Source organism: Neophocaena asiaeorientalis, unplaced genomic scaffold, assembly GCF_003031525.2.
Source record: "Neophocaena asiaeorientalis asiaeorientalis breed wild unplaced genomic scaffold, Neophocaena_asiaeorientalis_V1.1 scaffold7, whole genome shotgun sequence".
Taxonomy (NCBI): domain Eukaryota; kingdom Metazoa; phylum Chordata; class Mammalia; order Artiodactyla; family Phocoenidae; genus Neophocaena; species Neophocaena asiaeorientalis.
In genome coordinates, this window is record NW_020185337.1 from 23672594 (window position 1) to 23744682 (window position 72089).

Sequence of the window (72089 nt, forward strand, 5' to 3'; positions counted from 1 at the left end):
TGCCAATTATTCTTATCCTTCTGAATGACTCTCCATGAACTAGAGAGAAAAAGGATTACACATTTCACCTGAAATACAATACTGTGATGCTTTGTAAAAGCAGACGAATGAGGACTTTTAGATCTATTCTACAGAAACCTTCTGCTAACACAGTCACTGTTGTATCTGGCAACATATTTTGTCAATTCTTTGCAAATCAGAAACAAAATGCTGTGACTTGCAAGTAAGTTAAAGAACTGAAGGGAAAATAATCAGGCAATTTAAGTAATTAAATTATAAAGCATCAGTTAAATACCTAACAATATTCAAGAGCAGGATATATTAAATGATTCCCTTGTTTTCTTATAGATTCATTCATGTGTTTAATGAATACATATCGAGCACCTACTCTGTACTAGATGCATTTCTTGGTGTTGGGAATATAGTGGTAAACAAGATGGAATAGCTCCTGACTCCATAAAATTTAGATAACTGTGTGTTGGAAGGAAGGAGACACCAAGCAAATAATCCTATGAATTTCTGTGAATAATCAAATAACCAAATAATCCTATGAGTAATGAAAGTCATACAGACTGACTTTTTGGTTAGGGATGTTGTGCAGACCTGCCTTAGGAATGGACACTCTCTAGAATGAATCTATGAGGTGAACCAAAGATGTAAAGAACTAAGTGAAGAGACTACTATACAAATGAAGCAGCACATGGAAAGGCAGAGAAGCTGTGTCTCAGGGACTAACAGGAAGTTATGTCCTTATTTTGAAGAGTTCAGAGAGGTAAGCAAGGACAGAGCATCCCTGGCTTTTGGTGTGTGTGTGTGTGTGTGTGTGTGTGTGTGTGTAGATTATTTTCTTGTACTAAATAGTGTTATTAAAAATCAATAACTGTTGATTTTATGTTTCTGTTATGTTCAAGTTACTGTTTCTGTAGATAAATGATATATATAGGTGAGATTTTTTTCCTCCATAATTAAATATGAAAACTGACATTTATTCAGTATATACTACCTGCTAGACACTGTTCTAAATTGTTTTACATATTTTAATTCACTTATTCCTTATGAAAACTCTGAGAATAGCAGTTGTCATGACCCGTTTTACACATAAGAAAAATACCCGGAAGAGTTCAGTAACTTGCCCAGAGTTACCATTGCAAGTGGCAAAGGCAGAATTTGAACGCAGCCCATCTGGCTCCAATGTTTCTATTCATTCTCCTTCTTCTGTTTTTGAATATACATAAAAAGAATGCCAAAAATACCTACAATATTTCAAAGCTTAATAACAAAATGAATACCCACCAGATTTAATAAATAGAATATTACCATTGCAATCAAATTCCTCATTGGTTCTGTTCTGAACCTCCTGCACACACACACACACACACACAAAATCATTATAAATAATATTAAAGAAATCTGGATAATGTTTCACAGTGTTATGGCATATGCATATATCTTTACTTAATATAAAATGTTGCATCATCAAGCTTTATTTCAACGTAATAATGTATATGTGACTTCCGTGCCTTGATATTTTTATTAAATATCTTTTGTATGTTGACCAATATAAAGGCAATTTATTAATTTTCACTGTTCAATAGTATTTTGTAGTATGAACCTATAAAAATCTTATTTATGCATTCAAATGCTAATCGACCTTTGGGTTCTTTGTAATGTTTGTGCTTAGAAATATTGCTGATATGTGCATTTCTGTGCATATCTACTGGCACAGAGATGGAAGAATATTTTAAGGAATAAAATTGCATATTTGCAACTTTACTTTGTAATCCTCATTGCTTTCAAAATTCTTTATATTAATTTATACTTTGCCTACACTATCTATTGCTTTATCCTTTACTAACAACTTTATTTTTCCAATTTTTTCAGTGGGTATTGTTTTGTTTTTCAATTTTGTAGAAATAAAGTGGTATTATATTCAATGGTATTTAGTTTGTATTTTTCAGATTAATAATAAAGTTGAAATTTTTTATCTTTATTATCTATTTTTTTCTACTGTGAAATATTTGAACATGACTTTAGATCAGTATTTTGTTTTGATGCTTGTATGTGTGTGTGTGTGTGTGTGTGTGTGTGTGTGTGTGTGTGTGTGTTTTACCAATAGGTAGGAATATAAATAGTAAAATTTTTTATTATATGTAAGCCAAATATTTTTCCAGCTCATGTTCATTTTATTTATTTTTTTTATAATTAAAAGATACTTCAGTGCAGTCAAATGTATCAGTCTTTATTTTTATGATTGTATAGTAAGTCTAAGAAATTCTTCCCTAGGTCCAAACTTGGGGGAGATTTTAAATTTTTGCTTTTCATATTTAAGTTCTTAGTCTAGCTAAAATTTATTGATTTTATATCATATGTAAAATCACATTAAATTAAGAGGAATTTAAACACAATAAAAATTATGTGAAAAGAAAGAATAATACTCAGAAACAGTGGAGGGATTATGTGGACAAAATTGAGGGTTTTTTGTTTGTTTGTTTTTTGTTGTCATTGTTGTTGTTTTTTAGGAGACACCAAAAGTGCACCAGAGAGATAAATAGGAACATGTAGCAGTTTTGTTTAATATGAGATGAGGAGATATAATGTTTTACAGTAATTAATATGGTATTTTTGAAAGTTTTGAATAGTCTGTATTATAATTAAAATAGTCCTCTAAGAAGGATAATAGTCCTCTAAGAAGGAATACAGTACTTTAACATGATTAAAGTTAAATTAAAAGGGACTGCTCTAAAATTCAGAAAAAAAATTAAAATCGGCATTGAAATTGAAAAGCAAAAATAAAAATGAACAAGAGATTAATTTTAAAGCAATAGATTCAAAGTGATTATGATTGCATATTTGTGCTAAAGAGAAAAAAAGAAATAAAATGTTTACTGGACTAATAGACTCTGTGAATAGGAAAACAGAGCCTCAATTAAAGTAAGATCTAACGTTATTTTCCTGCAATAGTTTGTGGCTAATATTAAGAGAAAAAAGGAGATTGGAGAAAGCATGGTGGGGAGTTAACTGGAGATAAATACCTTAAGTGTTGAATAGCACTTATAGCCCAGCATCGATAACCTTGACAAAACTTTCAAATATCCATGTGGTGATTATGTTTATTTTCCTAGAAAAATTCAGAAGCAGAAATTCTCAACTATTAAAAAGAGTTGAAAAGATGTAATAATAGTTAAGATCAATATCTTTTTGTGGTTAAGGTAGCAAAATTCAAGCAGGTGTTCCTACTGTAGTGTAGCATCTCATATACATAACTTAGGTAAGGTTATAGAATGCAGTGTTGATCAAATGTATGTGAACCATTTGTTACAGAACAATTAATAAGAAATTTGAAAATATTAATTTCTAGGAATATGGTTTGGTTATATTAATATCTAGGAAAAAATAATTTTAAAAAACCAAATAGGAGCTTTCAGTTCCACATGTAAGGTGCTTGAAAGTTGCCACTCTGTTCTAATAATACAGTTGAACAGACTGAAAAATCAATAATACTTTTTGGATCTATAATGGAGGTGAGGAAACTGGGCAAACCACTGTACCCAAGATAGGAGAGACAGACAGGGAGTCGTGTATCACCAAAGTAGAGCTTACAAACAAAAAACTCTGAAGAACCACTGCTGGGATAGGATAAACTGAACTGGAATTTTCAAATTGCTGGAGGCTCAGAAAGGACAAGTCTGAGAGTTAAAACCTTCAGGGAGACCCAGCCATAGGGGGCCCCACATTTTTGTGAGTTTACCTCCAAATGGTTGACCAAGATTTCATAGTAAACGTTGGGGAAAACATCTCATACTTTCAGCTGGGGGTGGGGAAAAGGAACCATTGTGAGATATGCCAGAGCATTCAGTTTTTCTTAAAAAGCATTGCTCTCAGGACAAAATAGTTAACCAGGGTCTAATCTATTGGGGGTATTATCAAAGCATAACTGACCTGGGAGAAGGAAAATACTCAGCACCAACCTACTCAATTCCTTTTTTTTTTTTTGGTACGTGGGCTTCTCCGCTTGCAGAGCGCAGGCTCAGTGGCCATGGCTAACGGACCCAACCGCTCCGCGGCAGGTGGGATCCTCCCAGACCGGGGCACGAACCCGTGTTCCCTGCATCAGCAGGCGGACTCTCAACCACTGCGCCACCAGGGAAGCCCCAGGGAAGCCCCAGGGAAGCCCCCTCAATTCCTTCTAAGACAGTGGGAGTCAGGGAGACTGGGAGGCTCTTGTGAAATTCACACTCTAGAGGCATAGACTCAAAGACTGAAAGCTAATTATAGGACTATAGAACCATTTCTCCTCCTTCCACAGCTTACCATGACTTTACTATAGGTCTCATTGTAGTAGTGACTTTTCCTCAGTACACAATTTCCAGCTATCAAGAAAGAAGTTTAAGGAATATAAACAGCAAAAAATAAAAACAATTTGAAGAGACAGAACAAGCATAAGAACCAGATATGGAAGGGATGTTGGAATTATTAGAGCAAAATTTTAAATAACAATGATTCATATGCTAGGGCTCTAATCAATAAAGTACACAGCATGCAAGGAAAACTGAGTGATGTAAGCAGAGAGATTGAAATCCTAAGAAAGAGCAAAAAAGAAATGCTAGAAAAATAACAACAACAGCGCTGTAACAAAAACAAAGAATGCTTTTGATGGGATTATTAGTAGACTGGGCATGGCTAAGAAAATAATTTCTGAGTTTGTGGATATACCAATAGAAACTGCTGAAACTAAAAAGTAAAAGAGAACAAAGACTGAAAAAGCAGAACAGAATATCCAAGAACCATGGGACAATTCTAAACCATGTAGCATACCTATAAAGGGAGCACCAGGAGAAGAAACAGAGTGAAAAACAGAAAAAAAATGGAAACAATAGTGACCAAGAATTTCCCTAAATTAACATCAGATGCTAAACAACAGATACTGGGAGCTAAGAGAACACTGAGCAAGATAAATGTCTAAAAAGCTATACCTAGGCATATTATTTTCAAATTACAAATATATATATATATATAGAGAGAGAGAGAGAGAGAGAGAAACTCCCAAAAGAAGTCGGGGCAGGGTGGGGGGACACCTTACATATTAAGGAGAAAAGGCAAGATTTATATATGACTTCTCCTCAGAAACCATGCAAAAAGGGGAATGCAGAGTGAAAAATATTTATAATGTTGAGAGAAAAAAATGCCACCAATTTAGAATTCTCTACCCTGTGAAATTATCCTTCAAAAGTAAAGGAGAAATAACAAACATTTAGGTAGACTGACCAATATAAAAAGAGAGAACTCTCAAATTACTAGAATCATGAGTTAAAGAAAGGATATTACTACTGACCTAACAGAAATAAAAATGATTAAGATAATACTATGAACAATTGTATGTCAATCAGATAACTTAGATGAAAAGGACAAATTCCTAGAAAGATACAAACAACTAGAACTGACTCAAGAAGACATAGACAATCTGAATTACATATAAGACATGAAACATTTGACTTGTAATTTTAAAAAAAAACTACACACAAAGAAAAGCAGAGACAAAAAATAGAATAGTAGCGAATACTTCCCAAATCAATTTATGAGGCCACTATGACCCTGGTACCAAACCAGACAAAGATATCACAAGAAAAAGAAAACCAGACTAATGTCTTTATAAATATAGATTCAAATATCTTCAAAAAATACTAGCAAACCAAATCCAGCAACATATAAAAAGAATTATACACTCTATGGGGTTTATCCCAGTAAGGTAAGGTTGGTTTCACATCTGAAAATAATTTAATATAATACATCATAGTAATAGACTAAAAAACAAAAAATAACATTATTTCAATAAAGAAAAAAAGCATCTGACAAAATCCTTTTATGAGAAAGAAACCACAGCAAACTTATAATAGAAGGGAAGTTCCTCTATCTGGTAAATGGCTTGTAGGAAAACCCCACAGCTAACATTAAATTAATGGTGAAAGACCGAATGGTTTCTTCCTAAGATCAGAAATAAGACAAGGATGTCTACTACTTACCTCAGAAATACATAAACTACCTAGTCATATGTGATAATTTAGTCCACAGAGACCTTGATCTCTTTTTCCTTCCAAGATTTCACTGTTATCCACTACATTGAGGACATTACGCTAATTGAACCTAGTGACTGAGAATTGTACATTCCACCTGTAAGTGAGATCATATGATATTTATCTTTTCCAGTCTGACTTATTTCACTTAGCACAATGCCCTCAAGGTCCACACCATATTTTCTTTATCCAGTCAAGGACATAGGTTGTTGCCATGTCTTGGCTATTTTAAATAATGCTGCAATGAACATGGCAGTTCATATATCTTTTCAAGTTAGTGTTTCTTTTTCTTCAGATAGATAACCAGAAGTGGAATTGCTAGATCGTAAGGTAGTTCGGTAGTTCTACTTTTAGTTTTTGGAGAAGCCGTCATACTGTTTTTCGTAGTGGTTGTACCAATTTACATTCCCACCAGCAGTGCACAAGGATTCCCTTTTCTCCACATTTTTGCCAACACTTGTTATTTCTTGTCTCTTTATATTAATTATTCTAACAGGTATAAGGTGATGTCTTATTGTGGTATTGGTTTGCTTTACCCTGATGATCACTGATATTGAGCATCTTTTCATATACTTATTGGCCATCTGTATGTCTTCTTTGGAAAAATTCCTATTCAGATACTCTGACCATTTTTTAATCAACTTGGATTTTTGCTATTGAGTCATATGAGTTCTTTATATATTTTGGATATTAACCCCTCATCAGATATATGATTTGCAAATATTTTCTCTCATTTAGTGGGTTGCCTTATCATTTTGTTGATGGTTTTCTTTGCTGTGCAGAAGCCTTTTAGTTTGAGATAGTTCCACTTGATATTTTTGCTTTTGTTGCCTAAAACTAACTTATTTTTAGATTGCTGCAGAATCCAAGTTATAGATAATTACATTATATTACCTATGCATTTCCTTATTTGACTTTTAGGTATGGATTGAAGAGGAATAAAATATATGGGTGGCCTAGTCATAATGGTAATAAAAAATAGATTAAACAATAAATATGCTTTCTGAATTTTAACTTCAAGTTTAAAGTTAGTAGAATTTAGGTTTAAAGATTCACATTTCAGAGTATCTATTTTTCATTACACACCACTACACAGATCAATTATTCTTGGAAATTTTCCATTAAAAAATACATTCAAAGTGTGCTCAGCCTTTCGGAAAACTTCTTAAATTTCAGTTTTGTTTCCTTTAAGAATAATTTGATGTTTTATTTGTTTTTTTTAATTTTTTATGAGAGTTTTATATTATGTTTATTTTCAAGATAAAACAGTTGCACAATTGAGTGGAATGATGAGAACAAATGATCATTTCTCACGACACTATCTTTTGAGGCATAATTACTGAATTAAGTGTATGAGATCTGGGCTTGTCATGGACTCATAGAACTACAGAATTTCAGGGTTGTATACAACCATATAAATTATTTTTCTAGTTTATTGACTTTTGAAAAATACAAAACGAATACCAAGAAAGTAGAATTTACACAGGATTATTTTTAAATTATATAAATATTTATGTTGTGATGGATATTCATAAACTAATAAGCATTCATTTATTTTGCATGTTTTTTCTTAAATAAATATTTTCCTGCTTTAAATTTTTTACTCATTATAGATGTGTCAGCAAGACTAATTCCTAGTATGTAAAATATATCTTAAACACAAATAGTACTCATTATGATTGATAGCAGTTAATATATAATAAGGGGATTTTTCCTTTCAGAAGAAAAATATGTGAAACAAGTAGGTGTTACAGACAAGAAAACACCTAACACTTCTTTATCCCATGTTTTTGATCTATGTAAAACTTCTGGACAGGCTGTTTTCATTGAAATAGCAGGGCAGGAAATGTGTTGAGAAATCGACAACTATAAAGAGTTTGCGTGTCGCGGAACAGCTTGGAAGTCCTTTCAATCCATATTTCTTTTAATCCTAGCATGTGAAATAGTCAGATATTTTCTGTTGATAATTATTTAACTTCGTATAAACTTCAGAATAAAAAGCTACACGTACTAAAAAACTGCCTAAATAAATTTTAATATATTTGAAAGTCACTTATCTTGCTCTAAAAGAGTGTAAGATTTATGAGATCTGTGGAGTGTGACAGAAAAGGAAAACTAAAATGCTTTCATCATGTCCAGCAAAGAAAAGCTTGGCTTTCAGACTGCAATGTTAACAGAAGGGGGAAAAGAGACATTGAAGTAGATGGGATTTAGTAGCAAAAAAACAGATGAAGGTAACTTGACTAAGGAAGCCCTTTCTGGCAGAACAATATGGCACTTCAGAGCTGTGCTGTTTCCAACAGGTCATGCTTAACTCTGACTTGGTTCGGGCAGTCCTGGAGAACTAAAGAGGCCCATTAAGATGGGTGAGATATGGTACAGGGAGAATGCAGCAAGCAAAGCTTGGAATTAGAGAGGAGCTGGTGGATCTGCCTGCTTAGAACAGTGCAGCTGCCAAACAAATGAAATTTGGGGGAGACTGGAAGATAAGGATTGTGTGTCAGGGCTCCAGCCAGCTCTCTTCTGCTTGGTGTAGCGGCAGAATTGAAGCATATAAGTGCTGAGCAAGGATATCAAGGCTGGATGAAATCCAGTCATACTGATGTGGCCACATGTATGTAGAAGGGGCAGTGATGAAGGAAAGGAGGAAAAGGCAGTGCATTTATGTGTAACCAGATCGTCAGCAAGACAAATTTCAGAGCCTGTCAGCTGCTGTGTATGACATTGTCAATGTATTGACTACCTCATTCAGGATACGGGCAGAGTGAACCTTTAGTTAATAAAGAGTTTTTTGACATTTTAAAATTTTATTTTATTGGAGTAGAGTTGATTTACATTGTTGTATTAGTTTCAGGTGTACAGCTTAAGATTCAGTTATACATATACACATATTCCTTCTTTTTCAGATTCTTTTCCCATTTAGGTTATTACAGAATATTGAATAGACTTAGGGTTAATTTAAACACTACAAAGCCAGGGAGTAAGGCAGATTTGGATACCATATTCTGCTTTAAATAAGACTATCCACAATATAAAATGAGTGAGTCATTAATATTAAGCATAAATAAAAAATTTTAGGGATAAGAAAAATACAGATGATAGATCAGTTTTTCACAAATAACTGATTTATTTTAACTACTTTTTCCTTATTTGTTTTCTTTTTTAAAAAAATTTCAGAATCAAAATAGCTGTACTTTTTTAGGGTGAGAAGTACTATCACATTACCTTTATATAACTTCAAGCATAATTACAAGTAACTCAGTTGCTGATAGGATGACTCCAATATGTTTGCACATGCCTCATCTTATTTCTTAAGTGCAGATGATTTAGAGCAATTAAGGCAAGATCACACAAAGGTTTAAGGCAAACCCTGGTGTCAATGATCTCAGGTCCCTTTGTTTTTTAAAATGTATTACTGTATAGTCACAATCTCACAATCCAACAAGACATGTTTTCTTTTCCCAATCAAGTGGTTATATTAAAAATTTATAATTCAGTTTCTCCTGTGGTGTTTTATTAGATTCCAGTATAGATGTGATCAAGTAATGATTCTAAGAGGCACCTTGGTACCTGTCAGAGTATAATGTAAAAAACAGTGTAAGAATCCACTTCAGTTGTTTCAACCAGGAAGAATTTAATACAGGGAATTTTGTGGTTACAATATTGGTTAAAGGGTTGGATACACAGAATGTAAAGAATCTTCAGGTATAAATCCTGAAGGTTTATACCTTTGTTTCACATCCATGAACCTTACAGCTAAATACAAAAATATGAAACCAGCTACAAATATTCATATATGTCAGGTCTTCCTTACCAGGCATCAATCATGCAAGAAAATGGCCTAAGCTAAACTTTCAAATCCCATGAGAGTGTTCTTTATTTCTAAAATTTAAATAAACAGTGAATGTTAGCTTCAAGGGAGATGGACAAATGTAGTTTTAGCCTTCCAACCGCTGTGATGAAGGGGTGTCAGTGTTTGAAGGGTTGAGAATGTATGACAAATTCCAACTTATGCTATATGCAGCACCACAAATTAGACTTTTCTAGGAGAAACACCTGCTATGGCCAGTTCATGTTTAAGAGTCAGCTCAGTAAACTGCAAATGTGCCAGTTTTTGAGCAGTCACCAGTAAGGATGCCAAGATTATTTCCAAATAGTTGATTCCACTTGGATGAAAGGATTTCTATTTTAACAACAAATGGATGACTTAAATTGTGCTTAGCAATTAAATGCAAACTCTGAAGTAACCTGCAATACCGCTATAATGAAATGATCATAAGTTAAACAAAAGATTAATATGTATATTAATTAATATGCATATTTATTTTATGATATATTAATAGCCCTCCTCTTGCTGAGTTGCTCATTTCTCTTTATCAAGAACTGTTCAAGCATTTTAGCAAAAGGTATCTAAAGGCAATGTCCTGCTCTGCCCCGATTTTCTGTTTTGTTATTCTGTCCTTGGAAATTTTATTGTCCTCCCAAGCTAGAAATTTTCTCCTGAGGCAGTGATATTTAAAAGTTTATTGGTCCCAGGGCCTCCTGGATTCCCTATGCACTAATTTCTTTAAACTGTAATGGCTGCTACTTTTCTTTAGTTCCTGTTGCTATTGCCATTGGTCGTATCTTTCATCTATTTCAGTCTCCTTGTATTTGTTCACTCATCCCTTAGGTTTCACTGCTAAATGCAAGAGTTTCTCTCTCTCTAGTTAGGAAAACTGCTCCCCTTTAATCATTTGTAATTTGCTCTTGTGTTACACATTGTTCTATATTGGAGTCAGTTTTTATGGGCCACCCTTTCTTAGTCACAGTCAAAAGCCGTGCCTATATAAACACCAAGATATTGGTCAAAATGGGTTTTATTCAGTCAAGTTAAGATGTTGTATAACTCCTCTACTGAATATATGTCATTATGTACACATTTCTCAAGGTTGTATACTCTCTTTGATTTCCTGCTCTAAAGGCTGGGTTTTAGACAACTTGATATTCTAAGGGGCCAGAACATTAGTCATAATTTGCATTCTGTTGATTTGGTTAAGCTGGAAGCGTGTTTTCCAGAAGCCCCTTCCTTGTAAGACTCTAGGTGAGAGTTGGCCAAAAGAGAAATGTGCATGAGATTTGGAAAACAGGAGTGAAGCAGGAGCCGCTACTGAAGATTACCACACACCCATGGGCTCCAGCCTCTACATGATCTCTTCAGCCCTTCCTTCTGACTGCTAGACTTGCTGACCAACAGGGGCCCCAAACCCACCACCATATGCTTAGCTGTGGGCCCACAGAGATAAAACTACCCTGAGGCAGCACCCTCCCACATGGACCTTTTAGAATCTTTTTTGTTCCCCTACTTCCCCTTCTAGCCTTGTGCTGTCCAAGCTCCATCCACAAATAGGAGAGCTCAAATTAGTATAGTACAATCTTTATCCCATAACACAGTGACTCTGTTTCCTTGACTGAAAAACGGGGCAGTGAAAACATAGTATTAATGCCCTAATATATCTCATGTTCTCTCCAAACCATATACATGAACTGTTCTTACCTGTTTATATTCATGACTATTATAAGCCTCATCCTAATGACTTCACATCTTCATTGATATAAGCTTTTTGTATACACAGATGCTTAAGTCCCAGTGACTTATTTCATCTTTAATCGTAACATTTTCAGAAAGTCAACTCACTTTGATTCCACAATAAAACATGGTAAGGAAACTTCCAGTTAAGACTGACAGCTCTAGAAACATCAGATCACTTTCTTTATGATGTTTTATCTCTTTATTTGCTTTTTAAACTTTTCTCTAATCTCTCTTTTTAATCCATTCCCCTTTCTAAGAATTGCATAGTGAGAAATAATCACTATACACAAAATCACCTAGAATATTCATCTTTTTTTATAATTCCAAAATATACATAGCTTGATTTCCCATTGCTATTGACACAGCCTAATACTTTTAGTAAAAAAAAAGCACTTAACTCTTTCCAGCTTTATTGGCTGAAGTTTTTCTACACAGATATGCTTAAGGGACAATGAGAGATTCCTATGCATATGTTTATTTTAACTTTGTTTCTAATGATATAAAGGCACTTGCATTTGCCAGCTGAAATTAACAACAAATATTCTGAGAACACATTGATCCATATATTAAGCTCGTTTGCAAGAGAGTAGAAGCAGTATAAACAGGGTATGGTCTGCTCAATTTTAACATAGAGATCTCTAAGTTTAGTAGTAAAGTATATAACCAAGCTCATACTGGTACTAAGTGAATATTAAGCAATCAATCAAGGGCCTTTGTTATATTTTCATAACGAACTACTCCAGCCCCATAAAGATGAATCGTCTGATGGTCGTTTACACTCATTTACTGATACACTGTAAATCTACCACAATTCATGTGGGTTGGCAAAGCCACTGACAGGAAGTTAAAGAAGATACTGTGCTCACCAACTATCTTTATCACTATCTGAGAAGAGTGGTTTGGAAGATTCTTGATCAGAGGAATCAGATACATATACAACTTGTCTCTTGTATGCTATTTTTACAAAGAGTGCATTTGTACAAAAGCCAAGATGTGCAAGGACCGTGATGATCTCTTGGAGCCAAATTTCTTGCTTTTCTCTCTAAGAAGGAAGCTGTTTTTACCAAAATATGTAAGGTACAATGACATTCTTCATTTGGAAATATAGATGATGCCTAACAGGAATGATAATTTGGTAATCAATTTTTTATAAAATAATACGTTTAAAAAAATTTTATCTGTCATAGAGATGACTTCATTTAGATGGTTCAGGATGGAGACACACCCATTTCTTACATCAAAACAAACCAAGAAAATTAGCTTTCCAACTTCTCAGCTGATGATCCTGGAATTCCACATTTAACTCCTCTTATATTAGATAATGATTTTCATTAATAAGAGACAAATCAATCTTGCTTACATAAATAGAGTATATAGTGACTTAGTTAAACTGAAAATCCAGTTTTCCGGTGTCAAGTACAGATGAATTTTGGTCAATATTTTGGCATCAGGTCTAGAATTCTCTTTCTGTTCATCAAAAAGAGAGAACCACTTTCCAAATGTTGTAAAGGAACAAAGAATTACTTTGGGCCATGACCCAATTCATTCCAATCCCTGAAAAATTACTGTGACCAAGGGTACAAGAGGCCCATTTTGGATCATGTGCCTACCTCTAGTGCAAGGGAAAGAATCAGGTCACTTGAATAATATTTCCTATAAAGAATCTAGACTGACTTTATGTTATTGGACAATTTAGAACACAATTTCTTTTAAAATATTTGCTATTATTATGAGCAATGCAGCATTAAAATATATAAAGTACAAATGTTTCAAGGAAGAGATAAAAAATAAGGAATTATATATTTCAAAAAGAGTAAAAAGATTTTAATGTAACAAAAATTTAATGTATAATTAGATATCAAATTGTTTCTGAGAAATACAGATATCAAAGTTTTAGATGTCAAAACATTGTATTTTTCTCCTCTTACATTTTTCAAAACAATGAATTTCTCTACTTCCTTAACAATTGCTGTGGAGACAATCTTATGAGATTATTTTCAAATTTCTTCAGAATTATTTAAATGTCACTTGACCTCATTTATATATTTTTTAAAATTTCCTAAGAAATCTAGGATTCCTAATTCTCCATTGCTAAGCATTACTGTTCTTACTATAACAACCATAATATTTCAATGTAAGGGCCAAATATGTTAACCCTCAGTTAGAATTGAAATCAATTATATAACAGTGCTTTCAAAACATTATATGAAGGAGATATTCCTAGGGGTTTTGTTGTTGTTTTTTCTCATAATAATAAAATTATTGGAATACTTACAGAATGGGAATCATATAGCTGTAGTTTAAATATTTGGTTCCACTTTGAATTTGTATTCCTAAAGTGAGAGAAAATAACTTCCTGATTTGGTTTTTGGGGGGAAATGGGCTTATTATCTTGATGCCCATTAATTTTTCAGCAAGGTGTTGGAAGAAATCTTTACTTTAATCTGTGTATGTAAAAGGAAGTAAAAGGAATTCTTGTATGTTAATCTTTCACAGAGCTTCTGTGAGCCTGAAGTTAGCTAACAAGTGATTTACTGTCTACTGACTTCAGATTCTGATCTTTATATTTTGTTAATGGAACTGATAAGAAAAATTGGTCTCTCCTGCCTTTCTCTTCCTTTTCTATTTCCTTCCTATTCACTTTGGCAGAGGTTTACCTGTAGGCACACAGAGGAGTCAGGTATATGAACTGCAGTTGTGCTTATCACTCTCTGAGGTCACTGTAGTATATGCCTTTCCTTCTGAAACAAGAAAAGAACCGATTTATCATAGATGCATGATAGTGAAGCAGTGTTGTTGGGGAAGCTACTATTTTTCACAAGATACAAGTATTTGTTGGGAGGTCATAATTATTCCTGTTATATATTACAAATCAAAGTGGCTTAATTTTTAATTGCAAAGGTACATAAGCTGAAGAATGACATTACAGCATGTGCTATTTATTGAAATAGTCCAAGTTATTTTGGAATTAGCTAAGTAAATTAATATATGCTTTAAAAGAAACTGTAATCTTTAAATATACTGATAAATATCATTTTGCCTTAAAAATATTTATTTCAGAGAAGAACAAACAAAACCCAAAGTTAATAGAGGAAAGGAAATAATAAAGAAAAGACTGGGAATTAATGAAATGGAGCTTAAAAAATAGAAGAGATAAATTAAACTAAGATATGGTTATTTGAAAAGATAAACTAAATTGATGAACCTTTAGCTAGATTCATCCAGATAAAAAGAGAGGGGACCCAAATAAATAATATCAGAAATGAAAAGGGAAATCTTATAACCAATACCACAGAAATACAAATATATAAGATATTACTATAAAAATTATACCACAAAAAATTGAACAACCTAAAAGAATTGGATAAACTCCTAGAAATGTACAGTCTCCCAAGATTGAATCAGGAAGAAATAGAAAATCTGAACAGAATGATTACTAGTAGTGAAATTGAACCAGTAATCAAAAAGCTCCCAACAAAAAAGTCCAGGACCACAAATCTTCACAGGAGAATTCCAGCAAACATTTAGAGAAGACTTAACACCTATTCTTAAACTATTCCAAAAATTTGAAGAGGGAGGGACACTTCCAAACTCATTCTATAAGGCCAGCATCATCCTGATACCAAAATCAGACAAAGGTATCACTAAAAAAGAAAATTATAGGCCAATATCCTTGATGACATTTATTGAAAACATAGATGAAAAAATCTTCAACAAAATATTAGCAATTCAAATTCAACAGTACATCAAAAGGATCAGATACCATGATCAAGTGAGATTTATCCCAGGAATCCCAGGATGATTCAATATCCACAAATCAATCAACATGGTACACCACATAAACAAATTGAAGAATTTGATAATCTCAATATATGTGGGAAAAGCTTTTGACAAAATTCAGCATGGATTTATGGTAAGCATTCTCAACAAAGTGAGTATGAAGGAAACATACCTCAAAATAATGAAAGCCATTTATGACCAACCCACAGATAATATTATACTCAATAGTGAAAAGCTAAAAGCATTTCTTCTAAGATCAGGAACAAGATAAGAAGCCCACTATCAGCACTTTTATTCAATACAGTATTAGAGGTCCTAGACACAGCAATCAGACAAGAAAAAGAGATAAAAGGAATCCAAATTGAAAAGAAAGAAATAAAACTGTCACCTTTTGCAGATAACATGATACTATTCAGAGAAAATCCTAAATGCACCACCAAAAAAAAAAAAACAAAACTGTTAGAACTTATAAGTGAATTTAGTAAAGTTACAGGATACAAAGTTAATGTACAGAAATCTGATCCATTTCTATACACTAACAACAAACTATCAGAGAAAAATAAGAAAACAATCCAGTTTACAATTGCATCCAAAAAAATAAAATATAATACCTAGGAATAAATCTAAGGAGGTAAAAAACTGTACACTAATAACTATATGACTGATGAAAAAAATTGAAGATGACACAAATAAATGGAAATATGTATGATGCTCATGGATTGGAAAAATATTGTTAAAGTATACATACTACGCAAGACAATCCACAGATTTAATGCAATCCCTATCAAAATACCCATGTCATTTTTCACAGAACTATTAAAATTTGCTAGGAACCACTAATGACCTCAAATAGCCAAAACAACCTTGAAAAATAAGAATAAAGTTGGAGATACCACACTCCCTGGTTTCAGACTATATTACAATGCTACAATAATCAAAACAGTATGGTACTGGCACAAAAACAGACATATAGATTAATGGAGAGCCCATAAATAAACCCACAAGTATATAGCTAATTAACCTATGATAATGGAGGCAAAGTATACAATGGGGAAATAATAGCCTCTTCAATTAATGGTGCTGGGAATACTGGACAGCTACATGCACAAGAATCAAACTCAACTTTCTCACACCATTTACAAAAATAAACTAAAAATGGATTAAAAACTTAAATGTATGGTCTGAAACCATAAAAGGGACTAAAAGCGTTTTGAACAGGAAGGAAGCCATCAATAAAACAATAAGGCAACCTACTAAGTGGGAGAAGATATTTACAAATAATATCTTCAATAAAGGTTAATATCCAAAATATACAAAGAACTCATACAACTCAACAACAAAAAAACCCAAACAACCCTATTAAAAAATGGGCAGAGGGTTTGAATAGACATTTTCCCAAGGAAGACATACCAATGGCCAACAGGCACATGAAAAGATGTCCAGCATCACTAACCATCAGGGAAATGCAGATCAAAACCACAATGAGATACCACCTTACACTTGTGAGAAAGGCTATCATCAAAAAGACAACAATTACAAATGTTGGTGATAATGTGCAGAAAAGGGGACACTCCCTTGTTTGTGGAATTGTTAATTGGTGCAGCCACTATGGAAAACAGCATGGAAGTTCCTTAAAAAATTAAAATAGAACTGCCGCATGATCCAACAATTTCATTTCTGGGTATTTATCAGAAGAAAACAAAAACACTAATTCAAACAGTTATATGCTAACCAACCATCATTGTAACATTTTTTCACCAAGATATGGTAGCCAAGATATGGAAGCAACTTAACTGTACACCCATAGATGAATGGATAAAGAAGATGTGCATATATTTTATACACATATAATGAAATATCAGTCATAAAAAATTAAATCCTGCCATTTGTGACAACATGGATGGGTCTAGAGGGTGTTATGCTAAGTGAAATAAGTCAGAGACAGATAAATACTGTATGATCTCACTTATATTTGGAATCTAACAAACAAAACAAATGAAACAAAATGAAAACAGATTCATAGACACGGAGAACACAAAGGTGGTTTCCAGGGTGGAGGGAGTTGGGCTGGGATGGAATAGGTGAAGGGAATTAAGAAATACAAACCTCCATTTACAAAATAAATGAGCCACAGGGATATAATATACAGCATAAGGAATATGGTCAATGAAATTTTAATAACTTTATATGGGGACTGATGATTACTAGACTTATGGCTGTGATCACTCACAATAAATGGAAATAAAATGGAAATAATCTGCATTAATGTAATTGTATAATCAGGGACATTCAGTTTTTTTAAATTCAGTTACTTAAATATTAATCTTTATGAATGTAAATCAATTCTGTATCTACATAGTCTCTCACTGACTTCTTATTTTTCTCTGAGATTGTCTCTCCAGAATTCTATTTTCCTTGTTTTTATCTGCCTAATTTATCTGAACCTAAATAACTCTTTATTTCTTTATCTTATTCCAAGAGTCTCTATGCCTATTTACCATTCTTTTTATCTATCTTTGTTTACTGTTCTCCTTGTATCTCACTCAATATACAACTGCATTTTTTACTAATTACCTTTCTTACTCTTGCATTTTCCTTGTCCTCTCAGAACCATCTCCTGTCTCTGCATTATGTAACAAGTAATCATAACAGAGATAAATAATAGCTGCTGTATATTGAATATTTACTCGGTGTAACAACTAAGAACATAGATGGAATAATCTTAATTGTGTATTATTATTTCCCCATTTCAGAGTTCTGAAACTGAGGCTTACAGAAATAAATTCAAGCAATTAATCTCACAGGTGTTAGTAAGCCAACAAGTGACAGTATCGTGATGTCATTTTAGAACAGCTAACGTCCCTCTTTAGCTGTATATTGGATTAATAGAATTACAGTTTCATCTTCTATGTTTTTCTGTTCCCTATTTATTTAAAACCAGTATATGATGTTTATAAAATACTTAGAAATAGTGACAAAATGATGTTTTAAAACAGATGCTCTCAATGGTTATTTGCACTGCAAAGGAAGACAGCCTGCCAAAAAACATAATTTTATCAGTATTTCCACAGTAAGACTAAGCATTTGGCCAGTGGATAAGCAGGGGTGCAGAATCTGAAACCTTCACTAAGCCAGGGGAAGGTAAGGGGGCAATGTGGTCCTGGTTTAGAAGTGAACTTTGACTTCCAGGAGAAGCAAATGCAACTTCCATTTAAAAGAAAGCATTTGAAAATTAGGGTTCAAATTTCCACTTCCAAGACCAACCTAATAGGAGTTCATAATCAAAGAACATCAGAGTCAAGAACAAACCACTGTGTGTGTATCAAGCTGTGTCTCCAGGCTGAATGGGTGTTCTTGCATCTATAACCCAATAATATACTGTTATATGTAATGTGCTTACTGTTTTATGTATTAATGAAATAAAGTAATACTGTGGTTATTAAAATAAAGCTTACCTAAATATATTTTTGAAAGCAACCACTCTCAGGTGTGAAACTTGCCTGTTCTTTGATGTAAAAAATAAAATTTTCTTTAATCTGCATCTGGTTTTATATACAAGTTTAATTTTACTAGATCTTCCTTAGTCTGAGTTATTAGAAAGCAAAGCCTTTAGGCATAGTCTGTGTTTGACACTGATGTAAATTGCTTTTAGCTCCCCCTCCTAGCACCTCTTTTTACACAAATTACCTCTATTAGAAGCTATTAGAGCTAATTAAAGAAACAGACAATTTTCCTTTCAACCTCAGATCAGTAGACGCTCCAGGTGTTCTTATATTGAATTGTTCTTCTCATTATTGAACAAAAAAAAGAGAAAAAAAAATAATCTCATAAGAAATGTCTTTAGATTTCAGTATATGATACATTCATGACTAAATTTTACCAATTGGAAGATTGTTACATGAACCTCTTTGTTAAAGAGAAATGAAACAACCTATCATATCATTTTTATTTCTTTTTTTTAAGATTTTTAAAATGATAGATGTGGTTTGTAAATTTGCCACAAGCTATGAAAAGCTGTCTTTAGCATCAACTGATTTTAAAAAGGATTTGTTGCTTTTATCATGGATCATTACTTTTTGAGTGACACTTTAAAGCAGATTATAAAGGGACTTTTCAAGCAGTGATTTTACATTGTTTTCATCACAGAGGCAAACTAAATTTGCCGCATGTAGATGAATGGTTTTATGATGATTTTGAATATCTTAACCTTCTTTGCTGTTGAATCAAGACTACACCAGCAAAATCAGTGTGAGGAAATTCAATTCAAATTTGAGGACTGAAATGCTGGTAAATATCATCTGTAAAGATACAGTAATATTTTGATATTGGCCAACAGGGGATCTTGAAATTCACCTATCAAACAGGGTAAGGAACAGGCACCAAAATCTTCCAGAAGATGATTTCATCCTAAAGTTTTTATTACTATTATTGTTATTATTTAAGAAGAATTTCCTTGAATTTGTAGATCAATTGAGGAAATTTTGCCATAATAACAATACCTACTCATCTTATTCATAAACACGTGGTAGCTTTCCATTATGTTGATATTTTTAAAATTATTTTTTAATTAGAAATTTAGAAATTTCAATCAAGCATGTTTTGTAGTTTTCAATAAACAAGATTTTCACCAGTAAAATCATTATGTCCACTAAACATGAAAACAACAGATTTTAAAACATCCTGTATTCAGAGCTGCCTATAGGTCAACAGTAAAAATCCATTAGAATTTAAATCATCTGAATTTTTGTTTCTAGAATGCCAACAGTGAAATTAAAGATTTAAAATAGGAAAAGCAAATTGAGTTAAAGTCCCCTTAAGGAAGTTAATATGAAACCTGTAGGAGTCAATTTTAGAATATAAGTAAATAAGGATCATAGCGAATTTATCTATTTTACATGGTATAAAGAATAGAATGAAAGCATGGAGGGAACTGAAACAAATACGTAAGTAAATATGCAGTAGCTTCAGATATGGTAGAATTAAGACCAGCTTTATCAGTTAAACTTGTAGACAGAGCCTAGTTTCATCCAACAACATGACATGGTATTTTATATTTTTTCTAGAAATCATGAAGTTGTTATGTATTTTATCAATAGTTGTTTAGAAACAAATATGGAACCTCCTATGTATTGAAAAATAAATTAAAATAATATGCTTACATACATTTTTGTGATTTGTTTCTTGTTAAACAGTGGAAAGTCAGAAGAAGTAATTTCCCAAGAAATTACTCTATAATATAAATTTCTCTAAGGGTCATTCAAGTCATTATTTGCAACTAATACGGATTCATATTTTCATTTAAAACTATGTTCTTTGTTAATTTCTATGAACATTCTACACCTTGTATTAGTTAGGGATTTAACAAAAATGTTTTATTTTTAGCATACAAAAATATATGTACATAATATGTTAAAAGACTATGTCTTTTCCACTTTTCCAAAAATATGTGGGCATTTAAGTAAATATTTATTCATTCTTGTCTTAAGTTCAGTTAAATGTGCTTATTCCTCCTCTTTAAATGCTAGCACATATACTACTTAAGTTCTATGAGTATGGGCTTATTATTGAGTCAGATAAAGAGAAGTCTTTTCTTAAACTATTTCCAGAAAAAGGAGAATTATTTTCAGAGTACTTAGAATAATAATCAACCCCTATAATAAAGAAATTACATTTTCTGGGAATTTTTCTTTTTGGCAGTGGTTTCCTAGAGCCATATGGGTAGCTTTATTTTCTCCTGGCTTCAGCTGCAGTTGTTTCCTTTTTCCCTGTAAGGATGACTGCGATGTCTTGTTTATAATATTTCAAGCAGTTTCAGCCCAATTAGCTATTGCAACGCTATGGCATTGACAATAACTAAGTTTTCTCACCTTGAAATGGCAGAGAAGTGTGAATATATATTCATGATCTAATGAATCTACAACCATGTTTATGTACCAGCTGTTTGCTTTTCCTTAGCTCTTGTGATATATCTGGCTGTGAATTTTCTCTTGCTTTTTATTAACTGTCTTGAAAAAAGAAAAGGAATAAAAAGTCCACAGGATATGAAAAGAGGCTTTTGATAAATGCAGAGTTCTGACATTATAACTTTTCAAATATATATGCATCATGATGAAATAATATCACATGCGTCCCAAATGCATCGATCACATTTATTTTAATATTCCAACTTATTTTTAGTAAACGTAGATGGAGATTTTTAGTAAATATGCAATATGTGACTACAAATAATGAAACTGATTAACATAGAGTACATTAAATATCTTATTTTCCATCATATCTCACAAAGCCTGCCCAGTTTAAGCAGGTTCTAAATTTTCCTTGTGACATTTTCCACTGAGTTTACTTTAATTTTCTGATTTCAACATAATAGAGAGTTTCATAAAGCTGCTAATATATTAAGTGAATGTGCACAAAAACAGCAATACATTTGACGTGTTTAGAATTTAAATGGCAAAAAAATAAAATGAATGCATTAATTTATTAGGCCATTATTCTGAAGATTAGGAAAATTTCTGTCACCTTTTAACTAAAACCAGCCTGAGACCCATGTTGTTTATTCACAACTTGTTTGTTTATACACAAATGTAGATGTAAGTGTAACTTTCTCATGTTCCTACCTAGCCCATGGATTGTGGAAGTGTCAACTACATACCCCAGATTTCAGTAAATTCTTGGAGCCTCTCATTTTCATGGCTTCCTTAGCATCTAAAACATTAATGACTAAAGAAAGCCAGCCACTCAAAGAATATTGTAGGTACAGTAGGTGTCCTTAATGATTTGGCAGCCTTAGTAAAGGGTACAGTGAATGACCATCTCCTTGTTTCTCTGGTCGCTAAAACACTCTTCCCAGTGTGAAAGGAAAAATAAGAAATAGTTCTAAGTGATATGTTAATTAACTCATTGATTTAACAAATCTTTAATGAACACCTGCCAAGGAAAACACTTAACTAGATCCTGAGAATTCAGCAGAGAGAACAGAATAACTAATTCTCTTTCCCCATGAGATTATATTCTACCACATACTTAAAAAGAGTAGCTTAATAACTACTTGCTGTGGCTTAAGTACATCCTGGAGACCCATCATCTACACCAATGACTTTCTTGACCCCAAGAAATATAATGACTTAAGAATCATAGGATTTTATTTATTTTGTTATAAATATTATGAAGAGGGAAGAGTTGATGATATTGATATTTGACAAATTATTAATTGACTTGGATTTTCTCTTATTTAAAATTAACTTCTTATTATATTTCAATTTCCAAATGTGTAATCTGAATTCCTTGACTCCATGGTGCATTTTTATATGTCAAAATTTTGAATTCAAGGCATAAATTTTAAAATTGAAAGTGCAATGAAAATCCAATTAATATTTGTTCTTTAGTTTGACTTCAAGTTTCTATCATTTACTTGGGATAGATTTTTAAATAAAGATAATTTTAAAATATTTGATATTTAATACTAAGTTTTTATGAGTGATTATTTGACATGTTTCCACTAGATTGTGTGGGGATGTTCATCTTATCACTTCCAGCCCCTTATTTATATTATAATTTAATTTTTTGTTACTTTTAAAAACATACAAAAAATAATCTCACTGTAATATTTAAATTTAATAATTATTTGATTGCTGGTGTGAATGAATATATTTTCATATGGTGTTAATTTTTTTATTTTTTAGTATATTATCTGCTTTATTATCCTTTGGTATACAATACAGTCACATTAAAAAAACAGAATGGCTTTAACAAGATACAGCCATTTCCTGCTACTATCACTTTCCAATGCCTTCTACGGTTCTCCCCCCAACTTCTTTTGACTCTTTTAGGTCACTCTTCTGTTAGTTACCACTATATATCATAGTAATATGCTTTCCCATAAGTGCTTGATTTATCAATCTGAGATACTAGCTATTACTTTACTGGTATAACAGATGATAACTTAGCTCATTTATTTTCTCTTTCACCCTGCCTCCTGCCAACCATCTTCCAATCATATCTATATCCCTATTTTAATTTATTTATTGGTTGCTTTAAATTTTTTAATGATTTGTTTCATTTATATGTTAACTTCTATCAGTTATCATTTGACTCCCTATTTTGAAAGATTAGGGCAATATGAACACTACTCCTTTTTTAAGCTTTGCTCCCCTGCTCCCAACTCTTAATTTCTGCGATCCATATTATATTGTTATGTTTTATAGGTTTGTGACTTACATCATGCCCTTCAAACACAGCATAACAATACCTTTATCTTCAGTTTTAGTGTAAAGGTAAGAAAATATAAACAGAATTTACAATATATTTATGTAAAAAGTTTTCATCATGGATCCAAGTACTATATTTTAGAAATGTCTTCTCTGATATACTTCTTTAAAATTAATAATTTACGTTCCTTTTTCATGAAATACATATCTACATATTAGCCAACTATTTTCCCAAACTTTCCAACTAATGAACTCCTATTGAGTCTTCTCTATTGGATGAATCCAACCTCCTTTCGCCATCCATTTTTCTGCTTCACTATGATATTTATTTTCTCAGCCATTCAGCTACCATTTGGGATGATTTTCTAGTTTAGTTCCACACTTTTCTGGATCCTAGTCTTCTGTTTTTTTGGTCCCTCCTGTCATTTGCTGCAGCATCTCCTTATTATCTGCCTGCAATACATTTAGGAAATGAACTGTTTTGAGTCCTTTTAAATCTTAAAAATGCACTTGTTTTACCCATACAATTGACTGATACAGTAGCTATGTGTAATGTTTTAAAATATAATAATGATGATAATACGTCACATTACTGAGCACTCATTACCATCCAGGCAACCTTCTAATTGCTTACATGTATTAACTCAATCTTCAAAACAACATTATGAAGCAGATACTATTATTGTCACAGTTATCAAAGGTATAAGGAGAGTTTCAGTAACTCAGTGAAGTTCACATAAGTAATAAATGGTGTGGGCAAACGTCAGAAGTGTTAGTCCAGAAACACATTTCCTAAACCTTATACATCCTGACTCTACTTTGAGGGGTCTTAGTTCCCATCTTATGCTCCACTTCCTCAGGCAGAGATGGATAAGGTAAAGCTAAAAACAGCACGTCATTGGAAGAGGTCCCTAATGATGGCCATACAAATGTGCTCATATAGTCAGGCATTTTTCATCATTTGAAAAATGAAGATATTTATCTACATTCATTTAACACCTACTTGGTTTCTTCTGTGTAATTTTATCTATGGTGTTTTGACCTTCATTTCAAATTTAACAACAGCAAAATGTGCATTCTTAATAAAAAACACAATGAGGAAACCCAGTGCTCTAGGGTAACAAACTAAGTCCAAAATGGGAGAAATTAAACCTTTGAATATCAGTAAATAACCTAAATAAAAGAGAAATGCCCAAACATGCTACAGATTTTCATTCTGTATTGTAGATAATAGAAAACCATGAGAGATTTTATGGTGGTGAGTTGAATGGTCAAAATTTTAATTCAGAAAACTCACCCAGAAAGCATAATAAAGATTATATGTTTGTGGAAAGAAAATTGAACTATAGAGAGATATCTATGGGTAATTGAAAGAGACTAGACCCTCAACTAAAGCAGTATACTATACATGGAAATGGAGAGGGGGAGAAAACAGTTCTGAGACCTATTATACATGTAGACAGGGCAATAACTGATAAGATTTACCAAGAGCAGGTGAACGGACAGGAACAGTTTGTGAATTACATAACCCCCTAGCTTGATTGACTAAATGAATGGTTGTCTGGATTTGTAAAATATTTCACAAGGAAGGAGAAGCAAGTTTGAAAGGAAAAGAAGCATTCATTTTTCACATGATGAATCTAAAGTCCATCCTGGAAGAGCTATTCAACCTCATCCCTCTACAGCCTCCATCACCCCGCTTGTTTCTTTGATAGAGAGGCCCAGAGGGTTTGTTTGGGCAGGATGTACCAACTTACGTTCTACCAACACAGCTATTCAAACATAGGTTTTCTGACCCAAAAGTTAGTTTTTAAAACTTCCTTAAATTTGTTTTAATACTCTTCTCTATTTCTGTACACCACAACATTACAAGTTTGCATTTAAGATCAGGTCTGTCTGTAGAGGCTATAGAGAATGCAAAGGCTATGGTTTTCACCCCCTATTATTTATGTGTTTATATGAGTAAGTGTAACACATATCAGTATATATTGATATACACATCAATGTGTAATGCAGTGTATATCACTGAAGAAAACACACTGATTAAATACAAAAATTTGACATCATTTCCAGACGTAAATAGTAAAAATAAAAACTACAAAAGGAGTTGTACACACTAAATGTATCATGGGAAGCAACAAACATTTTCAAAAATGTAAATTTATATCTGGTTTCTCTGGTCTTGTCATATCACATTAGACCCATTTACAGTGGCATTTTTTAAAGCTGTACTACATAGTCTTGTCAGAGCAAATTTGATTTGAGAGAAAAAAGTTTCTTTGAATATATTTAGCTTTCTCATCTCTGTGGTTCTTTTTTTGTTAGTACTTCGAAGCCAAAAATATCCTTTCTCAAGATTTAGAATCTATATTATAGAAGTGAGATAAAAGGCAAGATACTCATTGTTGCTGTTGAGATGGTGCTGTTAATAATTGCTATAATATTTCCCCTATTTTGTTTTTATTGGAATGCTATCTCTCTTTTCTATATTGATGTTTTTAAGATCTTCTGCTAGTCTTTGGAATTCTACATATTATGCAATATGTATGGGTGTACTTTAATTTTATATTCTGTTTGGAATATATTCTGCTTCTTTTGACTTTGTATCTCATCAAATTTCAATCCTACTTTTTTAAAGATTGAATAGCCACAATCTTTTTTTTCAATTTCTTTTCCTGAAAGTCTTTCAGATTATCATAATCTTAATCAGGGAACTTGAAGAAGTTTGAAAAATAAGTGATATTGAAGAAATGCTGATAAACATTACCCAAACTAGAACAAAAGAGAAAATAAAGTAGAAATGAAAGTAATAGATTATATTGCTGCCAATATATCAAATGGTCTAACATGCATGCAACTGAAATTTCAGAAAGAATAGAAAAATAATGGCGCAGAAGAATTACAGAAGTCTTCTTGTTAAAAACTATATGAGAAGAGAGTGGGCTGAACCATTTTGCATTGGAAGAAAAATAAAATAAAATCTACCAACCTATATTCTTCTTTCAAATTTTCATCTTTCACTTTCTTCCTGCCTTTCAAAATTGAAGGAGAAAAGCAGCCTTCTTCCAATGAAGTAAAACAGAGAGAGTTCATTACCTGCAGACCTGTACTATACTACAAGGAAGTTAGTGGAAGTTCTTCAGGCTGAAGGAATATTACAAACTTATATCATATTAATATGATAATATTATAGACAGAAACTTCATCTACACAAGCAATGGAAAGTGCTGGGAATGGCAAAATCAAACTAGGGATAAATTTATTTTTAAACTTTTTAATCTTTCTAAAAGTTAATCGACTGCTAAACTCAAAACAGTAGTAATGTACTGGTGTTTACAACATATGTAAAAAGTGAAATGTACATCAGTAATACCAAAAAAAATGAGGCAGAAATTGAGAGTCACACGAGATGAGTAATGATATCTCTGCTAAATCAAAGTAATTAAGGAATATATTTTTAAAAGGTAAATGTACCATATCATATTGTCATTAAAAAGTATCCTCAAAAATTTTGATTTTTTTTAATGAGAAAGAAACTAAGTCTAAGCGTCCACAGCGCATGCAGTACTTGGTTTTCATTTAGGCATCCTAGAACACACACCAATGCTGTCTCTAATCTCTCTGGTCACCTTCTTCAGTGTATTTTCTTGGCACAGACAGATGATAAATTGCTATCATTGCTCCTTTTGTTATTTGTAAATGAAGTTAGATTGAGCTATTTCTCCCAGTGAAAGCTCTAATTGCAATTCAGTTTTCTGTTCTTCCAGAAATGACCTGAAGGATATGTTTTTTCCCTTAATGGAAGACTTCAGGCAAACCTGCCTTTATCGCTCAGTTATTGAGGCTGTGCACTCAGATGTCTATGGCTATTAGATCATAACACACACACAAAGCAGTCATTTGTTGGTCATCATGCAGTAAATCTTCATTCAGTACACATAAAAGGCACTTATAGAGTAATACTACTTTCTGTTGTTCTATTCATTTGGCAAATATAGTGAAAATTCATCACTATATGTTATGATATCTGGGAAGCTCTTTGATTATTTTGACTTTTTAAAAAATAAGTCAAATACAAACTAATAATAGACTATTAATTTCTATTTATGCCAGATTTTTCTTTTATCTTCTGTAAAATAAGATCAGATTTGGTCTGATATTTGCTCTGATCAATGGGATGTTTACTACAATATATAGTTCAAAGATGTCTGAAGTAGGTGAAATAGAATGAAGAAAGGGAGAATTCCATTTAAGGGAATAGTTGAGTCAAAATAATTTTGAGGCTAGCAGAGTAAAGATAGAGCAAATCTATAGCTAACTAAAGAAATGAAATGGCAAGTCTAAACAATTTCTCCAAATACAATTTATATTTGTTTTTAAATTAATATTTCATTATAAAATGAAACATCTAAAAAGTTTTCTCTGTTTTAAAAAACCTGTATGACCATTACAAGCACATTTTTTAGTTACTCTAGACCTGTAGCAATGTAGTGATTATACATATGTAAAATATAACATATATATAATACACACACATACACACACGTGTGCATGGGCACACACACCATATCATTTATATATTATAAATAAATATACTATATATTAATAGTATTTTATGCTTACTCATATATACCAATTACATATATACCCAATTATGGATATTTTTATTCTTTACTATGATATAAACCAAGTTTTTTAAAAAATTATGTATCACAACAAATCTTTTTGTTATTTCTACTTGTCTCATATTCACCATTCCTCCCCAGAGCTCTGCGTTCTCTATATGTTCGTCCTGGATGACGTCAGCCGGACGATTTTTTGATTAGCACATATAAGCCAAAACTCCCAACAGCTCCAAATCTACGTCAGATTCTGTCCTCTGAGCCAAAGCCCATCTGGCATATCCACTGAGTTGTCTGATTAAAAGCTAAAATAAATATGTTTAAATCTGAAGCCAGATGATCTTTCTCCCAAAACGTCCACTCTCCCTGTGTTTGTCATGCTTGTGAATTGCCCTGTTTCTGCAGTCAGCCAAGCTAAGACCCAGAAAACTCTATCCTTCCTTCTGTCCCCCGCCTGATCATCCACCAGAGTCTGAGAATTCTTCTGTTTTTTCAACTTCGCTTTCTTCATCTTCTCTCCCTTCCCGCTGTCCCTAGTTCTGTTACTACTCCCTATTTCAGCCTAAATATCCAGATTTGGTTCTCAATCGCACTTCTCGCTTTTATTTTCGCCATCTTTCAAACAATCACCACACCGTACCAAAATCGTTTCTGTAAAATGCAAACATGCCTTCGTATTCTAACAGCAGTCCATCCTGGTAATCTTTCAGTGCTTGACTTAGAACATAAAGCCTTTCATCATTTGGCTGGTGCCTTCTCCCCATGCTTTGTTTCCCATCATCGGTCCTTACCTCTCCTTCTTTTCTCTCTGTTCATTCCAGAAGAATGTCCCATGTCATTTTATAACTCCCTGACATTACCTATGCTCTTTCCTGTACCTGGAATACACTCCCCTTCTTCATCCCACTGCTTTCAGTCTATACTTCAAGGAACCTTCCGCCACGACTCGCCTTGACCCAGTCTGATGGCAGATCTTCCTTCCCTTCCTGAACACACAGTGCAGAGTGTGGAGTGTTATCCGGCGACACACGTCACACTATCCTGCACTCATAGTTTCTCTCTGGGATATAATATTTTTTAAGTCAGGATCAGTCTTTCATTTTGTATCTCCTTAGCATCTAGCAGAGTATCTGGCAGATAATAAGCATTTTAAAATAAATGCTGCAGGTTAGAGATGGTTTTCCCTACGTTTTACGTTAAAAACAGCAACAAAAACTGAGTCTCACAGAAGCCAATAATGTGGCCAAGTTCAAAATGCAAATGAACCCCAGAACCTAGTTTAAATTTAATTTTCTGTGCGATACAAAATCCTTACCTGTGTATGGTTATAAACAAATATTAAAGTAATATGTCTAATTATAATGAACATCCTTTCTACACTTACTAGAATGTGACTATTTAAAATGCCGTAATAGTTATCTATTACTGATTTTGTATTAAGAAAATTTACACTCATCTTTTTTAAAGTTGCCTATGTCATGCTTCCTTGTTCTTTCACTACCACACACACGTGATAACAAACTTGAAAACATTCAGACCTCATTTAAGCCACCTCTTTGCTTTTTATTTGTTTCTCTTACTGTCTTTAATATTGAAAGAAAAATTGGACAGAAATATTTATGCATGTTTTATTCTAACACTTAATGATTTAAGTGACACTGATATACCAGGTATATGCTGCTTATATAGAACTATTGTGTCAGGGGAAATAAATTATTTTTGTAAAATATTATGATTACCAAGGTTAAATCTTTCTTGCAGTCATTGTGGCTGCCATCAGTGGCTATTAACCTCTTCTAATGGCTTATTTCAGCTATAAACAAAAATGTTTTGAGGGATAAAAAATAATTTTTCCCTTTTATTTATTAAGTTTTGCAATTAAAATGTGTAGACCAAGTCCTGCTGTCACATAGACATCTTAGTCAATTTTTCTGTAACTAAAGAACTGGCCTTACAAACCCTCTTTACAAACAGGCTCTTCTGAGAGTCTTCTGAGACTATGTAGGTTATTTTTTAAATAGCGTTCTTATTCCTGATTTAGGCATCTGAATGTTATACCTTTACCAATTTAGAAATGTTCTAAAACTATACTCTGGCTGATTTACTACATGGTGCTGCTGGTTTAAATATATTTACTTATGTACAATTTTTTTTTCAGTAAAGATTTAGCATTGATGTGTTTGTAGTAAATAGTCTCTAATTTCATTAATTAAAAAAAAAACACCATCACCATTGTTTTGATCAACAGATATAAAAACAGATAAATCATCTTCTGAGGTATTTTAGAAGATTTTCTGGAATTCAGTAGATGTATTTTTATCATTTGACTTCATCTAGAAGCAGGAAATAATTCTATATAAAAATATTAATCACGTATAAGATAGTAACTGCAAAACATTGTGTAAAGGAATATGGCAAACAAAATATCTTTGTATGCCAACTTCAAAGCTAAGTCTAAATCTGTTCAAACAGATCTAAGAAATATATGAACTGCTTTTTTGTTCTGTCAGCTTGGACTGATTAAAAATTTTAATGCATGGTGAGAATACAAAACAATGTTGGTAGAGAAATTAAATCTGGGTAGGAGGAAGTGAATGTGTTAAAAAGATAAAGAGGGAACTTTCATTTTACATGTAATGTTAGAGTGAGTGGTTTGTGGGTTTATTTTAACCTCTAAAGTATGCAAATAGCACCAGGAGATCCTTGACTATGTATCCCAATCTTTTTTTTTTTTTTTTTGCCCCAGCTTAGTTGAGATATAATGGACATATAACATTGTGTAAGTTTAAGGTGTACACATAATAATCTGATATATGTATATATTGCAAAGTAATTACCACAATAAAGTTAACACATCCATCATGTCACATAGTCACAAGTTTTGTGTGTTTGAGAACTTTTAGGATTTACTCTGTTGGGGACTTCCAAATATACAATGTAATATTGTAAGCTGTAGTCACCATCCCCAGGACTTATTCATCTTATAAATGAGAAGTTTGTACCCTTTGGCCTCCTTCACCCATAATTCCCACCTCCCTCTCACCACCCCACCCTTGGCGACCACCAATCTGTTCTTCAGTTTTTTTGCAGTTAGATGTACCCATATTATTTAATTTCAGGCAATGTATTTGAAATGACTTTTGCGTGTACCTTTCAGTTTAATTAAATATGGTGGAAATTACATTCTCTCTCCTCAAATGTTGATGGACAGAAATGTCTAGATTGAGTTTTACTCCAAAGACCAATTGGATACATGAGTTCTGCCATCTTAAGTGTGATGTTTGGCTTCTTGCTCTGGGTCTCAGTCTGTGGAAATGGGAAAAGGAAGCACAGGATAAGTACATATCTACCCCCCCTCACTCCCCTCATCTCACACCAGGCACAATGTCACATCTACAGCCAGGGACTGTCGTCTCTGCTTTGACGTCCACATTACCAACTACAACTCAGGGGATTTTATAAATAAGAGAATATAAGATCAGATACTAGGTGACAGGTGAATGGATAAATGTACTACATCTATGCTATATATAGATGAAGTATGTATATACAGTGGAATCCTACCCAGCTATAAAAAAGAATGAAATAATACCATTTGCAGCAACATGGATGGACCTACAGATTATCATACTAAGCGAAGTAAGTCAGAAAGAGAAAGACAAATATGATATGATATTATTTATATGTGGAATCTAAAATATGACACAAATGAACTTATCTACGAAACAGAAATAGACTCACAGACATAGAGAAGAAACTTGTGGTTGCCAAGGGGGAAGGGGGTGGGGGATGGTTGGTTGGGAGTTTGGGATTAGCAGATGCAAACTATTATGTATAGAATGGATAAACAATAAGGAAATACTGTGTAGCACAGGGAACTATATTCAATATCTTGTAATAAACCATAATGGAAAGAAAATAAAAAATATATATATTATGTATAACTGAATCACTTTCTTGTACGTCAGAAGCTAATACATTATAAATCAATTATACTTCAATAAAATGAAGTTCAATACATAAATAAAATAATAAATAGATAAACAAATAACCAAAGAAAGATCAGACAGTAGGCTATAGGTAAAAATCAGCCATCTGGTTAGCTTAGTATTCCTGCACTCCATTTTTTTCCCACAAGTAGAGATATTTTACATATTCCCGTTGCACTATAACCAGGTCACTTTCTAGGATCTCTTAGTGATGTGCAGTAAGTAATCTCTATCAGGCCATGTTGTGGCTACTTTTTCAGTGATAACTTTGAAAAATAAACATATCTGCCCAATATACAAAGATAGAACAAAAATATAATAGATCTACTAAAATTTCCATTTGGAAGAAGGAATAATGTTGTAATAGTTGTAAAAAGTTAATGTCCTTTCATAAAAGGTCCCCAAATATATAAGGGCTATGTTTACATTTTGCCTTCATCAGTAGCATGGCAAAGGGTCTGGGGTCTCACACACTCATATACTCTGACATCTGTAACATGTGTTCCCACAAGGTCAGTCTGAGATCAGCTGTATCACAAAGCCAAAAGGTGGAAAGAGCTTGGAGGAATCGTGGGATTGTCACATGCCAGGCTGAGACATTGCCCTTCTCACTTTTATTTATATTTCAAAGAGAAAATACCACTAAACAAAAACTTTGAAACAAGAACTGAAAATTAAATTTTCTGCCCCAAATGGTGAATGTATAATGAGACTTCATATTAATCTCTGTGTTTTACTGATTTCTCTCCAGTTGACTTGAGTTCAGATGTTATGGATTCTGGACATTTGAAGAGGACTGATCAACATCTCAGGGATGACTTTTCTCTCTCCCCTTTTCAATCAGCTACCACTGCATTTCTGTTGTGGCCTTTGACAGATCTGAGTACTGAGTTCTTGATACATTAATCTTCCAAGTTCTGGGGATAGTTTGGGGGGTTATGTATAGTTTTCTGTAATATTGGTAGTGTGATACTGTATGTCTTATTAACTCTATAGATTTTTTAAAATTGCGCAAATTCAGAGATTAAGATTTAAAATTTTGAGACTCTAAAGGAATCACATACCCTCAGTAAGAGAAAGCAGGGCTGAAACTGCTCAGCAGACCCCAATGTAACCCATGAATCAGGATCTCTCCTTTTCAATGCAGGCCTGGAGGGAATCAAGCTAAAGCTCATTTTTCCCGTTTTTCAGTTTAACTTCTTTGGGGTCTTACAAAAGAAATAAGATCATGATAAAGCAAACACAACATATTATAAATATTGGTAATAAAATAAGAGAGAAATTAGGTCATGATCCCTGGGAAAATTCATCAAGCCCATCCTTTGAATCATACCTGTGAGTTCCATCAATTTATCAAAAGAGAAGTGACTGCAAACATAGGATGAAACCCTTCATACAGTGGAAAGTCATTGCTGTGTGATTTATCTATAAAGAATGATCATGTGAACATTTTTCTCTGTAATTTAAATATCAGATTAAATGTGAAAATACATATAAAATTAACTGAGTACATCTGAATAAATTTAAGATTTTAAATTATAAGCAACATAACAGGACTCAAGCACAAAAAAACAAACAGCACAATTAAAAATCAGAGAAGGAGGGGCTTCCCTGGTGGCGTAGTGGTTGAGAGTCCGCCTGCCGATGCAGGGGACGCGGGTTCGTGCCCCGATCCGGGAGGATCCCACATGCCGCGGAGCTGCTGGGCCCATGAGCCATGTGGCCGCTGAGCCTGCGCGTCCGGAGCCTGTGCTCCGCAACGGGAGAGGCCACAACAGTGAGAGGCCCGCGTACCGCAAAAAAAAAAAAGACAAGAAATAAGAAAATACTGCATGATCTCATTTATATGTTGAGTCTAAAAAATACATAGAAGCAGAGAGTGGAGTGGTGATTATCAGGGGAGGGGAGGTGGGAGAGATGGGGAGATGCTGGTTTAAGAGTACAAAGTTGCAGTTATGTAAGATGGAGAAGCCTAGAGATTTAATGTATAGCATGATGGGTACAGTTAATAATACTGTACTGAATACTGAAATTTGCTAATACAGTAGGCTTCAGGTGCTCTCACCACAGAAGACATGTAACTGTGAGATGACATGTTAATGGCTCGACTGTAGCAATCGTTTCACTATGTATACATATACATATATATATATATCATTACATTATGTTGTACAACTTAAATATATGCAAATTTTATTTAAAAATAACATTTAAAACAAAACGAAACCATGACATCTTTGAATCAGTCATTACCGCTGAATATAGTTCTTGCACACAACATTAAAGCTTATAAAAAATAAGGAAACAAAGGGAGAATGCACAGAAAGAAAGAAGTTGATCTCATCTTTACTTTAAACACTCAGCAGAAAAGGTTTATTATCTATTTGAGGAAAAATTGTTTGGGCAGTCATTTAGAGAGAAAGACATTGGATGCGTGTTGAATATTCAGATCAGGACGATTCGCATGCAAGATTCAGTACATCATCTCTCCGGGTTTCTCTCCTGTCTGTGATCACGTGCTCCAAATCCCAAGTCCCTTCTCATTCCCTCCTCCTTATGCCTGCTATCTTTCTCACCAATCTCAAAGGAAGCACAGGTTTTCACTTTCAGTTTGTACATTCCTCCTAATTTAGCGCGCATGGGGTTTCTCTTCTCTTTCACAACAGTGACATTTGTCTATAAATCTATCAAAGTATTGAGGTTTGTTTGTATTATTTACAGAAGCAACACCCGTAGTTCTCCTTATACCATGGATTTATGCTTTCCATACATTAAGGATACGACTTATGAAAACTGTAACATGATATATTTGCAAATTACATTAAACAATGATCCATAAATTATAGTAAAAATGCATTTAGCACCACTGTTTATAAATATCTACCAGGTTTCTTTCTTTTACATAACATACTGAAAAATGTGCCTGTAATACAAACTAATTTATTAGAAAAGTATACAGACATCATTTAACTTTTAACTACCGACTTAGGTACAGAATAGAAATGTTTTAAAACAATGCAAATATCTAATCTGTAGTAGTGAATACTTGCATGGCAGTAACATTTTGAATAGATTCTCTGTAGCTCTAATAATAAAGTATTTACCAATCTACTAGAAATTTTCAAGAGGTCACTATTATGTGTTTTGAAAATTAGAATTGGTGACATTTGCAATTTCCATAAATGAATAAAACCAATAAAATATAATGTGCTTACACTGAAAAGACAAAGCTATATAAAAATAACATATTCTGAGGTACTGAATAGAAAATGCTAACACTTACTTCTTCAAATAAAAATAATATTAATGGTAAAGAAAAAGGTGATTGCAACTACACTTGTAAAATTTTCAAACATATTTTGATGCCATAATAGATATGTGTGAAGTATTTGAATATAAATTAATATAATTATATGAATATATATTTTTTAATTTGCAAAATGTCAGCCTTTACTAAGAATATCTAAAGGAACTACCATAACAAAGTCACATTTAATAAAATGTAAGCCACTTTAAAACTAACAAAAAACAGTCATAAAAACTACTAAGTTATCAGAGCAATTCTGATGCCTTTTCTGGTAAATATTAAAGTATTCTGTTATTTCGTTTTGCTCAATTCAAACACAGTAAGTCCCCTACATACGAACTTTCAAGTTGCGAACTCTCAAAGATGCAAGCGTGTGACCGCATGTCTAATCACGTTGTTAGTTCACGTGTCTGGCATGCATTGTCATGTGCGTGCATCCTCTACAAGTGGTTGTGCTTTTGTGTACTTTACTGTACAGGACTGTATAGAGTACAGTAGCACAGTATCTTTATTTCTTGCCTATTCACTCGATGCCAGCCCCTGTATGCCAGCTGTTGTACTGTACTACTGTACTTTTCAAGACACTGTGCTATAAGATTGAAAATGTTTACTTTTTGTGTTTGCTTGTTTTTTATGTATTTGTGTGAAAAGTATTATAAACCTATTACAGTACAGTACTATCTAGCCAATTTTGTTAAATGGGTACCTAGGCTAACTTTGTTGGACTTAAGAACTGTTTGGACTTACAGACGTGCTCTCGGAATGGAACTCGTTCATATGTAGGGGACTTACTATATCATTACAACTTCATTGTTTCTAATTTTCATTTTTTTCCATCTAATCAAAATTGATTTTCAGAACAGTTTTCTCTTCTTCTCTTATATTTTCTCTCTCTTACCTTTACCCCTCTTTATTTTAATATTGCTGTCTCCCAGAAGCCCATATTATAAGTATGGAGTGTACGTTTTTCATTTGTCAAATGTGATATACTGTGGCTTAAATAGTAGGTATTACTATAAGAGTAAGAAAAGCATATATATGTATATGTATGTATAATAACTTTATTTAAACTATAAGTGAAAATAAATTTGGTACCTGTATATATGTGTGCAGACATGTATACCTACACACACATACTATATAGAGAGAGAGCGAGAGAGAGAAAGAGAAAGAGAAAGAGAGAGACATAACCATGCTATTCTGACTTTACTCATAAGGATCCTCGTTTATTCAGGTGGTAATCTTTTCGACTATCGTGTGTTTGTTTTTTTAACAAACTGCTCTTCTATTTCCCAGAAAACGTGTGTGATGCTCATGTCCCAGTCCTCATACTGTTTCTATGTCTTCTCCTTTTCAGTGCATCACTTAGCTTTCTATTCAAGGTCTTTGTTCCATGTACTGTTTTATATGAGTTGCTACAAGTTAGCATCACAGGGTGAAAAACCATCTAGTTTGTCTGCCCCTGTTTTTTGCACTAAAAGTGCTGCATCTTGGAAAAACCATTTCCAGAATTTGAAAAGTTCTATTTTTTGATGATGAGTTTGGAAGTTTGGGGGAAAAGTACAGAACCCGTATAACTGCCCCCAAAATAGAAGCTAAAAGCAATACTCTTCTTAGTGTAAAATGGATATGACAGAGATTATCAGCCTTCTGCAGTCTCTGTTACTCTTTTTTTCCCTGACCTGTGTTGTTGGAAACCATGAGCTGTGGGTCCTAACAATGGATCATGAAAATTGTTGCTCACTCCAAATTATAGGACTACATGGGCGATTGAAGTGTGTTGAAATTTTGAGCATTAATATTTCATCTTCGACTTTGCCTGTGGATAAACTGTAATGCTTTGTATCATTAGAATGCTAGATTAAATTTTAACAATGAATATTTTGACTATTTTTTCTAACAGTTAAGATGATCAAAATGAATTATTCCAACACTAACACTAGGATGACTCAGACATCACCAAACAGAAGACTAAACAACTGTGTTATACTAACGGCAGATGGAACAATATAGACCAATGGATTAGGGAGGAAAGTCACCACAGCAGAACATGTTGGACAAGCTACAGAGCAGAACTTGTCACAGGCCCTGGTGGAGCACAGCATATGAGAGCACACATGGAAACTCACAAATCCAGGATGAGAAACAAAAGCACTTCTAAATCAATCAAAAGATTTTTCATCTCCCCAAAGATACTAATTGCTTGTCAAAAATAGTGGCTGCTGAATTAGTTTAGATGTACCACAGGAACCAATAAATATTTATCATATTGTTCTCTTGACTGATCTAAGAAATTTAGTAAAGTAGCATTTCCTAATTCAGAGGTTGCAACAAACAACCTGTGTTGCAACAAAACACATTTTCATACTGATGTTTTGGCCCTTTACAGTATAGCACTAATTCTGAGGTTCTTACCCATAACCATGTTCTCTAGAGTTTATTAGGCTTGTTGTTGAATCATGGCCAAAAAAAGGGAAGACATTTTTAAAAGTTATCCTCTTGCTTTTAGGTTCTTTGATTTGAAACGTGGAGTTTCAAGTAATCTTCTTGATTTCTATGAGGATTATAATAAAACTACAGCAAACATGAGACACAAGATTGTTGATATCTTGTCCAAATACAAACTAGACTTTGTTCATCCATCTGCGTGTTTGGCAGGCACACAATGCAAATGTAAATTCTGGCAAATTCCATTTTTTCTATAAACTTCTTAACAAATAAAATGAAAATAACTTACGTGCTAAATATTCTGCATACTTTGTACATAACACTGTCAACAAGGAGTAGCGTTTGGAATACTGAGGCTTTCTTAATAAAGGTTTTCTTCACTTTCTCACTTTTCAGTTTTCTTAAGACAATGTAGAAGCACTTAATGAAATTTCACCTTAATAGAAAAGTAAAGAGATGGCAAAAATGATGGTTATCATTTTTGTTGGCTGTAGAGAAGATTTTAAAATGTTGGCCAGCCATCAAATCATATTTTCAAAGCGTGGGTAATAGGATGTCCTTCTCTAATTTGGAGATACATTGAGGATGAGAATGTGGAAATGTGTTACAGTAAAACAGAAATCTATATGTAGTTTTGCCAAAACGGTTTAATGAGCTTAGAGGAGGACATCAGGAGCCTAGAAAAAGATGAAAGGACTGATTTTAAATTAGTCACTGTTATATGTAGATTGTGACAGAAATTCTCATGGTGAGAAAATAATGAAGTGTTTGGAAATAAGAGAGCTTCAGGACTGGAAAAAAAAAATACCACAAAAGGGCAGCCAAGTTAAAAAAGACTTTCTCATGTCTTTACTAAATTTGACTATTTGAAATGTGACTTCAGTTTCCAAATCCAAATTATCTCTGTGCATTAACACCATTTTCTCTGAGAATGGGACGTTTGTCTTATGGTGACATCCTTATGACACAGCGTGATTTAAAATGATGAGCATGATGGCCTGTATGATACATTTGTAGGTACGAAGAACCTGATCGACAAATAACTGGTCTACCTGAAATAGTTGGCTGTATAAGTGGGTGGACACTTTTGAAGAGGTGGGATCTAATTCCTACACATCTAAAAACTTACTGTTGCTGTTAAGTAAAATCCTAATTATTTTATGCTTGACTGTTTTTGTTGAGAGAGTGTTTAGTGTGGTGCCATCACGTTGAACCAGGAATCAATGTATCAATAACTATAGGCTTAAGAAGAGCAGAACACCAAGGCAAAGTGGATTTTACATTGGACTGTGTTTGATTTTATCACTACATAAAACCAAACCAAATCAAACCAAAACAAGATCTCCCAGTGCCTTCAGGCAGTTCAGAGAAATATTATTAGAAAAAAAAAACAGAGAATAAACATATCCTACAGTATAATGGGCAAAAAAAATGTGCCATTACTATTTTTTATTGAAGTATAGTTAATAATTTGCTAGTTTCAGGTATACAGCAAAGTGATTCATTTATATGTATTTTTTCAGATTATTTTCAATTATAGGTTATTATAAGATACTGAATATTATTCCCTGCGTTATACAGTAAATTCTTGCTGCTTATTTATATTATGTATAGTGGTGTGTACCTGTTAATTCCAAACTCCTAATTTATCCCTTCTCCACTCCCTTTCCCCTTTGGTAACCATAAGTTTGCTTTCTGTCTGTGAGTCTGTTTCTGTTTTGTATATAGATTCATTTGTGTTATTTTTTTAGATTCCACATATTATAAGTGATATCATATAGTACTTGTCTTTCTCTGTCTTAGTATGATATTTTCTAGGTCCATCCATGGTGATATCTGTTTAATAAGTCCTATTATATTTATCTCCTTTAAAAGATCTTACCTTATGTATCACATCAATACATAAAAATATGCTCCATAAAATTTAAATGTCCAATATATATTTTTACTTTAATTTTTGACAGGTATTTAATATATATGATATATTATTTTAATTAATCTTTTAGTTACACTTCTGATTTTAAAATATATATGAAATCCCGATTATGTTAAGGTCAATATTTATGGGCATCGCTTGTCTTTCCACTTTATAAGACGAGGCTATCATTGATGTATAAGTTCCCACATTTCCACTTTCACATCTCACCTTTCATCACCTGCACTTTTACTTGTACACCCCATGGTAGGATTCCTTTGTTCTTTCTCCATAAGTTGACTCTGTATTTTGAAATAAATACCAGAGAACTTTATACTATTATGGTCATATTTAATTTGCCTCATACTCCATTCATAGATTGTCTTGAAGACAGTAGTAGTAGCAGTAGTAATGGGGTAATAGTGTTATTGATTTTTGCCCATCTTATAAAATCTTTTGGGACTATTCTTATCATATCTTCATTTTATGTTCTGCTCCCTCAGTCAAACTTTCTCATTTTCTGAGTTTGTTTATTGTCCTTCTGAGACACTCCTCTTTCAATCTCCATTCTTTCACTAAAACTTTGTTCTCTAACCTGCAGTCTTGCTGTCTCCTTGGAACTTACTGATAGTAAGAGCCACTGTTACCTGGTTTCTAGATTTGTCTTCTTTGTTAACAGTCTCAGTAGGCCAGAATACATTCTCAACAATTTCTTAACAGAGGCAGCTGCAAGGATCAACTTTCTAAATGATCATATATCTGCCATTCTTATTTAAACTCCTCCCACATGAAGGATAGTTTGGCTGAGTTTTCCTGGTAGAAAATAATTTTGTCTACAATGTTCAAAGAACTACTGCTACATTTTCTAACATCCATGTTACAGTTAAGAAATCCATTGCCAATCTAGTTTGTAAAGTTTTCCTGAACATTTGTTTTCTGTGTTGTTTTATTTTCATCTAATGTTATTCTTTTGCCTCATCAATAAGTACTCGATGAGCAATTTTGATCTGAATACTTAACATTTCTCAGTTCTGGGGACATGAAAATAAAGGAGAAATCAATGTAAGTTTAAGTCATAACAGTAGATTTAATCAACATCTGTTTGTAATTTAAGAGTTATAAAAGCTTAATTGGAGTTTTGAAGATTAATTTTAACACAAAGGAACTCACACTTTAGGGACACTAGGATCTAGAGGGTAGCAAAGGAAAGAAAGACAGTGACTCACAAAAGAAGTTTATAAATATATCAAGAGCACCCAAAGTGCATAATATCTTAAGAGGAAGAAAGAGAAACTTACAAATAATGGTTGACCTCAGGCACCAAATGCTTCAGAGGAATCAAGGAGGAGGAGTATAATGTAAAAGATTGGAGAATATTTTGTAAATTTTAGGCCACCTGTGTGTAGAGTAGTCCAAGGGTGGGAGCCAAATGGAAGAATATGAAAATAAGAGCACATGAAGGTTCTGAGTAAACCTTCTTTCAAGGAGTTTTAATGAGAGGTCAGCTAGTTACTAAAAGATGTTCAAGTTAATCAATCTAAAAATATGAACAACTTGAGGATATTTAAAGACATAGAGAAAGGAACACGTTTGGACCTTGATATTATCATACTAAGTGAAGTAAGTCAGATAAAGCAAGATAAATAGCATATTATATCACCTATATGTAGAATCTAAAAAAACTGATACATATGAACTTATATACAAAATAGAAATAGACTCAGAGACATAGGAAGCAAAATTATGGTTACCAAAGGGGAAGGAGGGAGAGATAAATTAGGACTTTGGGATTAACAGATACACACTATTATCTATAAAATAGATAACCAACAAGGACCTACTGTATACCACAAGGAATATATTCAGTACCTTGTAATAAACCATAATGGAAAAGAATATTATGGAATATTATATATATTACATGTATATTTTATATATATCTGAATCACTTTGCTGGACATATGAAAGTGACACAGCATTGTAAATCAACTGCACTTCAATTTAAAAAAAAAAAGAAAAGAAAAAAAGGGCTTGAACTTGTTAGAAAGGAAGGCTATATTCATTCGACCAAAACCACAGATCAGAGACCAGATATTATTTTAAGTTAATTTTACAAATGGTACATGTGTATTTATTGCAGTATTGAGAGGAGATCGGGATATGTGAAAAACTCAAGTTTTTCTATTAGGTGTGAGGCAAGTTATATTATTAGGTAGGTGGGGGGGGATGAGCTGGAATTGGAAACTTAAATCCTTGTGAGATAACATCTGTGGATCACACACTATAGAGTCAATTAAAGATAAGCGAAGAGTTTGAATAACTATTTGATTTCAGGAGCGATTCTTATTAGAACATGTGCACATAGATTTAATCAGTTTTCCATTCAAACAAGTTTGAATAACTAAAAGATGTAACTGTTCTATAAGCTCCAATATGTAGACTTACATATTTAATTAATTGTAACTTTAAATTTCTTCATCCTTTCTTTTATTAGTATCACTTCCACTCTGGGGAAATTGGAATACTCTATAACAAAGAATTGAGCTACAAATTCTAAAGCAAATTAACCTTTAGGAAAACATCATAGTTTCTGTAATTAAAATAATGAGAATTCTAAGAATAATAGTATGTAGGTCTCTTCTATTTAAAACAGAAACTTATTTACACCCAAAGAGCTAATCAAAGGGCAAACTCTGTATGTTCAGAAATTCCATTGCTGTGCCTCTGTGCTAAAATAGTTTCCCTTAAAAAATGACTGTCTTTAAACAAGGGTAAGTTTGACATTTGCCAAAAAGTATGGCCTCCATAGAATGTCAATGTTAAACTTTCTTGACTTCAATTCATACATAAGTGCAGGAGGATTTTTATTGTTTGTAATCTCAGAATATTTTTTACCAAATAATCTTTAATGGTCTTATGCTCAAAATTGTTAAAATTTTAGAATGTTTAAATTTCAGTTTATTGTTTTGGACATAAAGCATCAAAAAACTTTTTAGTGACTGAATATAATATTTGTGGCAATATTGCATTTAGATGATATGTTCAAAGGGCTTAGGCAGTCAAACTGTGGTTGTAACACTATCAGAAGAGAGTGACATGGATGAATGTGACAGCATGCCAAGATGACAAACATCTTGGTTTCAAAACTGGTTTCAGTAAATGTTGATGAGAAAAACACAGGGAAGGAGTTAAGAAATGTATATAATAAGACTTCTACTTTACCTGTCCCAAATTGTTTTATAAGATAAGGAAAAGACAATAAATAGATGATATGAATGGTACAAGTAAGCATGGAGCAAATTGACAGTTATAATACTGAACTGTGATATAAAGCAAGAAAAAACAGAATATTTTGAAGTTTCATTAAATACTGAACTTTTTGTGTTGGTAACCACATTAGAACTGTTTAAAATCCTTTGAAGCAGATATAAAATGCATGTGTATAATCAAATTTTATTTCTGAGGAATGGGGTGAGTGATGGCAAACACTATGAGTGGTAAATTTCTGGATAACATCCAAAGAGGTGAATTTAAGTTCACTCAAAAAGTAAAGGCAAACGGACACAGTATGGTGTTAAGAATGTATTCCCAGTTTTCTTGTGGATTCTAATGGTCCAAACTAATGCACTTAGCATTACAGTTATCTAACTATAACAGTTTAAATCCTAGTATCATTCATGAATACCAGTGGAAATCACATCTATGACCATGGCCTTTCATGAAACCAAATACGCCAATAACCCCAGAGAAGGGCAGATAACAGATTGAATCCCATTCCCAGGCAGTTATGCCTACAACATCAACAAATAGTGTAGGAATGCTTTCTTTCCAGATATTTTAAACCCACCTTATTTTATTTCAATTAACAAAAATTATTTTAACAATTTGAACTTACATTTTTTATATCTTCCATTTTGCACTTGCATTTATGAATACATGTGAAGAGAAAAGATGCTCCTTGCTTTTCAAGGTAAAACTGCATAGAGAATTGCAATATAGATAATAAAAACCATACTACTTTCTGAGTTTCACTTACGGAAGGAAAATAAATCTCTCTCCCAGAATAGTCATGGACGTTCATGCAATGTATGGCAGAAGCAGGGAAATGCTGATATGAAGAGGTTATTGCTGTGCTGGTTTTCCACATAATCCTATGTTCTTAGACTTTTACTCTCTCACCTTCCTTCCTTAGTATCAGACAGTTATCAGGTGACAAATATATGTGGGAATGGAAAAAAAATTGCATGTGAACATTAAGAGTTGTACCTCCTACCATGGACCTCTAAAATCACTGTATCAGTCTGATTGTTTTTCATCACTATTTGGTATTCTGAACAAAATGTATTTTAATTAATGGAAAAGAGACTAGTTGCTCAACCTAACAAAAGGCTCTTGAAAGAGCTGGGAGGCAGAAAGAGGAAAAGCACTCTTGTGAGATGAGATGGAGATTGTTGAGCTGGGATTTAGATCAATGAGAAGCTTCAGAAGATCTTTGTCAAGAAAATTGGGTGGAAAAAGGAAATTTGGGAAACTGTTGACATGAATTTTGAATTAGGTATCTTTCAGTAATCTTTCACAGATTCAGGTAAAGAATACAATTTTATTTTAATGATTTTCTGTATGCTGCTCTAGAAGTAATACTGTATAGAGGTTAAAACATCTGTCCCCTCAAATTTGTCATGTTTTTCTCTGGGCATTCATCTTACATTTTGGAACTCAGATATAATACAAGCCTATTGATTAAATCTATGCTTTCAATAAATTCAGGAACCTGAAGTATTTCTCTTATAAGTTAGCAATCTTGATATTTTCTCTCCACAACTTCAAGAACACAAATTTGCTTGAGAATCTTGGCTTCTTTTTAGTAGATGAAAACAAAGTCACTATTTAGGATCATTTTATTGTCTCTGCCTGGCTCTGACAGTCAAGACCAAAACTTCCAGGATCTGTGAACCTGCTGTGGAAATCATGATGAAGTTACTAGTATAAACAATTTGCTATTAGAAATTTGAGTAATTTTTATTGTCATGTTCCATGAATTGTATGAATTAGTATATACATATATAACTATGCTAGTGTTGTTTAAATATGAGCTAATTTAGAGCATAAAATTTCACTGACTGTGAGAATTTGTAAAGACCACATTAGTAGGTGTTTATAGATTCAAAGCCACAAAATGTGTTTTATATGTAAATCCTTTTACTCACTGGTCTAGGAATTATCTATCTATATCTATATATCTATGTATCTATATAGCTATCTATAAATGTGTATCATTTTGCTAAGGTCAAAGCACATGAAAAAAGTGTGAGGGAATACATTACACTGTTCATCATCATTCTCCTCCTTCTTCTTACTGTCTAGAAATGAATTGAGAGGCTGAGAGAAATTCATTGCAATATTTGTGTAATATAATGATGGATTTATTATCACATGCTGAGGGAAGGGCTCAGACAACACTTCAGGGTCATATTTAGAAACTAGAATTGCAAGAAGAAAGTTACCAAGGAAGAAGAAAACGGTTCCCTTTTCTCTTGGCATCCTTTGGAGAGGAATGTTTGGACCAGACAGAGCTAGAAATAACACTGTTCTCCAAGAAAGAAAGTTTCCCAAAATATGTTCTGTATTTTTATGCAGAGAGTATTTGAGTGTCCTTAAAAATGGTAAAATAACAGTCTGAGCTTGGGCACCAGATGCTCCTTCGTTGCACTGATGTCACTGGAAAACCTTGAAGGATGTTGAGACTATTCACAGAGTTTCCTACTGATTCTCCTGGTAAGAGGACAAGCTGACTGCTTACTGAGCAATGCAGAGAGAATTGTCATGGTCATTAGTCTTGCAGAAAAGCCTCTTTGTCTTTGTCCAGTCAACCCTTGATCTTAAGGAATACTCAAATATAAGCCCTTTTTATCAGGAGATATAATTAATTGAATCAAGGATAAGAATACAGTGATAGAGATGTTATATCCTCCATCCACTTCCTGGAGTTGGCAGTGTTTTATAACTAACAATTGAGCTTTTATTCCTCATTGACTATTAACCTTCTCTCATTCCCGACAGACAGTGTTGTCATCATATGTGATCTCTAGAAACATAAGAGAGTAGCTCTGGAACCACCTGAAATGAAATCTTTGTTCAAGTTGTGACCACCTAGCTGCCCTTCATCTAAGCAATGGAAACTATCCATCTGCCTACTAAGTTAAAATCAGTTATGAAAACATAGAGAGGGCAGTGCACGATTCCTCAAGGTCTCCACCCTCTCAAACACCTAGTTTTCTAGTTTTGTCTGGGTGGAGGATCTGAGTGTTGATTGCATTTCTTTGGTGGACTTTTCTACCCACGTTTGTTTGCAATGATTAGTCTTTAGAAGCCATCAGGAAAGGTGACAATAAATAATTTCAACTGCTATTTTGGCACGTTTACACTGAGCCAATAAAACGGTACTCTTCTTCCAGTCCAAGGAATTTTGCCTGACAGATGTTTGGAATGAGAATTAACAGTTTTGATCTGTAAGAGGCAATTCTCTCCAGATGACTACTCTTTCCAATCTCCTAGCTGATTACTTCTAAAAACTATCTATTCTGCTACTATATTCAACAATATGTCCCATTCTTATAAAGATGCTACCTCTATTTTGGGTTTTGGTCCTATTTCTCTCGCTTTCCTGCACTTCTGTCCCAGAGAATTAGCTAGTGGTAAGCTCCCACGTTAAGGATCATTCTGGAAACTTTCCTTAGGCCCATCCAACTTCCTGATGTATCCTTCCAGACCCATTGGCTCCCATGTGTTTCCCCCAAAGAGAAAATCATTAACTAGTCCCTGGGGAGCATTGCTGTGAGGACTAAGGCAAGACAGTGGGAATGTAGTACCAAAGGGACAGTCCTCAGCACTCCCAGCTGAGGAATTGCAAAGCGGAAGTACTTAGCTGACCTTGGGTAACTACACTAGAAACCAGATAACCCCCACTCTCACCCATTGGATTCCCAAAGGCAAGGACTTTGGGTGGAAAGAAACATCGTCCATGGTCTTGATCCGAAATCTTTGATATCCAGTGAAGAGTTGGGGTTTGGGAATGTGAGCATTAATTTTCCCTCCATAAACAGGATATGATGCCACAGTGGACTGCTTTAGCTATTGGGCACATCACCTCCAAGTTATTTGGACACCAGTATCATGTACTCATCAATTCTTTGGAGACTGGTGATGGTTTTGCTCTTGCTTTTATTGAGGTAAAGAAGATTATCCAATGACCAGTGATACACGAACCACCTGTCTCCTTATGGCTGAGATGCCTACTTCTAGAAGGAAAGTGTATATGCATAAATTTTATAGATTTATTGTGTATTCCTCAGAAAGCCTCTTTCCTTTCACTAGTCTCTAAGTTTTATATAAGTGATTCTCATGGATCAGTCAAATTTCTCCTGGTAGTGTTGTTAGAAGTGCCCAAGAGAAATCATACAAACACCCAGTAGGAAGAGAAAAGAGAGGAGGAGCTCGGGTGTGAATAGAATAGTCCCTGGGTGATGCTTTTCAATATGCAGCATCTCTGTGTTTGCAGACTCGCTCACGGACAAGTGTGCTGATGGAGAAAGTTATCAAATATCTTACACCTGGTGGAATGTGAGCATCACAGGGCCAAAGCTGATTCCAGATGTTTCATTCTGTGCCAACTATTAATTCTTTATGAAAATAATATTAAGCATATCAAAAGACTTACTTAAAATCAGCCTACTGTAGGATACACAGTTTCCCCTTATCATGAACTAAATACAAATAAACAACGCAAATAAAATAGTAATATACATAGCTTATACTTATGTTGAGTATTAAAAGTAACTTCTTGGATATGAATTGTCATCCACGTGATCTTTCAATAATTTTAAACAAGAAGGAAATGAACTAGCGAGAGTCCTATAGCATAGATTATTCTAGAAATATTAGATGATGTAAATGATCTAAGCAGCTTCTGGTTGTTATTTTAAAATAATATTATAAAAAATAGTAGTTAAATGATTGGAATTCTCTGGGATCTTTGACTGGGAAAATTTTTGTTTAACATACACATGAAAATAAATGAAGTTTAGTTTATCCTCTGCACAGTCTAAACATAAACGGGGTAATGCTTGTTTTAAAATTAAAAATAAAAATGTAGATAAGTGACCAAATGGGGACTATTAAATAATTTACTTTAAATGACAAAAAAATGTGGAAAACTGGATCTCATCACTCACTAGTAGTTATATATGACTATGTGTGTGTGTTTATCTCTTATAATATGATTAATTTTAAGGTGAGAGAAATATAGGCACAATGATTTTACACTTTTATATATTTCTCTATGCATTTTTAGAATATTTTTTAAATGTTAACTCATTCCTTACCACTTTTTAACTTTTATTTTGGTTTATCTTTTGTAAGCAATGTCAAATGTTTTTAATGTAATGAATATAAATTAAAATGACGCCACTGCAACTGGTAATTGCAAAAAACTTACCTCTTTTTGATTCTTTCTCATTGAATGTGCCATGTTATTCAGCATGACATTTTCATGATTATTTAGAACAAAAAGGTCCATTTTGTGTTTTCTCCATTAAAGGAGAATAGCTGATAACCCAATGGAAACCAGACATTTGGAAAGGAAGATAACATCTGTAACTAGTTTGTCTGGGTGTTATCTATGTTCATCAACTGGGAATCCCATCCACTATTCTGTACACAATAAACAACTATCTAGACTCTCTTTGGTACCAAATTTCTTTATAATTTGCTTCTTCTAACTAGGGAGTCTCAACTGAGTAAAAAGGGGGTTGGAGCATTGGGAAGGCTTCAACCAGAGAAGCAGAACTAATGGGGTAGGAATTTAAGACATGCATGAGTTAGTTATTCAATGTTAAAATGTTACATGTATTTATTGAAAGGAATTGGCATATACAATTGTGATGTCTGGCTAAGCAAATCCAGAATTCATAGGGCTGTATCTGGACTGGAATCCTTGCCTTATTCTTTGTATGTAATCATATCTCAAAATATAAGACTAGGGCTTCCCTGGTGGTGCAGTGGTTGAGAGTCCACCTGCCGATGCAGGCGACCCGGGTTCGTGCCCTGGTCCGGGAGGATCCCACATGCCACAGAGCATCTAGGCCCGTGAGCCATGGCCGCTGAGCCTGTGCGTCCAGAGCCTGTGCTCCGCAACGGGAGAGGCCACAACAGTGAGAGGCCCGTGTACCGCAAAACAAAACAAAACAAAACAAAACAAAATATATATATATATGCGCCTAGATTTTGCTTTTTATAGATAATACTTCTCTGAAGCTGTGCAAGTCCAGCATTTCATGCTGCTTACCTCAATCCTTCGGGCTAGTTTACTTCAAAGCTATCAGAAAACTGCCACAGTTTTACTGTGATTGCTCTTAATGAGATCAAAGAAAAGGAAATAGTCTTTTAAACTTTCCATTTATTTAATATTTTTACTGGAGCCAGGAAAGCTGGAAGTCATAATTCTATGTTGTATCACCCAGTAAAAAAACATTTATCTCCGAGTTGAACGTGACACTTCATGTGGCAGAAGCAATTCTGAAAATACAAATCTGACTTTATTTGCTAGACCCACATGGGGGACAGTATTTCTTCATGATTATATTATAAACTTTAGAAAATGATGAACATGGCTTCTGGTAATGGATATTCTACACAATGGTTGTCTGATCATAAACAAATCACTTGCCTTCTGTGATCCTCATTGTAAAATAAAAAGAAAAAGTATCTATTTTTCAGTACGTTCTAAAAATTAAGTAGGGATAATTCTTTTTATTCCTATATTGTGTCCAACAGATAGAGGAAGTAACTATAAAATGATAACTTGATTGTAAGGTGCAGTAAAATTGTGAGCTTAATGTTCCTTCTGTGAAGAATCTGCTCATTTTCTACACAATGAGCTGCACAGTGGTGTGGAGAGAACCATCCTTGCCTAACAGACACCAGAAAAGGAGAAGTGGACAAACATGTAATGCAATGAAAAACCAATAGGGGGCTTCCCTGGTGGCGCAGTGGTTGAGAGTCCGCCTGCCGATGCAGGGGACACGGGTTCATGCCCTGGTCTGGGAGGATCCCACATGCCGCGGAATGGCGGGCCCGTGAGCCATGGCTGCTGAGCCTGCGCTCCACAGCAGGAGAGGCCACAACAGTGAGAGGCCCGCGTACCGCAAAAAAAAAAAAAAAAAAAATAAATAGAAAAAAAAAAAAAAAAAAAAATCAATAGGCTTTAAAGATTCAGGTTCAAATCATTTATAGCTGCATAACTTTATCAAGTCATTTTAATTTCTGGACTTCACTTTCCTTAATTTGTATATAAAGATATATACACACACACACACACACACACACGTGTGATTGTGTGTGTGTGTGTGTATGTATATCAGGTTAGCTGTGAAAATTAAACCAAATAACAATGAAGTAATGATAGTAAACACTCTATTGAGTACATTTTAGACCCAATATTTCTGTATGTTATTTAATTCTTACAGAACTCACTTAAAACAGGTGACAGTATTATTTCTATTTTACACTTGAGGGAATAAAGCCTGTAGAGAATAAGAAACTTCCTAAGTTCACCATACAAGTTGGCTCTAATTTGAATGGTGTCTGACTCCAAAGCCTGTGGGTTTAATCCCTCCATAGGTTTCTAGCACTACACCTGATATTAGATAAGCAGCTGGCATTTGGTAAGCGCTCAATTATTTTTATCAGCTTTCCCCTCTCCCTAATTAACTTCATGTCCAGGAAAAACGAAATAAGTCTCCTGCGATTGTTGTAACAAAACTGATCTCTCATTGCTTTGAGAAAGGAACAACATAAAACATTATTTCTGTGGCAGAATAAACATTGTTTTAATCACTTGTTTGTATGCACACACGAAGATGTATGAATTAATTGAGTGGTTCAAGCATCAACTATTTCTTCTGCATGGAGACAAACACTAGTTTCAAGTTTACTTTCCAACTTCAGCTGGTCAGAGGTTGGTCACACCTGAATGGAAAGGACTCTTCTCCCAGTGGTAGCCATGAACAGAACACTACAAGAGCCTCTGAGAGTCAATAAAGTATCATTGTGCAACAGTGGTGGCAATGATTATTTTTCTATCATAGATAATGTCATATATTGTACAGTGTTTCAAAGTAAACCTTATTTCCAATACTTTACATATTAATAAACTGAAATAAAGCAGAAAATAAAGAGAAATGTGAGGCATTTAAAATTCATTCACAGATAAATGTGTTTTTATTTCTTTAACATATTTCTGGAAGCCAATATAAACAAGTTTCCATGATCTTTACAAACACATGGCATCTTTTTGGAGTAATATAGTGTAACTAACTTATTTTTATATATTTAGTGGCACATAACCAAATGTAGCAAGTGAACAGATGGTATTGAAAAACAGGCAATTAGGAAATATTTGACTCTAGCCCTTCATTTAGATTTTACAGCTGTTCTGTGTTTGACCAGAGCTAGTATTTTGATGGATGTAACTTTGAAAAATAAGGAGTGGACTTTTTTTGTTGGTGCTTTATTTTTGTTTTAATTTAACACCAGAAGTGGCTCCCTCAAGCAAAAAGTGTAAACTTGCTGGACTCTCTATGGATTCAAAGGAAATTACCTATGGCATGAAGTGGGGTGTAAAGCACTCTTGCTTTTTAACAAGATGTAATCCAAGAAGTCAGCTGAGATACATATATTTTCACAATTGTTATTAAAACATAAAACAAAATATCACAGTGACCAACTATTTCTATGCAACTCTATAAAGAGACCAGAGAGAATGGACTTTCCTGAGATATTTAGGTTTCCAAATTGCTCTAGAAATACAGCCATATTCCATAGTGGAATAAAAAAAAAGACTCCTATGATATCTCAGTATTTTAAAACCCCTAGTAATAACTCATCTTTAGGAAATTTTAGCTAAATATAGCTGGATATTGAGATGCTACATTTTAACTTGTAATTTTGATTGAAATAAACTTCATCCTGCCACAGACCAAGACTTTATCTGTTTTATATATGTAGTTTCATAACTGTTACAACACACTGCACTTTTGTTTATATATGGCTTGATAATGTTTCCAAAACTGGAATGTTTAGGGGATACAACATCATAATCTTTATGTTATTCAAAAATAAGTAACAAAGAAATAACAGAGACTTTAAATAAAGGTCTGCCCAGTATGATTGCTCTTCAGAAACATGATTTCAACTTCATGGTTTTCTGAGGAATTTATTTCTCTAGTTTCTGGCTACTAGTGTGAAGATGAAGATGAAAATAATGATAATTCTGGGAGTCAAAGGAAGTAAGCTCAACCCTTCTCACAAGAACACCAAAATCACAATTAACCACTGAACAACCATCAACAAAAAAATGCTGGGACCTACCAAAAAAAGATACCCTACATCTAAAGATAAGGAAGAAGCCACAAAAAGATAGTAGGAGGGGCACAATTGCAATAAAATCAAACCCCATATCCACTGGTTGGGTGACCCACAAACTGGAAAATAATTATAGCACAGAAGTTCTCTAACAGGAATGAAAGTTCTTATCCCCACCTCAGGCTCCCCAGTCTGGGGGTCTGGCAACAGAAGAAGCTCTCAGAGAATATGGCTTTGAAAACAAGTGGGATCTGATTGCAGGAATTACGCAAGACTAAGGAAAACAGACTCCACTCTTAGAGCATGCACAAAAGGACCTGTGTGCACCAGGACCCAGGGAAAAAAATCAGTGACCCCATAAGAGATTAGGCCAGGCCTACCTGCTAGTATTAGAGGTTAGAGGGTGGCAGCTCTGACTCACTGCAGGGACAAAAACATGGGCCGCAGCAGATCAGGGAAGTACTCACTGGTGTGAGCCCTCCTGGAAGCCACCATTAGCCTGACCCAACAGAGTGTAGGCTCAAGTGCTGGACCACTTCAGGCCAAACAACCAACAGGGAGGGAACACAGACCTACTCATCCGCAGAAAAACAGCTTAAAGTCTTCATGAGCACAGTCCTGCCCACCAGAAGGAAAAGACCCAGCTCCACCCACCACTGGGCAGGAACCAGTCCCTTCCGTCAGGAAGCCTGTACAAACTCTTAGATAGCCTCATCCACTAGAGGGCACACAGAAGAAACAAGAAGAACTACAATCCTGCAGCCTATAGAACAGAAACCACAATCACAGAAAGTTAGACAAAATGAGATGGCAAAGGAATATGTCCCAGATGAAGGAACAAAATAAAACCCCAGAAGAACAGCTAAGTGAAGTGGAGATAGGCAACCCACTGAAAAAAAAATTCAGAATAATGATACTGACGATAATCAAGGATCTCGGAAAACAATGGAGGCAAGTATCCATAGGATGTGAGAAATATTTAACAAAGACCTAAAAGAAGTAAAGAACAAACAAATAGAGATGAACAATACAATAACTGAAATGAAAAATACACTAGAAGGAATCAATAGCAGAATAAGTGAAGCAGAAGAACAGATAAGTGACCTGGAAGACAGAATGGTGATAAATCACTGCTGCAAAACAGAATGAAGAAAAAAGAATGAAAAGAAATGAATACAGTCTAAGAGACTTCTGGGACAATGTTAAGTGCACCAATATTCACATTATAAGGGTCCAAGAAAGAGAAGAGAGAGAAAAAGGACCTGAGAAAGTATTTGAAGAAATAATAGCTGAAAACTTCCTTAACATGGGAAAGGAAACAGTCACCCAAGTCCAGGAAGTGTAGAGAGTCCCAGACAGGATAAACCCAAGGAGGAAAACTCTGAAAAACAGTACTCAAAATGACAAAAATTAAAGACAAGGAAAAAATATTAAAGGGAAAAGCAACAACAAGCATACAAGGGAACATCCATAAGGTTATCAGTTGATTTCTCAGCAGAAACTCTGCAGGCTAGAAGAGAGTGGCATGACATATTTAAAGTGATGAAAAGGAAGAACCTACAACCAAGAATATTCCACCCAGATTAATTTCATTCAAATTAATCTGAATTAATCAAAATTAATCAAAACGGACAAATCAAAAGTTTTACAGACAAGGAAAAGCTAAAAGGATTCAGCAACACCAGACCAGCCTAACAATAAATGCTAAAGGAACTTCTCTAGGCAAAAAAGAAAAGGCCACAACTAGAAAAGAAAATTTTGAATGGAAAATTTCACTGGTAAAGGCCAACATATAGTTAAGGTAGGAAATAATCCATATACACAATTATGATATTAAAACCAGCAAATGTGAGAAGAGGAGGATACTGGAAATGTGTTTGAAATTAAAAGGCCAGCAACTTAAAACAATCTTGTTTATATATAGACTGCTATGTCAAAACTTCATGGTAACCACAAACTGAAAATCTATAGATACACACACACAAAAGAAAAAGGGATCCAAACACAACACTAAATTTAGTCATCAAATCACAAGAGAAGTGAACAAAAGAGAAAGGGAAGAAAAAGGACCACAAAAACAATTAACAAGATGGCAATAAGGACATACATATCAATAATTACCTTAAATATAAATGGACTACTGTTCCAACCAAAAGACATAGACTGGCTGAATGGATACAAAAACAAGACCCATATGTATGCTGTGTACAAGAGACCCACTTCAGACACCTGCAGACTGAAAGTGAGGGGATGGAAAAAGGTATTCCATGCAAATGGAAATCAAAAGAAAGCTGGAGTAGCAATAATCATATGAGATAAAATGTACTTTAAAATAAAGGGTGTTACAAGAGACAAGGAATGACACTACATAAAGATCAAGGTATCAACCCAAGAAGAAGATATAACAATTGTAAATATTTAGGCACCCAACACAGGAGCACCTCAATATGTAAAGCAACTACTAACAGCCATAAAGGGAGAAACTGACAAAAACACAATAATAGTAGGGGACTTTAACAACTCACTTTCATCAATGGAGAGATCATCCAGACAGAAAATCAATAAGGAAACACAGGCTTTAAATGACACATTAGACCAAAGGGACTTAATTGATATGTACAAAACATTTGATCCAAAAGCAGCAGAATGCACATTCTTCTCATGTGCACATGGAATGTTCTCCAGGATTGACCACATGCTGGGCCACAAAGTGGGCTTCAGTAAATTTAAGAAAATTGAAATCATATCAAGCATCTTTTCTGATCACAAATGCTATGAAAGTAGAAATCAACTACAAGGAAAAAACTCTAAAAAACACAAAAACGTGGAACTTAAACAGTATGCTACTAAACAACAAATGGATCACTGAAGAAATCAGAGAGGAAATCCAAAAATACCTAGAGACAAATGAAAATGAAAACACAATGAACCAAAACCTATCAGATGCAATAAAAGCAGTTCTAAGAGGGAAGTTTACAGCAATAAAATCTTACCTTAGTAAACAAGAAAAATCACAAAAAAAAACAACCTAAACTTATACCTAAAGCAACTAGAGAAAGAAAAAGATCAAGGTATCAACCCAAGAAGAAGATATAACAATTGTAAATATTTAGGCACCCAACACAGGAGCACCTCAATATGTAAAGCAACTACTAACAGCCATAAAGGGAGAAACTGACAAAAACACAATAATAGTAGGGGACTTTAACAACTCACTTTCATCAATGGAGAGATCATCCAGACAGAAAATCAATAAGGAAACACAGCCTTTAAATGACACATTAGGCCAAAGGGACTTAATTGATATGTACAGAACATTTGATCCAAAAGCAGCAGAATGCACATTCTTCTCATGTGCACATGGAATGTTCTCCAGGATTGATCACATGCTGGGCCACAAAGTGGGCTTCAGTAAATTTAAGAAAATTGAAATCATATCAAGCATCTTTTCTGATCACAAATGCTATGAAAGTAGAAATCAACTACAAGGAAAAAACTCTAAAAAACACAAAAACGTGGAACTTAAACAGTATGCTACTAAACAACAAATGGATCACTGAAGAAATCAGAGAGGAAATCCAAAAATACCTAGAGACAAATGAAAATGAAAACACAATGAACCAAAACCTATCAGATGCAATAAAAGCAGTTCTAAGAGGGAAGTTTACAGCAATAAAATCTTACCTTAGTAAACAAGAAAAATCACAAAAAAAAACAACCTAAACTTATACCTAAAGCAACTAGAGAAAGAAGAACAAACAAACCCAAAGGTAGCAGACAGAAAGAAATCATAAAAATTGGAACAGAAATAAATGAAATAGAAACGAAGAAAACAAAAAGGAGATCAATAAAACTAAAAGCTGGTTCATTGAAAATATAAACAAAATTATAAACCTTTAGCCAAACTCATCAAGAAAAAAAGGTAGAGGGCTCAAATCAATAGAATTAGAAATGAAAAAGGAGAAATTACAATGGACACCAAAGAAAAAGATCATAAGAAATTATTACAAGAAATTATACACCAATAAAATGGACAAACTAGGAGAAACGGACAAATTCTTAGAAAAGTACAATCTCCCAAGACTGAACCAGGAATAAATAGAAAATATGAACAGACCAATCACAAGTACTGAAATTGAAACTGTGATTAAAAAACTCCCAACAGATTCAGGATTGGCTCAAGATGGTGGAGTAGAAGGACATGCGCTCACTCCCTCTTGCAAGAGCACCATAATCATAACTCACTGATGAACAATCATCAACAGGAAGACACTGGAACTCACCAAGAAAGTTACCCCACATCCAAAGACAAAGGAGAAGCTGAAATGAGATGGTAGGAGGGGTGCAAGGACAATAAAATCAATTCCCTAACCACTGGGTGGGTGACTCACAAAATGGGGAAAAATTATACCACAGAAGTCCACCCACTGGAGGGAAGGTTATAAGCCCCATGGAAGGCTTCCCAACCTGGAGGTCTGGCAATGGGGGGAGGAATTCTCAGAGAATCACACTTTGAAGGTTAGTGGAATTTAATTGCAGGATTTCAACAGGACTGGGAGAAACAGAGACTCAATAATTCAAAAAGATACAATAATTCAAAAAGACACATGCACCCCAATGTTCATTGCAGCACTATTTACAATACCCAGGTCATGGAAGCAACCTAAATGCCCATCGACAGATGAATGGATAAAGAAGATGTGGTACATATATACAATGGAATATTACTTGGCCATAAAAACGAATGAAAATGGGTCATTTGTAGAGATGTGGATGGATCCAGAGACTGTCATACAGAGTGAAGTTAGAAAGAGAAAAACAAATAACATATATTCACACATATATATATGTGGAATTTAGAAAAATGGTACAGATGAACCTGTTTGCCAGGCAGAAATAGAGCCACAGATGGAGAGAACAAATGTATGGACGCCAAGGGGGGAAGGGGGGGGTGGGATGAATTGGGACATTGGGATTGATTAACTAATGTGTATAAAATAGATAACTAATGAGAACGTGCTGTATAGCACAGGGAACTCCACTTTGCTGTACAGTAGAAACCGACACAACATTGTAAAAAAACTATATCCCAATTAAAAACAAATTAGCTGTTTGTAACTTGGGGACTATAAATTGTAAGGGCAGAAGCCACTTTGCATGGTTTTCTCTCTCAAACATTCAGCCCAATGTCCTCGTGTTGATGGAATAACAATGACGATGGGGACAGGTCACTGCTGACATAGGGATTCAGCTTCTCTCTAAGTTAACTTAATCTACAGAAACATGAGAATTTCTCTAAAGGAATTTCAGTTCTTTTAAAATTACAATTTGTTACAAAGTCAATTGCTTTCCTATATCCTAGCCATGAACAAGTGGAATTTGAAATTAAAAACTCAATACCATTTACATTAGCACCAAAAAATATACATAAGTATAAATCTAACACAATATGTATGAGGTCTGTATGAGGAAAACTAAAAAACTCTGATGAATGAAATCAAAGCAAAGCTAAATAGTTGGAAAAATATTCCATGTTCATGGATAAGAAGATTCTATATAGAGAGAATGCATATTACGAAGTGAAAGAAGCCAATCTGAACGTGCTATATATTGTATAGTTCCAAATATATGACATTCTGGAAAAGCCAAAACTATGGAGACAGTAAAGAGATCAGTGGTTGCCTTGAGTTGGAAGGAGGGAGGGATAAATAGGTCGAGCACAGAGTATTTTCAGGGCAGTGAAACTACTGTGTATGATATTATAATGATAGATACATGTCATTACACATTTGTCCAAATCCATAAAAATGTCCAACCCCAAGAGTGAAGCCTAATGTAAACTATGGACTTTGGATGATGGTGTTTCCATATAGGTTTATCAACTGTAACAACCTTACCACTTTGGTGAGGACATTGGTAGTGGGGGAAGCTGTGTGTGTATGTGTGGGCAGTGGCTATATGGGTGTCTTCTTAATTGTGTTCTGAATCTTAAAGTGCTCTAAAAAGATAGAGACAAAAATATATTCAATTACAATTTATTCCCGAGAACATACTAGATACTTTCTCCTTCACCAAAAATGTGAGGCTGACACCAGGGAATGGAAATGACTTTTTTCTGAGTTTCTCCGAATAGAGGTCAGCATTTACATCTATTTACTGAGGAGAAAACTATTTTATACTCATTAAAATGTAAATTTACTTTGGTCACCAAAACACATTGGAAGGTCCTTTTATTTAATTTTGAATTAAACCTTATTCAGTTTAGTAAATATAAAAAAAATTATTACAAAATTATATACAAAGTATTGGCATATCAAAGGTAAGTGCTAGGAAACCACCTCTATGGGGGAAATGCCCACTTTTTTAGTTTTTGCCAGTTTCTGTGGTGCAAATCCTCCCACCATGGCCAATGTCAAGCTGCTAATAAAATGTCACTGAACTTAGACTTGAAAACTCTGTCTCACATCATCTACATAATATTACTTTTCTGATGTATTAAAAGAAATCTATCTACTGGGCAGTTGTATCTATCTCTGGTAAATTAAAAGCTGTTTGAAAGCAAAGTGTAATCAAGTGTTTAGTTTAAAAAAATAAATCCCTTCTAATATTTCGTGGCATATTTTGAGTGAATATTTTAAGTGAAAAATTTTAATTGATTACAAGGAATCACATTTAGTTGATCAATTTTAACTCAGCTATCTACTGATCTAATCAGTGAAGTACTTTTTTTTTTTTCCTATTCAATATCTCACTTTGGTAATTTACCTAGAAGCATCCCATGATATTAGGCAGCAAAATGATTCTTCAATTAAAATGAGTGTTTCTCAATGGGCATTATTATCATGTCCAGTACCGCATTGGCTGTGACAATAAACATACCAGTTCCTGTTTTGGTAAACTTAGGCACTCATTTAAATTACCTAAGCCTCAGTTTCCTCATTTGTGAAATGGGATCATAAGGACCTACCTTAGAAAGTTGCTGTATTAGTGAAGTGAAATTCTGTATGTTAATGGCTTGGAATAAGTTGACACATACCATGGACTTAATAAATGATAACCATCATTACTTTCATGGATATCTTCTAAAAGAATAATATGCAACTATTAAAAAATGCCTACAAATCCTAAATGTGGCAAATGAGCACTGTTCTTCATTGTAAACCAGTAAATTCCAAAAGAATAATTTCCTCTGGGGAGAGCAAATGTGCTGTTTTCAGGGACAGATACCCAGGAGACTTTTACCGTATTGGTAATACTCTGTTTCTTCTGTTGGGGTTTTATGGATGTTCAATTTGTAATTATTTGTTAAACTGTAAACATAAGTGGCATCATCCCTTCCACAGGAATATTTTGCAGTAAAATCATCATACATAATGTGTATATATTACATTAAAATATTGCATTACATATAATATACATTATATTATAATACATAATCCTATGTTATGTATATGTGTATACATACATATTCCTCTTAGCGACTGACGTTTGAATAAAATATATAAACTCTTTATAGAAACAATATTGTGAAAGGATTTTAATCTAGAATGGAACAGGACAATATGAAATGCAGAATCTCATGCATGCACCCTCAGAAGAACTGAACTTCTGAGTTCAGAACCAAGAGACTGGTTTCCATTAAATGCCGGATTTACAGAGAACTGAGCATTATCTCCTAATCCATGAACATCCACCAAGAACCTCTCTCCATATTCAAACTAATGCATTTACTGCTTAGACTCTGGCTGGACTCCCCACTTTTTGTACTCCTTGCCTGTAAATACAGCACAAACCAAACCCTCAAGGGACTCACCGGTAGCTTACTACAGCATGTGTTCCCCAAATTCCAGTTCCTCTGTTCTTCCCGATTAATCTCAATATCATGTAACTTGAGCTTGCCTCAGTTTACCTCTTTATTGAGGTTGACATTCAATGGCGTTAGAAAGTGGGATCTGAAGGAGATGACCCCCAGAGGGATGACAACCCTTAGAATCAAATTTGAGTGAGGTATCCACACTGAGACCCTTGCACTCAATGCTTTTTGAGTCTCCTTCTGCTTCTGGTTTGGTGAATGTCCTCTCAAATTTTAAACTCCCTCTTTTTGGTCAAGCTCTCCAACTTTATTCAGAATTTAGATAAGAAGAGATTGTCCTTCTGGTGAGCACTTTTTTGGTTTCTGAATTAGGAAGTGCTTGGTTTAGATTTAAACTTGTGGATTTTACTGAGAACAAAACTAAAATGTAACCTAGAATTACAATGGCTATTATTAGGAATGTTCCAACTACACAAGATTGTTTATTTAAGAAGTTCACTTGAAAACAAGGTTTCCCAAATCAAACAAAATGAGATACCTATTTTAATGGGCAGGCACGAGTATCCAAAGCCTCCAAAATTCCAAAATAGTTGCACTGAAAGATTCATTGCAAAAGGCTGATGAAAAATCAAAGATACTAGAAATACCTAAAACAAAAGACTACTAGGTTAATTCCTACTCTTCCCCTCTCTTCTCCTTTATTTGAGTATTTGTTTTACCAATTCTCTGTCTAAATTGTCTTTTGACTTTAAAGAGTCTACATGATCATAAACAAAAGTCCACCAAGTTAATGGCCTTACAGACACCCTCATATCTATTCTCAAAGTCCAGCCTATGTGTCCTCTCAGGATTGTGGAGACTCCAAGGGAGACTCTGTTAAGCTGCTACAGGTTACTCCCTTAAACAGCCAAAGGGAAACTAGAATTAAAATTAATAGGAAACCTTGCCAAATTCTGGGAGATATCAGAGATGCAGTCTTCACTTTAAACCCTACTTATTATAGAGCCTACAGATGGAATCCTAGGAAAATGGGCAGAAGACAGTGAAGGGTGAGAATTCTTTGGGTCAGCTCTCCCAAATCATTGTCTGTAGTCCCCAGTCAAGAGAAGGTAAAATTTCACATTGACTCTTCTTTCCAAAACTGGACCTATGTTTTATTGATCTTTTCTCTCCTGAAGACAGCTGCTGCTTTCTTGTTTGTTTTATCTCATGTCCTGAGAACTTGGCTTGGCAACTGTCAGGTTGGAGGACCCAAAATATAGTCAGATAGAAATGTGGGTTGTATCCCATTTGCAAATAGATTTGGTTAGACAGAAATGTGGGTTGAACTCCATTTCAGCTAGGGTCCCACTAATTATTGCGAGCCCTCAGGGGAATTGTCTTAAGTCTTTCTTTTGGTTATCTTTGAGAGTGATGCTGAGTCTTGGGAGGTTAGTGTTTTTTCACCTTTTGGGGATATCTCTTGAGACCAATGGATCACTCACTGCTACCAGAAATAGTTACTATTTGTCAACTGTTTAACTGTTGTCAGCTAAACCCAGACAAAATATTTGAAAGATTTTTTTTTTTTAAAGTAGCTCTGTGGTCAGAAGTTAGCTAAACTGGAAGCTGATCTTCAGAACCTGATAGAATTTTTTTGTTTGTTTATGTATTCTCCCCTAAGCAAAATGAAACTGATACCAAAACTCAGCCTCTGTGCACCAGTGCCTAAATGAATCTCAGAGACAGAGTTTTGGGTGAAGTAGAAAAGAAGAGCTTCATTGTTTTGCCAGGCAAAGGGGGACACAGTGGGGTCTTGCCCTAGAAAACTATGTGTCCCAACCCAGGCGAGTTTGATGAGAAGTTTTATAGCAAATGTTCAGGAGTAGGATTGCTGATAAAATCAGGGTGTACACAGGGTCTGCACTCCTTTAATCTGGTCTCAGGTAATCTTTTTGATGAGCTTCTCTGGTTCCTTTCACGTGGTCTTAGGTAGTCTTCTCTGGATGAAGAATGCTAACATCTTCCATTTGTTGGGTTTTGATTCTATAAAGAGCTTAAAGACGTTGTTATGTGTATCCCTTGAGTTGAAACCGGGACCCTTTCTTGGCCGTTCCTCCCTTGTCTCTGAATTCCCTCCCTTCCCTTCCTGGATTAGCAACTGTTCAAGAATCTGCCCTTTGGAACTAAGGGAAGGTCATGCAGGCTGGAGTCTGTTTCCTACAAGAAACAGGGGGCATGGAAAAGTTTCTGTGCCCAGGAGCCCCACAGGGTCCTGCTTTGTTTCAAAACCATGTACCTAGATGGAAAGAAAAACATTCTGAAGTCTTTGTGAATTCCAAAGGCAAAGCTCTCATTTCAAAACATAGGAATCTTTTGATTTTCATCTTAGCCGAAGATCTTCTCCCTGATCTAAAGAAGCAAATTGAAGGTAATGTAGTTGGATAGATAGATCGACCTATAATGTCATTTAAATGGCGACACAATTCCTTGAGGGATTAAAAACAACTGTACTTGTCCTACAAATCTATTCTTTGCAAGAACAGAAATGCAGCTCTTGAAGCAGTTCAAACCCACCTATCTTTTCTTCTAATCCCCAAACCTCCCCTATTTATCTCAAAATGCTTTCAGATATTATACAAAATCTGGATTTAAGAAACAAAAGTCCTCTTGGAGGGACTTGCATTCTTTCCCTGTGACTTTGAGATGTAAATATTCTATCCGGTCTTCTCTGGGATCACTTATCTAGGCCTTCTCTTTGAAATGCAAACTTCAGGGAGGAAATTGTTATCTGAAAGTAAAAAAAACAGTATTTGAAATTTAGGCAAATAAATCTTAAGAGTTTTCCCCATAAATATTAGTCAAAAGTTTAAGCCAGCTGAGCAGGTAAATTTAACTTATTCCATCTGCCAAAAACACGATTTGGATCCAACTGTTACTAGTGAAATTCGCATTATTGTACTTGTCTCATGGCTAAAATTTAAAAATGAAAGCTATAAGATCTCTGTTGGCCTCTGTCTGTATGTTTCAATGTACTGATGTCAAGCAGGGTCCTGTGGGCATCCCGGGCATGGAGGCCTCTTTGTCCCCCATTTCTTGTAGGCAAGACTTCAGCCTCCATGAAGTTCCCTGAGTTCCAAAAGGCAGTTTTGAACAGTTGCTAATCAAGGTAGGAGCAGCCACAAAACCACCTGAGGCAAGATTAAAGGGACCAGAGAAGCTCATCAAGATTAGGAGACCTGAGACCCTGCACACACCCTAATCAGCAACCCCACCCTTTTGAAACTTTGCAGAAGAAAGAAGAATGCAAGACTGTTACTGTCTTGATCCTTATCACATACCTCTGACCAGAAGTTCTGACTATAAAACCTCTCCCTATTCCCCAGGGAGCAGGGCACGGTTCTGGAGACACCAGCCTACCGTGTTCCCTCTTTGCCTGGCAAAGAAATAAAGCCACTCTTCCTTTCTCCTCCGTAACTCTGTTTCTGTATTTCTGTTCAGCATTGGTGCACAGAAGGCCAAGATTTTGGCAAAGGTATATTTATACGCATGTCACAGATGTGATATTTTTCTACGTTTGGATGGTATTGCCAAAAATTGATTTGTAAAAGGGCTCTATTTAATTGCCTTAAAGAAAAATAAGAGCTTGTCAATTAAGTATTTCTAGGGTGTCAGAAATATTGAAACTCGCCTAATTGTTTTTTCAAGTTCACGTGATCTGAAATTATCTTTGGTTAATAAAAGCTAATTTAGGGTTTTTTTTTTAAATCAAAACAGCATCTATCTCTTTAGAGTTATCAGCATTAAATATAATGAAGACTTGAAACTTTTATTCTACCTAGGTTTACTAAAACTCAAATAAGCTCATGTTATGTCTGTTATGGAATTTTTCAGCAAGAAAAATAACTTAAAATGATGATTAGCTGTTTCATGTTTCATGAAAAGTTCATGAGTAATCTAAACATAATTGTTAGAAAGAAATTAGATAGATGTAAGATTAAAGTTTGCAAATGGACTTTTCAGCAATAATTGTGCTTTACAGTATGTCTACTTAAAAATTACTTTCCAAATCTTTTTGGTTACCTGAAATTTTAAAGTTATAGTAAAATAAGTTAAGCGACATATTCATTGAATATCTAGATCATTTCCAAGCTAACTAATATACTAAAATATTAATTACTGATTGATTTATCCACATTTGGTTTCTTTTTACAGAGGAACTAAAGATAGTTCTGTATATTAAACATGTTTTTTGCCACATTGAAAAATTTACTCTAAGAATATACTTTTAAAGATTATAAAATGCGTTTATAAATTTGTCAGTCCCTAATTGCTTGCTTCTTACTTTTCACTAAAATTAAGATTTCTAAGAGTTTAGAATTCTAACATGTATAATAAAACTAGTAGAACTAGTAAGGGAAATATTTCTGTATGCAAGAAAAGTAGAATATATTTTTGGCTAAGAAAAGGAGATGCATTTTTGCAAAAGAAAGTACAGTTGTCTTAAAGTAAAGCTGGTTATTTCAGAATGAGAATGAGGAGAACAAAGAACAAACTAAATGGAAATAGAAAGTTGTGAAGGGAGAGAGAGAAAGAGGTAGTAGAAAAGAAAGAAAGAGAAAAAAATCCTATGTGGCCAAGCTAGCTAAAATTGAGTTCATTTATTATAAATATTTTATAAATAAGTTTCAATATAAGCAGAGAACTTATGTAAAACTGGAAATTAATTTTCTTTCATTTGCTGAATGGATAACTCTTTTAGGACTATTCATCTGCTTTTGATTAGCAATTGTGAAAAGTTTTTCTTTACCTTTTAAGTAATCTGCCTAGAAAGCAAAGATTTTGTTTTTGTTTTTTTGTTCTGTTTTTTTTTGCGGTACGCGGGCCTCTCACTTCTGTGGCCTCTCTCATTGCGGAGCACAGGCTCCGGACGCGGAGGCTCAACAGCCATGGCTCACGGGCCCAGCCGCTCTGCGGCATGTGGGATCCTCCCGGACCGGAGCACGAACCCGCGTCCCCTGCATCGGCAGGTGAACTCCCAACCATTGCACCACCAGGGAAGCCCCTGAGTCCCTTTTTTATATATCTCAGGTCATTGCGGAGAGGGGTAATCCAACATCTAAATGACTGTTGGATTTTCCATGATGCTGGCAATCTTATAGCTTCAGTTTCCCTGGAAAAACTCAGTCTCCTCTCTATCATGTCAACCTCTAACTCTGGAGGTCTATTTTCCTGTTTCTGGTTAACAATCCCAAACCAAGGGAATATTGTATCCAAGTTCTGCACAACAAGACACAAGGCAAGTGTAATCAAAATAAAACCAGCCATGTGGCCTACAGACCCTTACATTTCACTGTCTTCTATGTCATGTTTTAAGAACCACAGACTCAAAGAGAAATTACCGGGAGGTATCACTGATTCAAATTTTCTTCCTTTGGCAGGTCCGTACTCCTCTGGCTGTGAGTAATTGCAAATGAGGTGATGGTCAAGAATCTCTTAACTCTTGACAATATTACAGAATCTGTTGCTAAAGTAATAGCTCCCCAACAAAGTTCTACAGACTCTCTGGCCAAAGTTGTTCTTGACAATAGGATAGACCTTGGTTATCTCTTGCCTGTACAAGGAGGTGTCTGTGCTGTAGTCAACACCACTGGTTGTACTCGAAGTAATATTTTTGGGGAAGTCAAGGTTCAAATATATAACACCTAAGAACAAAGCTCATTGGCTACGACAAGTCCAATCTGATTCACCTTGTAATTTTGATTTATTGAGCTGGTTCCCTACAGGATTGGGATCATGGTTTAGATCTATACTACAGTTTGGTCTCTTTATCTTGTTTGTAATTTTATTTTGTGCTGTGATTTTTAAAGTAGTCAGTTTCTGTTTACCCAGAGTCTTTGTAACAATACGAAGCCTGGTAGACGGATGCTTTGCCCTGTGATTTGAAATGATATCTAAAACATGTATCTTTGACAAAGTCTTCCTGCTTTGACCCTCCAGTTAGACCCAATATAAGAAGTTGCTCAAATGTGGCCTTTTGGTTGCTACTAAATACAAAATCTTCTCTCACCCTGAAGAAAGATGTCCAATCATGGCGTGGTGTAGAAAAATAAACAAAAAATGTTGATCAGTCAAAAAGTGAAGTCTATGCAGAAGAAATGCTTAGCCATATGTTGGGTGATCAAACACCCTAATAGGTACTTGCTCAAAAGGGGGAAATGTGAAACCAAACTAAAATGAGGTGACATCTATCAGGGACAAAATATAGGTGGTCAACACAAGCTCATAAAGGAAACAACCTAATCTCACAGGAACTTCTCAGAAATCAGCAAAAGACACCAGCCAATCCACAACTGCCAAGTCTGTTCATGCCATCTCTAGACTTCTTTGTTTCTGTTTCAGCTACCTTGATTCAAATTGGTTTCTGAAATTTCTTGTTCAAAAGAAGTCAATAAAATCCAGTTGTCATTTCCCTCGTTGGTGGGGTAGGACACCTGAAAATGGTCCTCCTCAGCTTCGAGGGACATGTACTCTATCTAACAATGTCTCTGATAGAATAAAAGGGAAAGAAAGAGAGAAAGAAAGAAAGAAAGAAAGAAAGAAAGAAAGAAAGAAAGAAAGAAAGAAAGAAAGAAAGAAAGAAAGAAAGAAGGAAGGAAGGAAGGAAGGAAGGAAGGGAAGAAAGAAAGAAAGAAAGAAAGAAGGGAAGGAAGGAAGGAAGAAGAAAGGAAGGAAGGGAAAAGGAGGAAAACAATGCTCAAACAAAATGGTTGATCAGGAATGCTTTCTGTGAAAACTCTTGATGAAAAGGGGAAAATGTAATAGGATTTCAATCCAGAATGGAACTGGAGGATATGAAACGGAGAGAAGGAAGGGAAAAGGAGGAAAACAATGCTTAAACAAAATGGTTGATCAGGAATGCTTTCTGTGAAAACTCTTGATAAAAAGGGGAAAATGTAATAGGATTTCAATCCAGAATGGAACTGGAGGATATGAAATGGAGAATTTCATGCCTGTGCCCTCAGAGGAATGGAACTTAAGAGACTGATTTCCATTAAATGCCTGGTTTATAGAAGACCAAGCATCATCTCCTGACCCATGAAGATCCACCAAGAATCTCTCTCCATCTTCAAGCCAATGAATTTACTGCCTTGACATCTGGCTGGACTCCCCACTCTTTGCAGTCCCTGCCTGTAAATACAGCCCAACCCAAACCTTAAATGGACTTGCCTGTAGTTCACTACAGCATGTGTTTCCCAAATTACAATCCCTCTGCTATCCCCAAATGACCTCAATTTCAGGTAATTGGAGCTTGCCTCAGTTTACTGTTTTATTTAGGTTACTATATTGATACCATTAGCTTGAAACACATTTTATTGAAAATATTTGCAGTATGTTTGAAAATCAAGGAATAAAAAAAATTCAAATAAAATATTTTAACTGACTTGTAGAAATTTCAGCCATTCATACTAAGTAGTCTCAATCATTCTCCCTTTAGGCAGATGACATAAATGCATCAGGTAAATATAAAGTTTCAGTGGCGAAATCACAAGGATTTTTGTCAATAGATGAATAAAGTAATAAGTTTATTAAAACTAAATACAGTCAAAGTAGAATTTAAAACATAAAAATGGTTATTATGCAGTAGCCAGTTGATGGAAGATAAAAAAGGAGGTTTTTGTTTTTAAATTTATGGAACATCACCCCAGTAATATTTACCATTTGACAAAGCTATTGCCTACTCTTTTAAGCTTTAGTGATTTCAGATCACTAATGTGAAGTTCAAGTGGCTCTCTAATTGTCTAACCTAGTTAGGAAAAGGTTTACACTGTAGGTCTATATTTGTCAAAATAATTTTTGTAATTTTTAGCTCATATGCTGTATTCCATCATTTTGTTCTCTTTAGGTAATTAAACGCAATTTTAGATGGCGTTGGAGTTAAATTATGTTAGTAATTATAGTATAATGATAAAACCCCAGGCTATTGATCCAAGAGTATTTGTAGTTTCTTTTATTCAGTGTACTGTTTGAAACATGATTTATTACTGCCTTAGGCCAGCATCGGTAAAATGAAAGATCTGAACTTACGATATCCATTGCGATTCTTTGGGGACCAGAATAGCTGTCTTCAATCTTTGTCCTAAGATCATAGTTGAACCCTAGTAAAGAAAATGGATTCTCTTTTCATGCTAATTCAAATATGAGTGTTGTTTTTCAAATAAATAATTAGAGGTGAAGAAAAGAAGAACAAAGAAATAAGAGAAAATGTTAATGAAGAAAAGGAAGAAAATGAAAACAAGGAAGAGAAAGGAGAAATGAGTGGAGAAGGAAGTTAAGAAAGAGAAAGAGAAGCACAAATAGATGAAGTGGACATAGAAACATCTAAACAAGGAGTGGGAGCCTGAGAAGGGGGAGAGGGAGGGGAAGAGAGGGAAGGGGACAGAGGTGGAGGAGGAAACAAAGGAGAAGGAGAAAGCTACACTTTTTGTGTCTTATGTGGAGAGAAGACTCAATTTAAAAGCATTTTGGGATTTCTTAAGGTTAGCCAAGCCAATTCATTTTCAGCTGGTGATCCAAGTTTTATTCAGGTTCCACATCAGGTGCAGTAACATGAGACTTGAAATTTGAGCTGAGATAAATGGAATACTGGGCATGCATTTTATCAGTGTGTGTTAGAACAAATGTGGAATGGTTCTGGAGACATACCGTGTCTCCCAGTCTTGCTGATTTAGCAGAAATCACTTAATGATAGTAGAAAATGATGACGTGGCACCCTGAAGCTATAGTGGCAGCTTCCGATTTTGCACCTGAGCTTTCCTGACTGGAGCACAGTGATGTCCTCTGGAACCAGAAATTAGCTTATTTAGCAGCTCAGACTGGGGCAGCCCTGTGTCTCTGTGTGTGTAATAAGGGACATCTCCTGATTTGACAAACAGCCTCCTAATGAGGGCAGGAGAAGCAGCTCCTTCGGCAGCCTGGTCCTGCAGTATAAACTTGAGAATGGATTCTGGAATCTCACCCTACAGAGTTTTTTTATTTGTTTGTTTGTTTTTTGCGGTACGCGGGCCTCTCACTGTTGTGACCTCTCCCGTTGTGGAGCACAGGCTCCGGACGCGCAGGCTCAGCGACCATGGCTCACGAGCCCAGCTGCTCTGCGGCATGTGGGATCTTCCCAGACCGGGGCACGAACCCGTGTCCCCTGCATCGGCAGGCAGACTCTCAACCACTGCGCCACCAGGGAAGCCCCCCTACAGAGTTTTATTCAGCCATCTCAATAATTCTGTAAGCCTTCTGACATGCTCTAATAAACACTTCAATTCTAATTGTCTAGGGTAAAGTCTGTTCTCTTGCATCAGAATATTGACCAATATGAAGCCCCAAAGAAAATACACAGAATACATAAAAGATAATTTTTAAAGGCTATTTTTAAAGTAGATGAAGTGATTAGGTTGAATAATCATCGACCCTGATTGTATGTCTCCCTTTGTGCTTTCTCTCTTTTTCACTCCCAGTTACTTCCTGCTTTCTTCTCTCTGTCCCTTGTTTGTTGCCTCAACACTCAGAGGAAAGTTAAGAGTACATTCAGCTACAACGTCTGTCAAGAAATCGTTTTTTGAAATTGTTGTGTTGTGGTTTGATATAATTTCAAATCCACTTGTTTATGACTTAAGTGAAGTTGTTTTAACCAACCTGTTTATGACAAAGACAAAAAAAAGTTGTTTTTAGAAGTAGAGTTGTCTTGCTATAAGAATGAAGAAAGTTGTGTCAGGATGTCATCATCTCATCTGTCACCCTTGATAAGCAATTAGTAGCTCAGATGCTGAGAGGCTTTGCAAGGGGTTGATCAATAAAAAACAAATAAAGAAGCAACATGGTGAGGGGACATTTAGACTATAAATACTATACTGGGAGTTTGTGGGAATATTCGAGAGTGTCTGTCAGGGCAGCTGAGTAAAATGTTGTTAAATGCCAAAACTCTGGGCTAGAATCAGGAGTTGTTATTCAACTTCTCTTTATATCAGTTTTCTCCTCTGTAAAGTGGGAATATATTAACTGAATCAATTTGCTGTACAGCGGAAATTAACATAACATTGTAAATCAACTATACTTCAATAAAATAAATTTAAAAAAAAAGACTTGAGGACACTGGGAGGGGGAAGGGTAAGCTGGGACGAAGTGAGAGACTGGCATGGACATATATACACTACCAAATGTAAAACAGATAGTGGGAAGCAGCCGCATAGCACAGGGAGATCAGCTTGGTGCTTTGTGACCACATAGAGGGGTAGAATAGGGAGGGTGGGAAGGAGATGAAAGAGGGAGGGGATATGGGGATATGTGTATATGTATAGCTGATTCACTTTGTTATAAAGCAGAAACTCACACACCATCGTAAAGCAATTATACTCCAATAAAGATGTTAAAAAGTAAAAAGCTTTGCAAAGAGAAACTGTCATGTTCAGAAGTATTAATTAACAACTTAGATCACGCTGTGTATCTGAGAGTGTCTTTATGATGTTTTAATGGAAAGTCTTATCTTCTAGAGTTAATGGTCAGACCCTGCTGAATAGCAGCTTCAGGATCTAATTCTAAATGATGAAGAGTAATCTAAAGTCATGTGGATACAGTATATCAAAGTTGGATCCCTGTTAGGGTTGGAAAGGGACCTTTAGTCTGAGAATAATAACCTCTGAGTGCACACATCTGGGAAATAGGAATATCCAAACCCTCAAGGAGATGAAAGAGGGAAGGGATATGGGGATATGTGTATATGTATAGCTGATTCACTTTGTTATAAAGCAGAAACTCACACACCATCGTAAAGCAATTATACTCCAATAAAGATGTTAAAAAATAAAAAGCTTTGCAAAGAGAAACTGTCATGTTCAGAAGTATTAATTAACAACTTAGATCATGCTGTGTATCTGAGAGTGTCTTTATGATGTTTTAATGGAAAGTCTTATCTTCTAGAGTTAATGGTCAGACCCTGCTGAATAGCAGCTTCAGGATCTAATTCTAAATGATGAAGAGTAATCTAAAGTCATGTGGATACAGTATATCAAAGTTGGATCCCTGTTAGGGTTGGAAAGGGACCTTTAGTCTGAGAATAATAACCTCTGAGTGCACACATCTGGGAAATAGGAATATCCAAACCCTCTCAAAACTTCCTGGCTAAGAGTAACATTTTTTGTCTTTTTCCAGAAAAAAATTTTTTTAAAAAAACAGGTTTCCTTGTCTGCAGACTGCATAGTGTTTCCACCTTAAGTAGACATATTGCATGATAAAGCTTGTTCCTCTCAAGATCTTCCAAACCAACACACTTCTTTGTGCAAATAACCACCATGAGAATACAGCATCACCCAAACTGGGAGTACTGTCTGTGCTCCAGAAAAAGAAAAAGAAAGTATCTTAATTCTCCTGCCATAAATGAGAAAAATAAAGCTTATTAAATATGTGCTGGAAGGAACCTGTATAACATGTTTGGAGAGATGTATCTTTAAAGGAAGTTGAACAAGGGTAAGAGATACATAAGGTTAGATAAGGGAGAATACATTGAGAAGTGGACTTGATCCTGGCTAAAAATTCAGTGTTCTGGAAAGGAAAGATAGAATTTGCCTAATAAACTGCTGTGATATCACCTTGAACTCTGAACAGAACGATGCCCTATGGTAAATAAGATTGAGACATCAGTGTCTCTTCAGTGTTGTGTAGACTGAAAAAAAATGCACAAGGTGAGAGTTGTGAGTTAAGTTTTATTTGGGGCAAAATGAGGACTAGAGCCCAGGAGACAGCTTCTCAGAGAGCTCCGAGGAACTGCTCCAAAGGGGTGGGGGTGAGGTCCGTACACATGTGATTTTGGTGAAGGGGGGACGTGCAGCCAAGCACACATTTTGGCACAAGGTTGCTGCTAGTCACAAGAAGCAGATGTTTCCGTTAATAATTTTAGTGTTTTTCTAGATTTGAGG